Below are 72,089 nucleotides of genomic sequence, written 5' to 3' on the forward strand. Positions count from 1 at the left end.
TTCTCATCAATAATCGGTAGCATACGTAACAGAAAGAAGCCTTAAACATCTAACGAAAATAAAGGTATACTGACATTTTTGTGAATTTTTGTTGGAAATTCCCTCTGGATTTTGGAAGAACCGTTTTCTTCTCTAGACAAAAATAAACTATTTTATACTTTAACGTGTATTTTTTTTATCTAAACACAAGATTTTTATTGTCGTGATGAAAGGACTTATATTTTGTTATATTTTGTATTTAGTTAAACATTTTACAAAAATTATGTGTAAAATGTCTGTTCACAAATGTACATTTCTTTTGCTGGAGCAATCGGCAAAAACAATTCTATGAAATAATAGTACTATTTTTGTTTTAATTAAAACATTTTTTTCACTTTTCACAATTTTGCAGTGTTGCAAAGAAGCTAGTATATACATACAACAGAGACATATAAGCAAATAAAATTATTATTATTATTATTCACAAGACAAAATAAATCGGAAGTCAGTCATTGCGTGTGTGTTGGCTTGTAGGCGTGCGTGGGATTTTTCTTGCGCTCGTGACCTCGAAACTTGCAACAGATGAGCTCGCACGCGATCATGAGCTTCGCTGGGTCCTAAAGCCTGTGCATAGCCAAGACCGGTGCTGAAATGTTTATGAGTGTTTGGAATTTACTTTCAGAAAAACACACATGAGAAAACTGGTCATAAATGTGCCATAGATCAAATATTTAACATTCTCGCGTGTAAAGAAATAACTCGCCGTCAAACAAATGGTCAAAGGTTTTCTCAGTCAAAAGTCTTCTGCTCTAAAGCTCAAGCGTTTAAAATGAGTTTTGTAGACTCATTTGCAGACACAAGCAAATATATTTGCGAATGCATAGGCTAGATTTCCTTTCAAAACCAATATTTATTAAAGCAATAAATGGTTTTATTCAACCTTAAAAGATAATATAATAAACGGGCAGCCATGTGTGCACTCCTTAAACATTATTATATTGAAGTTGATTGAGAAAAGAACTGTCATATTTAGTAAAAGGTTTTAAAGTGCCGTTACTTTAACTAAACTAAAATTTAAGATTTTGTATTTAATTTAACATATAATACAAATATAAATGACATGTAATTATAAAACTTTGTTTTTGTTAAAGACTTATCTGTGATTCTTTATGATACATGTATTTCTATTTTGTTTCATTGAATGATATTGTTAGCATGTTTATTGTTGTTCTTTTAGTAACCTTTACAGAAACAGTGTTTCTCTGGGCATAAGGTCTGATTATATGAGTTGATCCGATCACGCAGAAGTGCACGCGCGCTGTCCGTGGTACTGAAGACTCGATTGTTGAGATGCCGCTGGTCCCATGTTTTATGATAAACTTTCACGTTAATAATTACTTATGTAACAGGATTTTAAACTAGGCTTTATTTATTAAAAAATATTAACATTAATAGTATGTTATGTTTGTGAAACAAACGAAAATAAACAAATAGCCTACTTAAATTACAACTCGAAACGATAAAAGTCCTACTAAAATTCAAATAAGACTCACTCAGACACTGTTTAGCTCGAACATGAACTGTACTAAATGTTTTGTAAACACACTGTTATTTTGATAATCATGATAGTCACTATAACAAACACTGCGCCATGTCGAGCCAGTCCTCTTGTAAAATAAAATAATAAATACGTATTATATAAACACAAATATATAAATGCAATGCATGTAAACGTAACATAAATCATATACGGGAAAACAACTGTTAAGCCGTTATAAAATAATCTGGCCTAATAAGGCATAAAAAATGTAAAAGCTAGGCTATACCAAACCAATATTTGTTTGAGTAAAATCTAATTTCGAAAGATTCGAAATATAAACAACGAACAAAATTTGTATTTAGAAAAATGATAAGCCCACATTTTTTTATTAATCGTGTATCATATCACAATTGCGCTGGTTGGGAATGGGGTCCTCCTAGTGGCAACAGGTGGAAAGAGAGACAGAGGAGAAGAAAAACTTTCAACAATCTTCAGCTTTGCAGATGCCATGACAATTTTAACACGACATTTAATTTGCACTATAAAGTAAAATATCAGAAACATCTGAAGCGACGTAAACTCACTGCTACCAGTCCGGAAAAACATTTGTTTCCTCAGTAAACTGCATCATTCAAGAATTGTTGTCATATTATACATTTTTTAAATTTTTGAACACTACCTAACTACTTTTATTTTCTTTAAATAAAAATGGCATTTCATCAACCAGAGACAAAAAGACATATTCAAGTCTGTTGCCCCTTGACAACACAAATGTATAGCCTATATTTGTATAGGTATAAGTGTGTATATGTACTGTATAATGAATTTACTCACATGATGTGAAGCGCTGAATGAACACCTCCACTGTGTTTTCATCAGGGGGGGGAGAGAGAGAGAGAGAGAGAGAGAGAGAGAGAGAGAGAGAGTTTGCGTGCAGAGGAGGAGACTGTGGTGTTCTGATGTTATTTATTCGTGGATAAATGTTGGATAAATTCACTCCACTCTTGACCAAGGAGAGCAACACTTGAAATTTGAGCGTTTTCTCTCATGCATCACTCGCAAGCATCGCGAATGCTGCAAACTTTTAAGCACTAGATTCATTCACTCGGATGCTGATGAACTGCAGGTGCAAGCTTGTGCATTAATTTTCAACCATATACATATTTTAGTAAAGCATTTTTTGCAGGCACATGATGGATTTAACGGAGGTTTGGGCCGACAGTTCGAGCCGACTGACATTGCGGAGCGTTTTACTTGCGCATCTGGCGTGTTTAATGGCCGTAATATTGTGGCGTCGATCCGGTCAGTGGCGCCTACCCGGTCCGTTCCCGTGGCCCATCATCGGTAACGCCGCCCAGCTCGGCAGTTCACCCCACTTTTATTTCTCCCGGATGGCTCAGAAATACGGCGACGTGTTCCAGATCAAACTGGGCAGCCGAACCGTAGTGGTCCTCAACGGAGACGCGATCAAAGAGGCTCTCATTAAAAAATCGGTGGACTTCGCCGGCAGACCGGATTTCGCATCGTTCACGTTCGTGTCCGGCGGAAAGAGCATGGCTTTCGGTAACTACAGCCAGTGGTGGAAACTACATCGGAAGATCGCGCAAAACACCGTGAGAACCTTCTCCACGGCCAACATCCAGACCAAACAGACCTTAGAGAGGAACATCGTGCTCGAGATCTCAGAGCTCATCCATCTCTTTCTCAATAAAACCCGGGAGCAGAAATACTTCGAGCCTCACAGTTTCCTCGTGGTCTCCGTGGCGAACACCATGACCGCAGTGTGCTTCGGGAATCGGTACTCGCACGACGATGCAGAGTTTCAACAGGTGGTCGGCAGGAACGATAAGTTCACCAAGACGGTCGGAGCGGGAAGCATCGTCGACGTCATGCCCTGGTTGCAGTACTTCCCAAATCCGATCAAAACTCTTTTTATGCAGTTTAAGGAGCTCAACAATGAGTTCACGATCTTTATTCATGGCAAAGTGATCGAGCACCGTAAGACGATTTCATCGGGTCTGATCCGCGATATGACCGATGCGTTCATCTTTGCTCTGGACAAGGGTATGTCCGGGGGCCCGGGGGTCTTTTTGGATAAAGAGTTTGTGCTACCGACCATGGGAGATATTTTTGGGGCGAGCCAAGACACCCTATCGACAGCACTGCAGTGGATCATTCTGCTAATGGTTCGGTAAATACTTTTTGTCCAAAAAGTTTAGTGAAACAGTTCATATGTGATAAACATGAGACCATGTATATACATGATGCATACACTACAGCTGTTTTTTTTCACGTAACGCGTAAAAGTAGATAGTGACCGTATCTCCCCTTTGTGTTTTGTAAAGAAAAAAGTTTGGAAAGTTTTGACTTTAAGGGGGATATAATGCAACACATTTAGTATGTAAGGAGGGCCAGGACAGATGAGACAGACTGACTCAATAACACTCAGAAGAAGCGCTTGTGTGTTATGTAATGCTGCCGTGCAGGTATTGGCAGAAAAAAGGGGCAGGTTACAGCAATACAAAATGAAATCTGAACCACAGTTAACGAAAATCAGCACACAAAACGAAGAGTATACTCGACACATCTGGGCGCCAGTGTCTACATGAGTTACATTTTAACCACAAATATGTTAAACATTAAAAGAGACTGTCACCTACCTTTCAGGTATCCTGATGTTCAGAATCGTCTTCAGGAGCACGTGGACAATGTGGCGGACCGCACTCGCCTCCCCACCATCGAAGACCAGCATCAGCTTCCGTACATCATGGCCTTCATCTACGAAGTCATGCGGTTCACTTCGTTCGTCCCCATGACGATTCCCCACAGCACCACGACGGACACGTCCATCAACGGTTATCCTATCCCCAAAGACACTGTCATTTTTGTCAACCAGTGGTCTTTGAACCACGATCCAAACAAATGGGACGAGCCAGAGGTATTCAAACCGGAGCGCTTCTTGGACGAGGATGGAGCTCTCAACAAAGACCTGACCACCAACGTGCTGATATTCTCAGTGGGGAAGCGCAGGTGCATCGGAGAGGAGCTGTCCAAAATTCAGCTCTTCCTCTTCACGTCCTTGCTGGTCCATCAGTGCAATTTTACAGCCGAACGAACGCCCAGCTTGGACTACGTGTACGGGCTCACGCTTAAACCGAACGCGTTTAAGGTGGCCGTCACGCTGCGTGACAGCACGGAACTGCTGGAGAATTTTTTAGGGACGTCTGAAATGTCTACAGAGAAGAGACAAGAAGGTTTGAAGTGAAACGGAAGCAAGCGAATGAACTTGCGAGAACTTTGCCGAATGAAGGTGGCAAAGTGAACAACCACTGAGGACAAATTTATAAATTTAGACGTCATACTCAGGCAAAAACATTATCACAATCTTTTTTTTTTTAATGACACGATGCACTGATTTATGGTATATTTTGCAAGTGTAGCAAAGCAACACACGACAGGTGCAGTCCTCAATAACATTATAATCGTTTACTTTAAACTTTATTTTATTATTTAGTATTGAGACATGTATGTGCATAGCATTATTCAGAGACGTGTATGTTGCACCATTTTATAAACTTTTTCAATAATTAGTCATTGTAGTTGGGCTGCAGCAGCAGCTTGGCTAAAGTCTGACTGGATATTTATGAGAGAAATTTAAAAGCGAAACCGTCATCACTCACTCTATAACTTATGCTTTTTTGTTATTAAGACTACGTTGAGCTATACTTGAGTTTCTCTTAGTCCATTTGTTGTTGAGGGTACTTTAGTTCAAACTACTGTAGCCCTGGTCTGCTTTGTTAAAGGGACAGTACACCCCAAAATAAACATTTTGTCATCATTTACTCACCCTCGGGTTGTTCCAAATCTGTATACATTTCTTTGTTCCAATGAACATAGAGAAAGGTATTTGGAAGAACGCTTAAACTTGTAAGTTTTTGGCCACCATTGTCTACCATAGTAGAAAAAATGACAATGGTAGTCAAACGTGCCTCAGAACTGTTTGCTATCCTACATTCTTCAAAATATCTTCTTTTGTGTTGAGCAGAACAAAGCGATTTAAAAAGCCCATTTTCCTACTATGGGAGTCAATGGTGGCCAAGAACTGTTTGGGTACATGCATTCTTCCAAACATCTTTTTCTGTGTTCATCAGAACAAAGATATTTCTACAGGTTAAGTAAATGAAGACAAAATGTATCATTTTTAAGTGAACTGTTCCTTTAACGTCAATATATAACACTCATAAAAGTGAGAAATTTGTACAGTATAATCTTACAGCACTTTTCACACTGTCGTTCCTTATCATCGCGCTTGAAAGTGTTTCCTGATTCTCAATTCAGCATTGTTGAACTCCGTGCCTTGTCATTACTTCCTAGCATTAATCTAGGATTATCAAACAAACATAGACAGGTTTTACACAGTCCAATGAGTTTCTTTAACCTGCCTTTCAATGAAACATTGTCTGGAAAATCGCGCAGTTTCAGTGATGCGAGGAGTAGAAGATATCATGCTGCTTACACAGACTCCAGTCAAACTATTCTTCTATTTTTAGCTGTTCATTTCTATAGTGCACGACAGGACATTTTTTTGTCCCTTGGGTCGAAGGGAATTTCAGGGTTTGTACCTAACATTCATTGTATATGTTGTGATTACTGATTTTTGCTTCTTTCTACAAACTGCTGTAATATTGAACTATATCCTAGATGTTAACAGATTTATAGTTTATGTGCAAACGTTTGATATACAAGTTTGTTACTGAACTGGTTATATTTAGTTCACATTATGTGATACGATATATTTTTTTACTTCATATACGCTCTGACATTTGGCTGCTGTGTGAATTTTAAACTGCGTACAGTCTACATTTTTCTTTATTAAATTTAGTTCAATTAAAAATATATATTATTATCATGGGTAATAAATGTATTTTTTGTTTATCTTTGTTGTTACCTGAGCTTCTTTGTCCTCATATACTTTATATATTCTTAAAGGGACAGTTCACCCAAAAATGAAAATTCTGTCATCATTTACTCACCCTCAAGTTGTTCCAAATCTGTATACGTGTCTTTGTTCTGATGAACACAGTGAAAGATATTTGGACGAATGCTTGTAACCAAACATTTCTTGGCCACCATTGACTACCATAGTAGGAAAACTTACAATGGTAGTCAAATGTTTGCTTTCCTACATTCTTCACAATATCTTCTTTTGTGTTCAACAAATTTATAAAGCAATTTTCCTTCTATGATAGTCAATGGTTGCCAAGAACTGTTTGGTTACAAGCACTCTTCCAAATATATTTCTCTGTGCTTGGAACAGATTTGGAACAACTCGAGAGTGAGTAAATGAAGACAAAATGTTGCATTTTTAACATGCAAAGTGACCAATATGGGGCACTCACGCACATCCATTCAGAAGTAGAAAGCAACGCACCTCACCATATGTTCTTCACGATCAATGCAAATCTTTCAAACCTGCCATATGATCAATTAAACTTCACCCTATATTGCATTTGCAGTCAGCAACTTAACTCGGGGTTCAAAATATGAGGAAAGCGTCTAGGATAGACCCTTCCCCGAAAAGGGTTTTATCTCACGTTCCCAGCACATCCTGTTCTGATCAGCAAGAGGTTTGTAGCCAGCAGCCAAGCTTTGAATGTGTGCGTGACAAGTCCAGATAAAGCTGATTACTGATAGGCCAACAGCCGCCTGCTCCCCTCCCAAGCCCTGTAAGGAAAAGAAAACAGTCTTTAGCATTGTAACATTCACAGTAAGACTGTGGAATATATTGGATGTTGAGGAGGATCTGTCACAGAGCTACATAAACACTGGAAACTGGCGCTTTATCTGCATTTTAACATTCAACAAAGAGGTTTTGAGTTGAATGCTCACAAATACGGTCCCCGGTATGAGTATCTGTTATTGATTTTACATCACAGCGCAGCTTTTACGCTCACTGGAAAAAACACCTTCACATGGAGAACTAAAGGTCCTCATTAGCGCTGGATCTGAAGGATTCCTCCAGGAATCCAGGTCATATCCTGCAGGTATTTATTTCTGCGATGTGCTGATGTACACACATCAGGTAATGAGAGACTGCGGGATGATTTTCACTTCCTGAGGAAAAACGGCAGTCCTGTTGCATGACACAAACACACAGAGAGAGAGAGAGAGAGAGAGAGAGAGAGAGAGAGAGAGCGAGAGAGAGATCAGCTGTAGGAAAAAAGCTGGAAGACCAGGAGTTGGAACTCAACTACACACAGCAATTCCACATAATTATGACCATCTGCAGCTACCAAGGGAGTCTTTAATATCTAGAAAAAGTTAGTTTACATTCAGTGACCGTAGCATAATTTATGGCCACTTCAGTGCATGTGATGATTTCTTAAAGGGAAAGGCAACCCAAAAGCACATGGTGTGGTTACGACATCCACCAACAGGGTCTATAACTGGACAATACCCACCGGCCAAACCTTGACCTACTGGTAGACATTCCTCAAGACTTTTTTCATTTAGCTTGTCTGTGGAGCTAAAAAAAGCGTAGTCTGATATGTTTAAAATATGTTTACAAGAGGAAATCGAGCCAGGAAAAGATGATACGGGAAGGTGGACACTTTGTTTACGCGTGTTATAAGACTTAACCATTTCCGTCGCTGTGGTTCCAGTAAAGGTTTCAGGTATCCACAACAACAGATCTAGTTGGATAGAGGTTTGATCGATTTTTCATTGGTGAATAATAAAGTAAATGAATGTCATCCAATCACACTTTACTGAACATCAGCACAGCTGTGAGCAGTTCCCATGCCCTTGTATTCAGTACCACAGCACTGCCAATTCTGGTTTTCTAGACTGACTCAGACCTGAGACCTTTATGTCATTAGACATAAAACATGTTCATACAGAAGGGCAAGCTTCTCATAAGCCCTATGCTGTGAAAAACATTCATTAACCCAAAGCCATGCTTCTGAGACTCTAAGGTGAACAGATGTAGCCATGAGGTAGATGAGTGTTGACTCATGTGAGTGGCATGTAACATCACCTTCTGCTTAACACCTGAAAATCAGGCCAGCTTCTGTCTTCAATGGCTTTTCTTCTTGGCATTCCCCTGGTTGGCTACTCTCTGGACAAGAATATACAAGCACAGTAGTGTCTGAAAAGCATTTTCTGACCTACATTAAAGAATGTAAAGATGGGAATATTAACACATGTCAACAGTTCTGTTAATATCTTACAGCGCTCCCTTTTGGCAGACGTTTTTCAAAATTGGTGTTCCCATTTCGATTGTCATCTTATCAGTGTGTACAAAGTTTGATCCAGATGGGCCTTTGTATTCAGGAGATAGAGGCCTCAATATGTGCCCGTTGTCTAAGAACAACAATTATTTTAGCAAGATTTTTGTCAGGAGGGAGGATTTCTCAGAAAATAGAGGAAAATATTTACAGGTGATCATTTGTGAGAACCTGCCATGATGGAAGAAATGGAAATGCACCACCTAGAGGATGATACATGTCATTATATTAACCTGGCTGGCGGCTGGAATTTGAAAATCAGTACAGATGTATGCTACCAAGAAGAAAACTAAATAACCCAAAAGATGGAAATAATGCATCCGTTATGCAATCACTATACACAAAACAAAATCTTATTTTACTTTAAATTCATCAATTCATTATATTTTTTATTTTGAGCAGCAGTGATCCTCGTACGTACCGTTACATTAACCAATTTGATCAGTTTCAAATGAACTGTACAAATTATTATTCTAAAAAGCACCATTTTAATATACATTTCAGATATTTAAATCTATTATGCTGGATTATCAATATAAACACAAAAAACAACATCATAAGAGGATAAAATGAAACCATTTACAGTACCCCAAAATGTGTCTGATGCAGTGGTGGAGGGGATTTCTTAATCCTCTTTGGTCAAAACAAATAATGTGTATATATATATATATATATATATATATAAATATATATATATGATATGATTCAAAATGAACATCCCAGCTATCAAAGTATGAAATACAACAATAACACATAATCCACAGAGAACCCAGATGGAGGGTTCTGTAGACTGCATATCTACAGAAAATATGACATTTGACTGAATTCTGATAATCTCTTTTTTGGCCATAATAGATTATTTAATCTTTTTACATGATCTTGTTATAGTTTAGACAGTTATCAAAACGGCACGTAAAATACAAATAGGACTGTTCGCTTTTCATGAAAAACAGATCTTTCCTGTCTCAGTTGCCAGGAAAGATCAGACATGGTCAGAACAAACCGTAAACTGGACCGGACTTTACGCCAGTAATGAAAAGTGGCTACATGAGACTATTGTTTGTTGGAGGATGAGTGCTGTTCACAATAGTCAAAGGAATCCAATGACATAATTCTACGAATTCTGAAACCCTCTTTTACTTGCTCAGGGATTTTCATTGTTTAAGGGTGTCATTTCACTTACAGTAAATAGGCCACTGGGCATTTCACCCGAGTAGAAGACTTTTTTTTACATCACCTAAAAGATGACATCTTCCCATGTCCCTTGTGGCTATTTGAAGATTATTAGGGTTATGAATGAACGAATTATAACAGCTCCTCATGAGGACGTATCTTAGCTAGTCTTTTCTGTTACCTCTAAAATAAGAGAAGGCAAACGGAATGAACAGAAAGTGTCCTGAAGAAATGCGTACAATGGTGCATGACCTATAAAAACCACACCGTTCGTGTGCCTGTCAAGTAAAAACAGTATTGCTGATGTGCTCCCTTTAAATGGAGGCACTATAAATGCACATAAATAGTTTTTCCGCACATCTTGAATGGCCAACATCTGTAGTTCATGTATATTCATACGCTGCGGATAAACGGCTACAGTCCAGTCACAGTTCCAAAGAGGAGATGGAACACAAAGAAAGACGTCTTTGTTCCCTTTCGCTGGAGATTTATTATAGAGATGAGACAAGAGAGTCCAATTCCTTCTGCGCTTCTTCATCCTTTAGAGAAAGCAAAAGCAATTCGGTTGTGGGAAAGAATTACAATGCCAAGACAAAGTAGAGAAGAGAGAGCAGAGGTGTGTGAATCATCTGAATGAGAAAAGCACCTCTTTAGTCATGACGCTCATCGCTGAGGCGGCGTCACACATCTGACGGGCTTGAGTCCTCTGACCCAAGTCTTTGTAACACTGACAAGAGAAAAGTGATGCATGGGGTTATGTTTCATTATAGGAAAACATTACCAGAAGTGCTCATGTGCTTTGTTCCTCTTTGTTCTTTAGGGAGGTGTTGGCTCTGTTCCAAAACCTAGCAAGCTGACTTAATAGGCAGCATTTTAAAATATTACAGGAGCACTAGGGATGCTTTTTAGGTTTTTGATCAATTCTATTCGGAACAAAAGCAATCCCATAATGCACTGCGACATGCTGAGGAATAGGGTTGTATCGGTGCAGTGCCACGGTGGCATCACAATGCTAAAGCTTAAAAAATACTATTTTTTAAACAGTAGTACAGCAATGCATATGCGCATTAATGTTCATTTGAACACTTACATCTGACTTGTGTCTCTCTCCTAAATTAATTCGTTTTTTGAACTCGGACAAGATAATGAATTAGTAGGGATGTAACAATATTATCGATATCGTGCTATCGTAAATCTGTCTCAATATTATCACGGTCACATCACTGTATGAAATGATAGGTCTTCCAGGCCTAACGTAGAGAATGTTCTAAAAAAAGTATAGGTGTTACCTTTGTCAAGGTCTGGTGCAATTATTTTATTTTATAAAAGGGATTTTTAGGTCATTTGACCCATCTCATACTATAACTCATATCTCTAAGCAACAGTAATGCGTAGAGGATAAAGAAAATAGGATGCTTATGGCACGTTTCCAAGTCATCAATTGTCATTCCAAATATTGCAATAAATACAGCACAATGGATGTTATACCGAGGTATTATCGTACAGTGAGATTTTTTTTACATCCCTATGATTTAGTGAGTCGTTTATCGAGACACTCGCTTCACTCTGGAATAAATCAGCCGTTTTGAACGTATTGGTTGAATGATTCACTGACACAGTATTAAAATGGCCGCCACCTACTGGCCATTGTAGTTTCACATTGAAAGTAAGCCTAAATTTTCTCTTTTTAAACATTGCTGTACAAATTAAATTTGTCGCACATTTGCTACAATTGGTCCAATTACTACAGTTAATACTACAAAATATTGTAGTGTACCGTACAATAGTTACTATAGTAAATACATTATGTTTAATTTAGATTTGTGGATTAAGGAAATTTGGTTTATTTAGTAGATTTCAATTATGAACATGGCACAGCATCGTGATACTACTTTTGCATTGTGATACTTCAGCAGGTATAGTATCGCAACGTATGTTTATGGAACCATGACTAATTTTTGACTAAATTTTCCTACAAAATATAATTTTTACTATATTTACTATAGTAAATACAAAATGTTTCATTTAGACATGTGTATTAGGGAAATTTGGAAATGTGCAAATAATAATGTGGCACAGCACCGTGATACTACTTGGTATCATGATACATTTTTATGGTACCGTGACGACCCTAATGTATGGTATAGTTGTCAACTACCCATATGCGTTAGATGGACCTGATAGGAATATCACTAGATTTTGAAACAGATTCTATATAATACCCAAATCACTTTATTCATTATTTGTAATGAATGTTAACAGGGTAATTAAAAATCCTAAGTTGTTTCACCACCGGGCTGGGTCAAATACGTGAAACATGGTTGGGTTTGACCAAATTTGACCCAACCATAAGCAGTGTTGGGTAAGTTACTCTCAAAAAATGATTAATTACTAGTTACTAATTACATATTCAATAGTGTAATTAGATTACTGTACAAATTACTCTCTCCAAAAAGTATTTAATTACTTATTACTAATTACTTTCTATATCCTATATCAACCTTGATTAGTTAAGTGATTCAAGGATAGACATGAAACGGCTCTTTTAATTCATTCAAATAAATAATATTAAACTACATAAAGTAGTATTATTAACTGACCAAAGTATTACAAATGTGAGAATTATACATTAAAGCACAGATTTTAAAGTTAGACTCTGAATTTTGATGTCAATTCCACTATTACACAAACATATATTAAACAAAGTATTTAGTTGAATTACATCAAAAGTAACTGTAATTAAATTACAGAAAAAATAAGAGTAATCCCTTACTTTACTTTTTCAAGGGAAAAGTAATTAAATTACAGTAACTAATTACTTAGTAACTAGTTACACCCAACACTGACCATAAGTTAAAGCAACCCAGCATTTTTTGAGCACAAGATCACAAAACAACAATTGTTACCTTGGCTAAAAACACATAGTTGTATTTGGAGTATTTGGGACTGATCTCTTCTGCCTGTGAAATACAACATAAGAAAGTAAGCAAATAAATATACAGTCATATATCCGAGCATAAAGGTCAGGTCAAATCCATCAGAAAAAGATGACTACAGACCGGTGCGAGAAACCTCCGCACATGGCTGTTTATGCATTTCAGGTGGACTTAATATCCGTACGTAGACTACTGAAAAACACACCTGTCTCGAAAAGGAACCACACCGAGTCTCAGCCAAGAGTCTTCAGCGCATTCCTCAGCACTTTGCGTGTTCGATGAGATATTAAACAATTATCATTGCAGGTCGTAAACCTCCACCCTATAATCAGGGCGGTAAATAACACCTCCGACATTTACAAGACTTTCACAATCACACGAAAGATAAACGACGGTGATTTTCTGTAGAATAAACTAATCAAAGGTATACGGCATCTGTCCTACATTCATGAATGCTGTGACAGCATATACACATGACATATCAAGCTAGTTTATATAAAGGTGTGCGTCATTCAATTCGCGTGTATAAGAACAGATTGAGGGTTGACTTTTGTTCTAAAAAAATCGAACGAGCATATTAACGATAAAGTTGAAAGAAACACTCTGTTTTCTCCCCTGCTCTCTGTCTAGATGTTGTATAACGCAGCAGAATGTTTGTCAGAAAGCAGAGCAGCTGTTTGGAGAGTTGTCTTGGCAGGGCACAACAAGTCTAAGCACAGTCCCTTTAAATAAGAAGTGATGGTTGCGATTCAAAGGCTATGAGAATTTCAAAAAGACTGCATAAAACATCAAATGCAGGAACGCACATTAAGCTCTTTTATAATTCAACATGGCTTGATATTTAAACACACCCCCAAGACACAACCCCGCGCAGACCGATCTCTTCAAGACAGTGTACGTCACGTACACTTTGAAAGTGTTTATATATATATATTATACACAGTATACATATGTACCAATAAAGTGTACATTTATAATTTTGCAAAACTTTGTACCTTAAGGAAGTTCTGCAGGGCTTCCTGGACCGTGGCACTGGGCGGCTCTCCAAACAAAGTGGCAGCGATTTTCCTCTCGATCCATGTACACTGTGCCACCTGCACATGCCACATGCTTATCGTGAGTGTAAAGAGTTTGCTCACTGAATTTCCACACATTCGTGATAAGTGTATTATGAACTTAAAAAATCATTTTTATAGAGATTGCAATCGAAAGAAACAACTAGTAACCTATTTTCTATTGTATTCTGTAGAATAACACAGAGGTTTGGAAGGATTTGTAGGTGAACTGTCTCTTTAACTATGCTAATTTTAATTAACTCCTGAATGCTAATGCCGAATGTTCTTTCACTTACAGCATAACACCAGCGACCCAACAGGTAATATGACAAAGGATCCTCGGGTTTCAGCTCAATCGCTTTATCCAGATGATCCTTGAGAGAAAGTGCAAGAGAGAGACAGAGAACGTGAGACGAAGATCATCATTTATTTCTCAACTTGTCTTTTGCAGATCTGTACTACTAAGATTCCTCAAATATTTCGGCAAAACTTTCTTGTAGCGATACTGTATATACTGTACAAACCCACCACACACGTTTGTTCACCTTTTCTCGCTCTCACGCTGTTACCTGCAAGAGTTCTGCAGGTGTGTGTGCCGTTTGCAAAAGATAAAATGCTACGTGTTTCAGAGATAATCTGCTCTTATGAAATGTGCACGTGTGTGTGTGTGTGTGTGTGCGTGGTACCCACATTCTATTTCCTCTGATAAGAGACCCTATGTCTCACAGAAGCCTGGCGCTTCAACTCACATCAACATTCAATCATCTAGACCTCAGGCTGAGATCATCTCAGCACTGTAAAATCATTCCCAGGCTTTAAAACGCCTGCATGTGAAGTGCAAGACTGAAAATATGGGTCACATCTGTCAGACAATTATTAACTACTGTACCACTACAAGTGTCCAAGGGATTGTATCCGGTCTCTTTTATTTTCAAAGCTTAAAATGAAACATGACTGTATTAAAATGAATACCCACCTTAAAAAGATAGCCATTTTTTATTTTATTCTGGATAGATTCATATTCTGACAGGAGTCCACAGAGTATAGCATACCTATGGATTGAGACAGAAAATAAATATTACCAACATGCAAATTATCCTTTTACATACTTGTCTATGTTCTAATGGCAAAAGTGCTTTTAATGCATAAAACTGAACGCAAATAATTTATGCAATAAAATGTCTGCCAAACATGCTCAATTCATCTAAAAAATTGTTGGCATGAAGTGCATATATTTCCCATACGTTACTTCTGTCCAATCAGATGAAAGCAACAACCAAATGTCCCCTACCAATAATATTTGACCTTTTCGGGACAGCTTTTAAAGGGATACTTCACCCAAAAATGAAAATTCTGTCATCATTTCACCCTCGAGTTGTTCCAAATCTGTATAAATTTCTTTGTTCTGATGAACACAGAGTAAGATATTTGGAAGAATGCTTGTAACCAGACAGATTTTGCCCCCCATTGACTACCATAGTAGGAAAAAATACAACGGTTGTCAAAAGTGTCCCAGAACTGTTTGCTGTCCTACATTCTTCAAAATATCTTCTTTTGTGTTCAACAGTACAAAAAAAAGATCTAGTAATTTTTCCAACTATGGGAGTCAATGGTGGGCAATATCTGTTTGGTAAGAAGCATTCTTCCAAATATCTTTCTCTGTGTTCACTACAACAAAGAAATCTATACAGATTTGGAACAACTCGAAGGTGAGTAATTTTGATTTTTGGGTGAAGTATCCCTTTAAATCAAACTGAATGATGTTTATTTGATAATGTAAAAATGCAGAAAGGTTTGTGTGAATGTTAAGGGATAGAATATACAGTTTGTACAGTATAAAAGTCATACCTATGGAAAGTCCCCATAAAACATAAAAACCCAACACGTGTGTGTGCAATACGAGTGTGTGTAGCTTTCCGGGGCCGGCTGAGAGGTGATCAAAGCTTTTCCACCATCGCCATGTAAATCCTGCAGGTGCTCACGGGTACAAAAAAACACCTTTTATGTGTACGATCAGGGGTGAAGAGGTTAAATGACTGTCACAGGTGGTGGGAGGGGCTCTGCTTCTCTGCGTGCGATAGGGTGACAAAGCCTGTAGCTATAAGGAATTAACCTAAACAAGCCGAACAAGTCAGAGAGAAATGAAATACCACAACAGCCCGTGTTTCTTGATGGAAGGACTTACTGTACTACTGCACTGGCTCTATCCAAAATGGCCCACACACGGCTGATTCATGTGTGGCCTACAAAAACAGACCGCAACTCCATAACAAACCAGAGGACATTTACAAACTCACAGCTCTGTATAAACGTCTGCAAATAAACCAGTGTGGTTGGTCACTTCACATGCCGGTCACATTTAGGAAGGAGTTGGATTTCTGAGCTTGGCAGCGCTGCAGGACAGACAGTCTAAAAACAGTTTTCAACTGATTCCTCCCAAGGCAAACAAACACTTGGGCAAGTTTTGGCAATTTCTCCGTCTGGCTACTGTGAATCAATAGAGCAGAGGAGGACAGAAATACACGTAGCTCTCTACCTCAAAGATGAAATGGACAACCTTGACAAGGCTTATGAAGTTTGCCGTGAGATCTTTGTAAGCAAAGGCGAGAATTACTTAATGCAATTGTCAAAAATCTTTTTTTAAAGGTGCAGTGTGTAATTTTTTTGGAGGATCTATTGACAGGAATGCAATATAATATACATAAATATGTATAAAAGCCTTACATAATAAAGCATTACGTTTTTTATTATCTTGGAATGAACTATTTCTATCTACATACACCGCGAGTCCCCTTACATGGAATTCGCCATTTTGTTTCTACAGTAGCCCTAAACAGACAAACGCGTCTTGAAAATACATTATCCCCTTAGGAAAAAGATGCCGTCACATTTTTGCTTCTTTGCCGGTGTCAGCCTCTGTAGTGCTTCGAGAGGGAGGGGTGGAGTGAACCGTTGGTCGCAATTCGCAACCTCACCACTAGATGCCGCTACATTTCATACCCTGGACCTTTAAAAGGTCAAATTTTGCAATGCTTAATAATTCTGATCCTGCCTACCTAGACCAAGTGCACTAGTGTGCCACCAACCTATTTTAGTCATCACAAATGTACACTTACGGTGTGCAGGCTATGCAGAAACACAATTGTTGTGCTTAGTATCATGTCATTAGATCATGAACTTGCTAACGTCAATATCATTGGAATGAATAGTATCATATGCGAGTGGCTAGATAAAGAAGCGTAAATGAGCTCGAGCCTGCAAAAGCTTTCCAAATAAACCGAGTCAGCTGATACGCTGCTTTCAAAGCCAAATGTCAATGTAGGTAGTAATTCAGTAGAATTGGGAACAGAAGTAGTCTAGTCAAAACAGCCGAAACAAAGCAAACAAAGAATAAGAACGTAAAAGTGGCAGTGCATAAACAGCCGTGATTGGGAATCTTCACCAAAATCCTCTCAACGTGTCCCAAAATGGGAGTATGAGGGCAATATCAAAGAGACATATCATGCAGTGATTACATATAAGAACTGCTGGCAGAGATTGTACAGGTGGGGAGACGTTTGCTCAATGTTCCTGCGGCTAATTCTTTCCTCCTCCTTTCACAGATTGGTTTCTGCAATGTTTTCATTCATTACTGTCATGTTCTGGCAATGCCCAGAGGCCTGTATATTTAACCACACTAAAGCAATGGAAGCTGGTGGCAGAACATCTTCTGACTGACTGAACACATCACACACCTGACACATCACACCGTTTCAGGAATCTGGGGTTTCCCTCCACAGTGGTATGTTGGGTAAACATCCCCAATAATAAAAAGCATCAACCGTAGACGCCACGGTGTGATTGTGTCTGAAAAGGTTCTGTACTTTATCAAAGCAATAACAGCGGAAAAACAATGTGCAATTTTGTGTTGCCCAGCAGACAGGAAAAAAGATGTCGTGCGTCACGATAAAGATTTAAGGGCGACTTAACATTTCATTAATCAGGAAGCAAAGGGTTAACTCATGCTTTTTTGCGAACACTACCGTTCCCTTCCGAAAATACAAAATCTACTTTCAATTAAAAGGAAATTGAATGCTGAATTTGAGTTCCTCGGTAGACTAAATCTGGCCAGCAAGCAAGCAAACTTTATTTGTAAAGCACTTCACAACCACCGAAGTGCTGTATGGAAAAATAAATAAGTAAAAACTTGAGACATAAATACATCACATACACTAAAACAATTCAAATGTCAACCTCAGGTTTTAAAAGCCAAGGAGAAAAGATGAGTCTTCAAAAGTGATTTGAATGAAGAAAGCGAAGAAGCCTGTCTAATAGACAAGGCAAATCGTTCCACAATTTAGGAGCAGCCACAGAAACGGCACGATTCCCTCTCAGTTTACGTTACGGCCAGGAAATCTGACGTTTATTTACACATAACATGCCAACAGTGTTAAAGCAAACAAGCAGATGTTTGTCACTCCATTAAAGTAATGCTTCATGCTCAGAACAGGTTGAGGAAGTTTTCACAGCTTCGGGCAGTTTCCAGTTTTTTTTGTGAAACTTCTGTGAAGTTTATTCTATCTGTAAATGTGTGTGCGAGAGAGACGGATAGAGAAAGAGACACTGTAGAAGACGAAGAGATTTGTAAAAAAACTACCGTCCTTTCAATGTGTTGAAATATTATATAGACTAGACATACGCACACAAACAGACGCACAATCACACACACTTACGTACCACACAGAAGGAAAAGAAAAGAAAAAAACAGCAGAACACTAAAAGCCGCGTCTGCCAGAAGATTATATAAGTTTAATCAGTATTTTCCTCATGGGCTTCAGAAATCCCCCGAGCAACTAGCCACAAACAAAGAGGTCTTAGAGTCAACCTTCTCGACAGAGAGAGCGGATTGCTTTCACCTCTTCGCTCAGAACAGAAAGTTCTCTCGACACCTTGGGCTGAACATTCAGTCTCGCTGACAGCGGCTGCCACGCCATTCATGGTCAAACTACTGCCCTGTGTTGGCGGAATAGACGGATAGTGTTCGACTAAAACAGATTAAGAGAAACCTGAAGCTCAGACAATCTGAACGTGGCGAACAAAGCCCAAATCGAGACATAAGACCCATTTTCAACAAGAACAAAAACTATAACGATAGCGTATCAGCGTCCTCAACAACGGACGATAACACTACGTTTATTCAAAGCTCACATGGTGCAATTTCACATTTTCAATGCGCAAGCACTTCAAATTCAAAGTGATTTTGATTGGCTGTCAATGTTTTATCATTTATGAGCTTTAAAAAATTTGCTCTGAGAGAAATGCAGACGGAATAGTTCCTCTGTGTTTTTACACTTGTGGTGTGGAGTCGACAAAAAAAAAACGTTCTTAATTATTGATATAGAAATGGTTCTTGCTGTGAACAGGAATAAAATTTGCTGCGGCATTGCTTTATAACCATTTTTCAGACAACGATCAACAACTTGAAAGCTGAAATTCATTAGTTTTGCCTCTTTATCACCATCTTTGTTTGAAAATTCCAAGTTACTTTACATACGTACCTTTATGTGTACTGAAGGTATATGACAAAAACTGACGCAAAAACTGAAAAAAAAACATTCTCAAATAAAAAATATTATTATAAGCCTACCATTGTGAACCAGGGTAAGGTCAGTAGACAAAAAAGTTTGGTTTTACTTTTAAAAAAAGGTTAAGGGCAAAAGGTACGGTATGCATTCAAAAAAGCCCACCCACAGGTGAAACAGCAAACGGCCATCCTTCAATGTATGACTAAAAAGAGTTTCCAGCCTGTGAATCATTATCTTTCACAACGCAGCATTAGATAAGAGCCATTGCAATGAGGACAGGGACAAATCTTTTCAGAGCTGAAGGTCAAATCTTCCATGAAAACCAACTTTAACAGCCCGGACATATGACAGATAAGAGGAGCCAGTTCAGTTAATCCTGCTCTCTGTCAGCAGAACGGAAACACATTGCACAGGGATTTGCACAGGCAAACTACAGATACAGGGACCGATGAACCCTCTTTCATTTAGTCACATTATGACAAAACAAACGTGCTTCTAAACACGAAATCACAAAAATGTACTTACTTATTTATACCCAGACCCAGTCATCACAAAAAACAACTTAAAAAATTAAACAGCTTCATTAAATTTTGAAGTTAAATAAATCAATTGAACTTAATTATATTGAGCTAATATAATTTAAGTTTAATGGACTCACAAAGCTAATTTAATTTAAAGGGATAGTTCATTAAAAAATGAAAATTGTGTCATCATTTACTCACCCTCATGTAATTTCATACCTGTAAAAATTCCTTTGTTCTGATGAACACAAAAAAACTTTTTGGGTGAACTATCCCTTTAACTTAAACATGTAATGAAGCTGTTTAAGTTAAACAAGTTGTTGTTTTTTTACAGTGTATTACACTCTTAAAAATAAAGGTGCTTAAAAGGTTCTTGACAGTGATGCCATAGAAGAACCATTTTTGGTTCCACAAAGAACCATTCAGCTAAAGATTTCTGTGAAACAGAAAGCTTCTTCAGAAAGGTTCTTTATGGCATCCAAGAACCTTCTGAAGCAAGAGTGTTGTTGCATACAAGATTTTGAAGAACAATTTCTATATGTCCATATTTACATATTTACATTTTTCTTCACCTGACGAAAAAAAGATTGAACAAGAGAAGAGCTCTCAGCGACGTTCCCTAAGCCAACAAAGCAGAACCTTCCTTCATGTTTACACCAGAAAGGCACTTTTTCATTTGCCTCGCACGCAAAATCAACCATATTTCTCAAACGGCATTAAAGTGTTTTTAACAATAAATATAACAACGTTCTTCAAACACTAACCTTAAATTCCAAATCTGTATTATGACCAAAACTATTATATTTTCCCTTTGGTCCATAAATAGAAATTCCTAAAAACTACAGCTTACAATTTTTTTTAAATAATTATTGAATCCAAAGTCTGACAGCAATCATTCACAAACATCAGAAATCGAGATTTTACTCTTTCTCTGCAGAAATAAAAAGTCACTAGAGTTAAAAAACGGCACTAAGCTACAAAAACAAATTTTAGTGTCACAATGTTACATTACAAGAAAATATCACTTTCCAAACATCTCACCCTAACTATATCAACTATAAAACTGCAATGAATTCTCAAAACTTTTAAATACCTTGAAAAGTTTAAACATGCCTTTATGTCTGATGAACATGTATTAGTAAAAAAACAAAAACAAAAAACGAAGCAATTAAGCAGGCATGTGTATTTACATGTTAGCTTGGGGCTGTCTTTGCATGTGTTTACATTCCTGGGTGTGGTGATGCTATCACGAGTTTTTTGGAGGCGAAAACCTCCGGTGCAGGAGACCCACACACACGCACATCTACCCACATACACACAAACAAACACACAAATTTTCGTCCCATCTCAAATCTTCCCTTTCTTGCAAAAATCTTAGAACAAATTGTTGCTTCTCAATTGCGGTCTCACCTGATTGTCAATGATCTCTTTGAGCCCCTTCAATCTAGCTTCCGTAAATTGCACAGCACAAAACACCTTTGGTTAAGGTCACAAATTACTTGTTAATTGCTTCTGATTCTGGGTATCTATCGATATTGATTCTTCTCGATCTTAGTGCCGCTTTCGACACTATCGATCATTGTATTTTACTCTCCAGCAGTTTTTGGTGTTTCTGACTCTGCTCTAGACTGGTTTAAGTCTTACCTTACAGAACGCATGCAATTTGTTGTATTGGGTGGTTGTAGATCTGAGGTTGGGTTGGTGAAATCTGGAGTGCCCCAGGGTTCAATTTTGGGCCCTTTACTTTTTAGCATGTACATTTTTCCTTTGGGGAAACTTCTGAGATCACTTGGACTTAACTTTCATTTTTATGCCAATGACACCCAGATATGCATACATTCAAAATCTGGTGTTAACGCATGTATCTCTGAGATTAACAAATGGATGTCTGATCATTTTCTCTGTTTGAACAGTGACAAGACTGAAGTGATGCTCATTGGTTCACCTCACCAGTTACGTAAAGCTGAGCCTTTAGCCTTAAATGTGGATGGCTCTGTTTTACAGTTTCAAACTAAATAAAAAAATATGGGAGTGACATTTGATGCTAACTTAACATCTGATCTACATGTTCAGAATACAGTTAAAGTATCTTTTTTTCATCTCAGAAATATTGCCAGATTACGTCCCATGCTGTAATTTTCTGTAGCTGAAAAGTTAATTAACAGATTTGTTTTCTCTCGGACTGATTATTGCAGTGCATTGTTGGCTGGAGCATCAAAAGCTACCCTTAGCAAATAACAGTTGGTACAAAACTGTGCTGCTCGCATCCTGACTAGCACCAGCGCAAGTGTTCACATTACACCTATTTTGGAAACCTTACATTGGCTTCCTGTCAAGTAACGAATTGATTTTAAAATACTTCTGCTGACTTACAAGGCCTTAAATGATTTGGCTCCACAATATTTGTCAGATCTTTTAGTACCCTACACCCCAGCATGTAACCTCCGTTCTACTGGAGCTGGTCTTTTAATGGTCCCAGCAACTCCCTTAAGATCTATGGGTGATAGGGCTTTTTCCTCTCTGAGATAAATGCAGAATCTCTTAATATTTTTAAATCCTCTCTTAAAACTTACTTTTTTAGGGTAGTTTTTATGTGAGATATGTGAGTGCCTTGTTTTTGTTTATATTTGCTTTGTATAATTTGTTAAGTGAAATTGCTTTTTTCTCTTTTTTGTTTTTATCTGATTGTTTTTATCTTGTCGTTATTGATTTCTAGTATATGTTGAATTTTTGTCCCTCTATTTTTACTTATGTAAAGCGCTTTGAGATGCTACTTTTAAAGGCGCTATATAAAATTAAGTTATTATTATTATTATAAACACACACGTTCACAGATGTCCAGGTGGTAAACAGCTACACATAGGCATGTGGATCCAGATCACTGAATAAGGTTTGGTCAGGGGTGACTCTGATGTAAGGGTATTTTCATTTTACACTCGTCAGACACTTAGATCCAAAGCAAGGATTTTGACGTTTTTTTAGTAATCTTATTATAATATATGACAACAGACATTCAAAGATTCATTCTAAAATCTCAATAGAAGCTTTGAATGTACCGCTTCGGCCATTCTCGTAGTGATAGACTTCCGGGAGTTCTAGTGTTAAGCGTGCTTTAAAGTAATACATTTTATCAGTACTGTATGTGTGTTCCCTGGGATTCGAACCCATAACTTCTGTGCTGCTGCAGTACACAAACTCACCACTGATGACTTTCAGCACACAGTGGATTGATGGAAATTGCCTCCTCGCCAATCTTCTTACCTGAAAAGAATTAAGAAACATGATACTGTAGCGACATCCAAAATGTTTGTTTTGCAGAAGAGGTGATTGCATGTCTGCTCACAAATGAGAAAACACATCCTCTGCTAGTAATACGAGTTCCTTCAGAGCCCCTGGAGGTGTAAAGAAGACATGGTTTGTCTGTTTCTGAAGTCTTTGACATCAGCCGTCAGAGAACTGACTGGAGATCAGCGATTAAAGGCACATTAGTGAAGAAGCACCGGGAGCGGAACTGGTTGATCCTGTCCCACCAAAAACACAGAGACTGAGCTGCTATTGTGTTGCATTTAATTGGCGAGGACTCACGTCTCACTCTCTCTTCTGAACAAAACGAAAGAAAGACACGGAGTGTACGGACACAATAAAAGCTAAATACAGGGCACACAGACTTTCATGACCGGAGAACATCAAGGTAGCACAATAGGAATAAATTGTTACGCTCTCACAGATAAGAAATTGTATGCGTTATAAAGAAAATTTAGGGGTTTTTTTGTCAGAATCTCTCAGTACCTATAAACCAACAATATTTTACCATTTCAATTATTTCCTAAATCTTTTATATTTTTGACCCTAAAACCCACTTCCAAGGCTTATTTGCATAAAACTGCACTGCACTGTATTTGATCTTTTCTGTGTTTTTATTTCCTCTGAAAAGCTGCAATTCATACCTTTCTTTGGTTAAAAATAAACAAAAAAATAAACAAAAATCAGTTATTGATAAAGTACATAAACATTACTGGACACAACTAAATTTGCAATGGTAAGCTTTTGAAAATGATTTATAATTTACGCTGTCAGGTACGATAACACAGAAAATGTTTCACCGCTACCAACTGCGCAAGCTACATCACTAAGTTAAGCCAAGTTACAGATCGCAGAATTAGCCTCAAGTTTGTTAGTTATCGTATTCAGCCACCCCAACAAAAATATTACAAGTTTTCATGACAAATGCAATAGTTAATCTTATATATTATCTCAGGTACAATCAGCAGTAAATTCTCAATTCACATGCTTCGAGTTAGATTCGGTCTCTGTGTGCTAAAAGTTGTGATTACCGTTTTTTTTTTATTTTTTTTTCTCTGCAAGGTCCGCAGCGAAATCGTGTGCATCTGCGTAGGCTCTGGACAACCGCCAAAGATACTGGCACTTCTCATTGTACTGTAGGCACATACATGACATGTGTCACTTTATTAAAAGTTGATTAAACATCGATGTAGCAAAAGTCACACACAGCACACACCTCCTCTTTCTTCTCTAGAAGTAAATCCAGGCCCTGTGCTTTCTCTGTTCCGTTACAGCTGTGGAGACGGTCGGCTTTCTGCAGTAGGGCTGCGAGTTCATCCACCGGCTCCTTCACTGTCCGGTTTAGATCTTCATCGCTTTGCTCTTCATCAGAATCTGTCAGTGCAGTTATATACCTGCAGCACAATGTAGAGAAGACAAAAGCATTAGAAAGTTAGAAAGAAGAGGACTGCTCTGTCAAACTGAGCATGACTTTATAAACCGTATCATTTTTTGGCACACTTTTGGCATACTTTTATGCTCAGTTATATCATTTTCCTATTTTATATAATTATTTTTATATATCATTTTTACAGTTTTTGCACTAAAATGTTTTTTGTAATGGTGTATTGCACCAATGCACATTCAGAAAAGTGCATAATATAACATAACAACATATAACGCAACACATCACATCACAACATAACACAACATAAAATAACATAACATAAATAAATAAAATAAAAAGATGATCATATTTACTTTATGTTGCTGATATTGTTGTGAATAAAGCGTCTGCTAAATGACTAAATGTAAATGTAAACAACCCGTAAACATCATCGCCCCCCAAAAAGCTTGTATTTATTATCTCATTTAATAGTAAATAAATTATTTTATAAAACAATTATTACGTAAATACTATTAATGTCTCCTTGAGGAAAAGGCAAAAAGCTTTGGGTAAGCTCAGTTCTAATGAAAGAGAAATTTCAAAAGCATTCTCGAAAACATATGGTTCATCTCAGGATCACACTTTGCTTTCATCGTGTGTGTTTTTCCTAAACAACAGGAGGTGAAGGAATTCCCTGTACAGGCCAGCCACAAATTAGGTAATCCACGTCCGGACCTAACAAGGTGTTTTCACAGGAAGGTCAAACGGATGCAGCCGGTAACTGATACACGTTTATAAAAATGTTCCACGTGCAAAACATACACAAAGTACATGTGCAGCGAGCCAATTTATTGTTTATCGGGGCTGGCGCTTTCAGACACCTGAAGGCTCTTATGTAAAAACACCCTAAGTGTTGTTTATTTCACCCCCAACGCGGCACGCAATACCTGCCCAGCTTTTACAGCCTTCGAAAAAAGTCCCGTTTCAATAACTCAATAAGTATGTACTAACAGCCAGTGCTTTCATCAGCCCAGAGGAGTGTGTAAAAACTCGGCATTAATTACAGGCTAAAGCATAAATGAAAGACGTGAATGAGAAAAAGTGAAGACTTAAAAGGCTTCCATTAAGAGCTGGCATGGACGGCATGTGCGTCATCTGCGGTTTGTGAGAACGTTTGAGTCTTCCAGCGATACTTCTGGAGGGATGTGTTGGAGCTGGAACCTCCGAGGGCACTTAAACGCTATATACACAGAGGTCGCTCGGCAGTCAGAGATCACCTACAGCCGCAGCAACCGCGGAGCGTCGGTGCATGAGCTTCTAACTCTGCTGGTGTATTTTTGATTTCTGGTGCATTACAGATAAACTGCCAGTTTTCCCACATTCCCATTTTCATACACATTCAGCTAAACACATGCATTTTTCTCCTGCATAGGGCATACGTTGAATCACTGCCCAAAATTTGGGTAAAGTTAGGTAATGGCATAAAAAGAGTCCAGGGACTTGGTCATACAATACGTAAAAACCCAGAGAATGCATAACGTATATATTATATGCAGTCTGCAATTACAATTTCGATTCAAACTTTGCCATAAACAAACAGATATCGTATAATATTTGGGTTTCTGCACTATTTCGAGCTCACAAATCGGAAAAGGCCAACGTGTGACGTTAACGCATTTGCACCAAAGGTCACATTTCCATGCTTTCGGTGTCCAAAGGCTGAAATTTTTCGCGTGTATGAGATACGATCTATACTGCCCAGCCCTAGTCTGCATTTGTGGATCGGAGGACACAACCGCACCCAGGAAAAGCGGGAATCTTCCGCAGGGATTATTCCAATGGGAATCTTTTATCTGTGTCTTTGTGTGCCACTCGGAGCAGAAGTGTAAGTTTAAGAGCGTGCCGTTTGTTTGAGAGCACATGTCTTAATCTGTCCTCAGCGAAGATCAACAACTGTCAAGTATCTGGCTGTGGGCTCGGATCTCAAGCATCCAACTCGGCAACCGCAGTGAAAGGAAGACTAACAAACATCATTAACACAAAGCTTTGGCTTTGCGACGCGCCACCGCTTCTGTTTATGTTTGTAAGGCAATGACAACCATGTTTCATCACAGGTCTATTCATTTGTTGCACAAACAGGGGACAAACAGGAAAAAACGTAGATGGACTTTGCCATTGCTATTACATTTTGCACTCCGAAAATAAAGAGTAAATGATGACAGAATATTCATTATTGGGTGAACTATCACATTAATGTGAAAACATTGCCGTGCACAGGCCATGTTTGACACGGGCTGTTTGTTTCTGTGCATTATAATTCACACATCCATTGATCCCCTCACTGTGCAGCTCTTTATTTCTGTATATTGACTAAATAAGGCCATGTCAAGAACTGAAATCAAAATGAAATTAATGGTTGAAATTAAACTTTAGCTTGGAATTTACACACAATTTTACAGGATAAAGTGTAAAAGGGAGAACAATAGGAGAACATATTCTTCTTGTGTGAGGTCTGTGCTATTGTATTTGATGATGTTCTTGTTTATGAAAGACTGAAAGGTAAAACCTTCAAAAGGAGACATAACAGGCTCTTCAACTACACGTTTTGGCCAGGACTGTGATGTAAATGAGATTCTAGGCTATTAAAGCCGCCAGAATATATACTGTTTATTCTTTTTAACAATACATGTATGTGAGTGTGATTTATGAGTTATATTTGCAGTGCAGAAGAAACAAAACAAAGCATTTCCTCATTAAGACCCCCGAGTTTCGTTTTGGAAAAAACACCTCCCAAAGTAAGTCTTCAAACAGAACAGATTAAACTCTAGCCTTTAGTGTTTAAAATGCATGACAAATCACAGGCCCTTTCAAACTGAGAGCTGTTCGGGGGAAACGTGGTTTCCATCCCAACAGTCACGGGCTGTGCACACATTCAAATGACTTCATCAAGAGCAGCCCCTGGAGTTTGGACCCACAAAATAAAACCTCTCCTGTCCCCTGTCCCAACCCCCAGAGCTCAGCGCAGGTCACAGCTTCACCCTAATGACCTGCTGCAACGTTTTAAAGCTTTTATCAAGCATTATTTAGACAAATAAACGTCTGACAAATAAACGTCACAGTCCATCTAGCAGAACAGAGCTCCTCGCTGGTGTTCTTCATTTATTAAACAAAGCATCTCTCCTCCATGCATGAACGATATGACCTGTCTGCCTCTATATAAACACTAACCATTTTCATGTACATCACACATAATAAATGGTATCGTTTAAAAACATGCAAGTGTTAACATCCTTTAGCAACTAAGGCGAGCCGTGACGTGACTGCCCTCCGTCGCTGTGGGAGCGCTGACAAAAATTGCAAGTTTCTGCACGGCGCGGGAAAAATTGGGCAGCAGTCACGCTTCCAGATTGATCGCTCTGTGCTTTAAAGAGAGATGGAAAGGAGGAAACTGTTTGACAGATGAATGGTCCTTTGAACCCCGAGGGGCTTCGGGCCCAAACTACACATGATCCTGAATCAACATTTAGCTCCAAATCGCCGCATCGTGATGTTAAAACACATCCTGACAGCTTGAAGTATAAACACAATAATTGACCGGCACACAAAAGCCAGTCATGGTCTAAAAACACTGCAAACACAGAGACAAGCACAAGTTATGGAATCTGATCACGGGCAAGTTTTTACACCTGTATATCTGGAGGAAAAGTGCACAAACCAGATGCTTAAAACAACAAATGATTTTTTGGTAGGTTTTTAAGAACCGGTTAAAGAACAGTAATGTATTAAGGAGCAAATTTAGGAGCAAAAATAAAAAAAAACATATTTATTAAGACTGGAATGGAATCAAGCTAATAAAAATAGCTTACTAATAATATGTATTATATTATTCACTTCAGTTCATTATTTTCTTACTAATCTCATTAATAATTACATATTTGTAATTTGTCTTTAAAATTATTCCATCTGAATAAACAGATGCTTGTGAATGGCCGTCAGTACAGCATTATGCTTTTTTGAACTAGGGATTGTACTATGAAAACATCCTGAATCTTTATCTGTTTAGTAAGCATTGTGATTTTTATTAGGAACCAATTTAAAGCCTCAAACTTGTGAACATTGCTTTTACATTAAGACTTAAGATACAATGTTTCTGTAATACGGCCCCTGATGCGCCTTCTAGAGGAAGCAAAATGCTGAACCTTGAGCCAAAAAAACTGAGAATGGCCTTTGAACCCAGAGCAGTACGTACATTTGCGTATATAACAAGTATATCTTAAAGTAAAAATACCTAAAACGCACACACACAAAAAACAATCACGTAGGTAAAGCTGCACAAAGTTACGCAATGCTAAAAAAACGAATGAAAAGTGCTTATGAACAACATGTCAAAAAGCAACAACAAGTTAAAGATGCTATGAAAAACTAAACATATATATTGTAAATTGCTTCAGGAGCAGAATGAGACTGGAATGGACTTGTAAGTGCTTAATGCCAAATTTGGTGAGCAATGATTTAAATGAATGACTGGAGGCAGCAGAGTTCACCTCTTCTATATGGATGAGACATGACTTTAACCGCACGAGAGGCAGAGACAGCATTTTCATCAAAACAATTAAACGCTCCAAAGCCTTCTATTCACAAATCTCATAAAAAAATGTGGCGCCATTCTTAGTACGTCACTAAATGTATCCGGTTTAAAGCCGTATGCCAGATAATCAGGTTGTGCTAAATCCTCTCTGGCTAATTCAGTTCTTCCAAGCACACATGCACATTTAAGAAGAACTGGATTTAGCTGTTTTGATAAGCTTTTATTTTTGGAAAAGAGAACACTCTTCAATATCCTACATCACAATTTGAAGTCCAACTTAAACGATAAACTTAACCTAATACTTAAAATCACTTATGTGTTATTTAGTCATTTTTGCTTTCATATATTACACAGTAAAATACTGGCAAATAGCTATTATTTAATGTAGTAATCTTTTTTTTCAAATAATCATTTCAATACACACTTGACTTGAAACTCACCCTCCTTCACTCTCTGCATCTTCGGAGCTTTGTCCTTCACTCCTCGCTGTGACACCTGCCCTTTTCCTTCTAGTGGGAGTTCTATGAAGGGGACTGACCCGGCGAGCACCAACATCCTCTCCACTCGGACCCCTCAGCTGATCTCTGACATTGTCTTGTAGGTGTGGAAGCGCTTCCTTCAGGGCTCGTACCTCTTCTTTAAGCTCAGACACACAGTGGATCAGAGCGCCCAGTCGATCCAGCACTTCTGACTGACCCGTTTGCAGACCCAAACGACCATCTACATGATCCAAATGACTGCTCAGCTGAAGGACTCTGCCACCACCAGCTCCAACTCTGCGGAAGCAGACGACAGCCAGACTGATACCTGCAGCTCCTGCCAGAACGCCTAAAGCCAGAGCCCTGCTGTCTGCCTGAGCCATGGTCAACAACTGCAAAGACAAGAACAAAGTTAATGACATTCCATATTAGTTGAAAATTAGTCCCAGCTTTCATGCTGGTCTATTGTTATACAGTCCAAATGATCATAAATGACACCTAAATACATTATTGAACAAAATAGTGTTAGCAAGTAATTATAAAATATTAGAGTAGTCCTAACTATCCACATGCACTGTAATTGCTTAAACAAGGCAGCCATTAACTGAACTGAGAGAGAAACATTAAACAAGGTCAAACTCAAAACCGTGGCCATAAAACGTCGCTGGGTTACTAATTTCTAAAATGATAAAGAACAGCAAAGCACATTGTTGACAATAACTGTGATTTTAATTCAGCACCTGTTTAAAGTGGTGCCTTAAAAGCAACTATGGTTACAAACTCTTTCTGCCACCCCTACATTTGTATTTTCAGTGTTATTCACTGACCAAAGAGAAAACTCAAAATATACAAAATTATACATGCATTTGACTGATAGCATCATTTATTTAATAAAAAATATTATTTTTAAATAAAAAGGAATATAATAAGAAATTTTCTATATGTTTCTGGTGAAAACGTTTTTTGAACATTTCTTGAGAATTTATTAAAAAAATTATAAAGTTCTCGGTATCAATAAGTTAGTGTGTCTTTTAAATGTTTAATACTGTTTTATATACCACATGTAACTGTAACAACTGTTATTCATACTGTGCAATGCCTACAGTAACTATAGATTTTTTTACTTCCATCGAGTTAAACAGTTATGGTATAACCAAACGTTCCTGAGTTAAACCAGAACATCTTTAGACTTTTTATAGAAAACCTCTTTTAACACATCACAAGCGTAAACATTACACTTACAATATCCCAGTTAAGTGTCTACTTATTTTCACTTGACAGCAGTTATGAACACACAACAAAATTATCATCATATTCAGCACAAGATGACCATCATTTAACAAAATTACCATCATGTTTAACAGCTCAAACGAAAACCAGAAAAGATACAAAAACATTTTTCGGCCAGCCTGGTGTCCATTTAGACAGAACATACGTGTCAAAGTACAAAACTGCAGCAGTAATTAACGTTACAGTAATAAACTGTCAAGGTTTTTATACAAGACCTGCCTTCATACACGCGCAGCAGCGGAGGGCAGCGCTAAAAGTGAACGACCCCCATCAGGAACAATATTATAATGTCATAAATTAACAACTGCCCTATTAAAACGTTAAATAAATTAGTAATTAAAAAAATGAGCTCTTACCTGCACTGATCTCTCTTGGGCGCAGCGGTGCGTCTGGAAAAATAGTCCGTGTGTCTCGAGCGCTCGATACTAAAGGTTCCGACTTGAGTTAAGAAAAAGATGTTTGCCATCACGTTTTAATGATTTAATCATTATCAAAGAGCCAAAGTTCATTTGAATGAATCATTAATAGTCAGTAACAGAACAGTTTTGTATGTCTGCTGTAATAGCATAGCACTGCGTTATAATAGCAAAGATTCAAAAAAGTGGATTGGAGTCTACAAATGAGTTAAGTTAAATGACCAGTTATCATGAACTTATACTGTATTCATTATATCCATCATGTACAGTACCCAGTCTATCTGCGACAGAATGCTCTATACTAATTAGTAATTCCCCAAATAAGATAAACTAAAAATGTGAAACTATGAAGACGAGTTGGATAAAGTGTTAGAAACTTACTACTAATATGTCAGATCCGTGGCCTTCACAGTTGTGGATCTTCCTGCTCTAGTCTGTTTCTCTCTAGTCTAGTCCGTAAACAGACGTATCAGATCAACCTTGAACTGTAAAAGCAGTTTCAGCTGCTCTGATAGGCTTCTTGCTTCTTTGGGCAAATGTTTACTTTAAAAAATCTATGAAGTAGGCTACGGTGTAATGCCAAAGCAAGCATAAAAATGAACTGTAATAAATACATTTAAAAAATGTTACAGAAGTGTCAAGTGCAGGTTAAATGTGTTTTCGCTCTTTATTCGTTCTGCATGTAGCTCAGTTGTCTGAAGTGATGAAAATAATTTAAGGAGGCTTTGCAAAAAACAACAGCACATGTGCAAAGCTTTCTAACTCAAGGCCTAAGTGCCTACAAAATACTACTACAGGAGATTTGTAGTCAATGCTTTATTTTCTGTGAGCTTTTGTCTTTGCTTTTTTGGATGTGTGTGCGCGTGTACACACATTCTATTTGTCTGTCATTTGCCCAAATTGAATGCCACTGCCTAAAAGGCATGTATGTCTTATGCACATTCTGAAACAGAAAGGTGTTATCTCACGATTCTCATTTTATGTAACGTTGCAGTAACATAATAGCTAAATGGTTGGTAAGAATGTCAGTGGAAAATGTTCAATATGATGTGCCATGCTGTAGTTAGTCTGTCCACTTTGTTGTAGAGTTTTGAGGTAGGCTACCTACAAAAGCAAGCTGTAGTTCATTTCTTATTGCACTTTGCAGAATCATGGACTACTGCCCTGTGTTTACCTGAATAAACGTCCAACCTGTCTGGGCATCAGACGGATACCAAAGAAGGTTCATCTGCATACTCTTGGAGATGCTTTAAAGAAAACCTGACTCTGACACCCACCCCTGATGGCCAAAATCTTTCATTTACAGAGCCCTGGATGGCCTCCCAGACTTCATAGTCCATGTAAGTATACTCTTTCTGATATATACATACACATTTGACATCAGTGACACTCATCACTTTAATGATGTTTTTTGTCTGTAGTTGCGTTGCTTAGTTTTTTTTTAAATTGACATGACTATTGTTGTTGTATAAAAGGAGTCGTTCTTTGATGATGAAGATCAGTTTTTATGAAAGTGTTCCTTTATGTAACTTCATGCTCCTTTATATTTATGTAACGGGGGCTATTTGTGGTGAAACGTGCAGTCTTCCACAAGCCCAACCTGTATCGTCCCATTTAAACAGTACTGATGTTGAAGCCCACATGAAGGTGTGGAAGGTGGAGCTTGCATGCTTGACTGCGACTGCTACGTGCAGTTTCACGGATATGCCTCCTTTTACCAAAACACTGCATTGTTTCCGACCGGCCTGTATTCGCTCGGTCTATAAATACATGTGCTAACCCAGGATATGAATAGCTGATTGATAGCTGCTGTCATCCATCCGAGACTGCATTCTGATCTGACCAAAGCTTTCAGATTATTCACCATCCTTAATGCAAGGGCATATTCAAGAGACACACATGTTGAAACTGTTATATATAGAAGCAATCGATGCTATCAGAGCTTCAAATGCCTGCGATATGAAAGGAAGACTGATGGAAAGATAAAATGACTCTTACATAAAATCGTTTGAGGATATAACTGGATATAACATTGTGGTTTCGAAATATACTGTACAACCGTAGCCACAGTAATAGGTGAAAGGTGTGATAAGGGCATCCTCACAGCAAAGACCTTGATCACTCTAAACTTGTAGCATAAAAATAAATGCAGTCATGACACAGACTGCATTGTAATATTTTAATTCTTTATGTAATCAAAAAAGAAAAATAATAATGAATGGTAAATGTCAACTTTACTATCGAAAAAAAAATGTTATCATCATACTAATCAATATTTTGCTCAATTTCTATATTTCTATATGTGTTGTGAATATGACAAAAAATGACCCATTTATGAGGAATATGGACCGTTGTCAAATGGATTAGACCAGTGGTTCTCAAACTGGGGACCCAAAATGGATCCAGGGGGCCACAGATTTTATGGCAATATTTTGTGCTTTAAATAGCCAAAATAAAGCGTTTTTTTAATATATTTTTTTATCTTTAAGAATTGCCTAATCCAGTTGTTATCAAACTTTTTTGTTGTAAGGCCCCCTTTGTGTAGAGTGCATCGCTTTGTGCCCCCCCAAATTAATATATATTCTTAGATATACCAAAAACATATTCAGTCACAAAATTCTGGAACATCACTACTTTTGGTTGGTTTTCTTATTTTTCTTATGTTGGATAGCATAACATCTTTGGAAAGTCTCTATATTTCATAAAATGCCATAAAATCTGTGGCCCCTTGGATCCATCATGGGCCCCCCCAGTTTGAGAACCACTGGTCTAATCCATTTGACAACGGTCCATATTCCTCATAAATGGGTCATTTTTGTCACATTCATAACACATATAGAAATATAGAATAGAAAGCATGTCTGTTATATGGCTGCTATTTAAATTGCATATGTTGTCAATGATGTTTAAAAAAAATCTCTGTTTTTTAGGTTGTTTATAAACCCATGCAATGCACAAAAAATTCATGGCATGTCTGGTGGGGTAATAGGGTTTAAATCAGACAGAAGACAACTTGTGTATATTTTGAATATTTGAAGTGATTGAAAGTTGTGTCACAGTTGCAGCTTGATTTTTTTAACACGCTGTACTGTAAATATTCATTGTATATTTCTGATATATATATAGAGTATAGATTTCCTGCAGACTGATAAATAAAGATAGGTTGAAATTGCATAGCAATCAGCCAATCAGATTGGAGCTGGTGCTTTTAGCCAGTCAGTTGTGTGTGCAATATATGAGATAGTCAGTGAACAGTTGTTCGCACAATACTTTTACATATCCATTTATTCGATGCTTTAATCCAATTCAATTTACTTTACAAATGAAAGAGCATTTAACATTCTAAGTTTTTGTTATTTTGGATTCATTGATCAGCCTATTGACTGGGTTTCCGTCCAAAGCATGTAACCAAATTATGGCTCCATGCGCAACGTGCCATTTAGATATAAGTTACGTGTAGTGCAATAACATTTAACGCGTTTCGAGGTCCAGGAATATTTTGAAACATTCCAGAGGCGAGAGATAAGACAGAGTGCCAGACATACATTCAAACATGTGCATAAATTGGCTCGCTGACATTGAAGATATTGGTGTTTTTAGAGGAGAACATTGTCCTCATCATGACCTGTTCATGGCCAGTAACCTATAGTGCCCCAATGGTGACATAACTCAGTAAAATGGATTCCCGCTGGCAGCGAGCCGATAGGGGAGGAAAAGAGATGAACTGATTAACTCTCTTTCTTCTCTCTGTGTATAGATGCTGTTGGGACTGTGCGTGATACTGTACATGTCAGTGGCCTCACATATCACCAGCAGATGATACGCATCAGTACAGTGTGCATGTGGAGTGTTCAGTGTAATATCAGAAGGGACTTGGACTAGTCTGTGCAGTATTCCAGAATGCAATTCCCATGTATTTAATGCAAAAGTTGAATGTAAGTTTTTGTAAGAAACACAAGTTTTTGAGTTCCCGAATCCAGTTTTGATGCTTAGAGACTTTAAGCTCTCACTTATGCATTGCAAAATACAGTATGATTTTCTTAATGAGTATTTTCTGTCTTGTTGAATAAACAGCCTTGAACAAAATAAATATAAGCAACATAATACAAGATTTTAAAAACTCTTAAAGGGACAGTTCACCCAAAATGGAAAATCCTCAGGTTGTTCCAAAACTGTAGAAATGTCTTTGTTCTGTTGAACACAAAGGAAGATATTTGGAAGAATGTTGGCAATTTTCGCTATAATAGTAGAAAAAAATGTTGTTCTGTTTAACACAAAACAAGGTATTTTGAAGAATTTAGAAAAACAAACAGTTCTGGGGCAACTTGACTACCATTTAAATTTTTCCTGCTATAGTATTCAATGATGTACCAGAACTGAAACTTGCAAACATTCTTCCAAATATCTTCCTTTGTGTTCAGCGGAACAAATACATGTATACAGGTTTGGAACAACTTGGGGGTGAGTAAACGGTGACAAGATTTTCATTTTTGGGAGGAGTATCCCTTTGAGTTTAATTAAATTAAAGTCAAATAAAAAAGTCAAATAGAACTTCTTAAACAAAAAAGAGAAAGAGAGAGACAGAGACAAAGGTGGAAAAACAGCAGAAATGAAAGTAAATTTGAGTGAGCAGCCAACAATGATTCCTGGATCAGTGTGATTGGTGCAATAAAGGGGCGTGTCAAGTGTAACCGAAGGCCTCAAACACTCACCAGCTACTACTACCACCCAAACTGATCCAGAACCAGCTGAGCATGCAACAACATACTGAACTGAACTGTAAAATGTGAAACAGTTTGAAACATTGTTGAGATTTATTCAGAAGTCCAAAAGAGACACGTGTGAGATTATTATGATGTGAACTTGATAAATCACATAATATTTCATATTCTTAATATTTTAGACGTCATCTTGTGCAAGAACAATCTGCAAGATATTCATCTATTTTGATTAAACCTATTTATCCATGCAAATACGATTGCACTGGAACCATCTCCAGCATCTGTCTGCACATGTGTGCACATGCAGACATATCCCAGCAGGGGGCGCTTGCATCACTGGCATTGACTGCAGACAAGACACCACTGGCACACTTGTGTTGTTGACGTGTTTGCGGCTGTTGCCTGCATGCTCATGGTTTCCTTCAGTTGTCTCTGCTCTTCCTACAGACTTAATCGTCCAACACGAGTGTTTTGGTGCGTGAACGAGTACGACAAACTAATCCCAGTTGCTGTCTGATGTTGCACACAGACGCAGAGATGATGTTTGCTCATATTTAGTCATAGGAAGGACTGGGACCATTCACTGCGTTTTGTATTCACTTTACTGGGTTGGGTTAGTTTGAATTTGGCATCTCCTCTCCTTTGGGGTAAACACAAGCTGCTGATGGTGAGCTTCGGAACGGGTGGTGTTTTCACCTAAAATAACACCTGAAGGGGAAAATCATGTTGCATAATCTGCAGTTTCAGTAGTTGTAGTGAAGACATGTAATTTCTGGTATTTCCGATCTATTTCCGTGTGCTCACCCCCTGCTGAAGAATCCGACTTGAGCTAGATGGTTGTTGTTTGCAGCTCCAAGCTTGACATGATCTGAACCAGCATGGTACAATAACCGTTGTAATAAATTTTTATTTAATAAAAAGTATGAAAAAAACAAAGGCATGTAAAAATAACTTGGATTGCAGATTAATATTAATATATAAATCACCGTTGTTGCAGTTTATGTCTTGTTAGGAATGTTTTATATGTTGCAGTGGTCTGTTAAAAAGCTTTGTGGTAATTTACAAGTAAGATAAAATCATTTCATCTCAATATTTCATGCTCGTGTTTATTTGGTGGATGTGAAAGCAGGGTGATATACAGCCGGCCTGTCATTATCGCAAAATAATCCCCATGAGGGAGATACAAGACTCCTTGTCTGGGTTTATTTTGCGATAATGATGGGCTGGCTGTATATCACCCTGCTTTCACATCCACTAAAAAAACACATGGGCATGATGGGCGTTGAGCATCACTTAACACACATTCTTCAGAGCTCTCTTGATTATTTAGTCATGTTGATTTAACATTGTTGTAATATTTATCATATTAATAACTGTGATATGTTTTCTGTAAAAGTAATCTTCAATAAACACTACTGCACATGTTATGTCTAGCTGCACGAGAGTGAAAGGTGATGGACATGGAAAAGGTTGTTTGTTCATTTGAGGAAGCCCAAGCAACTCGGATCCTCAATGAAGCAACCATATCCTCCTGCTGGACAGATGCCTGTCTCCTGCTGCATGCCGGTGGTGAGACCTTGGCCTACACACCCTCAGATATTTCTGTCTCTCTTTCGCTCTGCCTCGCTCCAGCTGCACACAAAAGAGACAGAAAGATTAGAGCCAAAGTAGTGAGACACACACGTATCCCACCCTCATCGTTTTCTGGCTTCTGTGTGGCGCAAATATACAGCCGAGGAGAAAAATGAAAAGACCACTCTAAAATTATGTTCAGTTTACTATTTCAATGAACTATTTATGTAAAATGATCATTTTTGTGAACTAGTGAGAACATTTCTCCCCAGTTCCGAATGAAGATATTGTTTTTTATTTGCATAAGATGAAACAGGAGAGACATTCTCTCCGTTTTGCTGTTGGATGACTTGATGTCACTCCTGAGGTTTGCTTTTGTTGTAATTTAACAGACACTGGACTGGAATTGCCACAATACATGCAGAAATGCTGATTAAATGCAAAACTGGTGTGCTTTCTTAATGTTTTTTCTGTGGCTGTATATTTGTGCAGAATACGCAGTTTTTATATGCAGAAGATGCTCAATTTTCCTGCTTGCCTAACCTGTGTGCTATATTCTGTCTTCTGAAGGCATATGATAACTTTGTGTGAGGAACGCTCGGAAATTTAAGTTCATATCTCTTTCCAGAAGTTCAAAACTATCCTTTGGCTTTAATGTCAGCAGTGTCAAATGCCATTGACCCTCACGTGTCATATAGGGCTTCAGATTGCGTTGCAGTTGTACTGCTGACTTTTTTTATGGAATTGAATTAACATTCTCTGTTAATTTTCATTATCTGAGTGTACATTTTTATTATCTGCCCATCGCGTATCAGCTGTAAAGCTAGGTTACGTTATGGGAGTCACAAATATCAATAAATTGTACAATATAATACTACCAATACGCATAATTTTAATATGATAAAGTACGTTGTGTGTTAAGCCACTTTAGTGTTTTGCAGCATTGAAAGATGTGATTATATCAGAAGATTGAGATTTAGGAGACTGGCCTGCTTTGAAATAGCCGTGTGGTTTTGCACATGCTCAGGACAAATAGTAAAGCATCTGGTTTGTTTTACATGGGCACTGAATGAGACATCAGATGGAATGTGCTTCACATACACGCCGAACAGCTGCAGACACACACACGACGCCATTCAAAATGATGCAACAGTCACCAATCAAAACTTAGAATATCACAATTTTAAAGTGGACCATCATTGAAAAATTCATGTTAAACTTATTATTGTTTTGTTATATGCTATGGAAAATATTTGACGGCATTTTACAGAGAGAGTTACAGTAACCACATATTATTGACTGTTTGCAATGCTTACAGTTTCTTAATATTAGGATGTTTTAATACGTTATAACAACAAAATCTAAGTTAACATTTCTTCAATAGGCCGATAATTTTTTCAATCAAGTTTTTTCTCTATAACAATGTACTGCAAGTAACCTTACAAAGCATATTATTCCAAAATACATTTGTAAAGTATTTCATTATTTAGCGTGACTATGAATTAGGAAGGGAAACTTCTATAGTACAGAATGTTTCATGTATGGTTAAAGTTTCAAGTTGGAAATGCCAATTATAAAAGTGACCCAATGTTGTATTGCACTTACACCACAGAGAGCATTTTATCCTTACATGGATGTTGTAAAAATGCCTTTTGCGTGTTAGTTGCAGTCAGGATTCATCTCTAGATTAAAAGCAGTGTACTATGCAGATTCATCATATGGTACAGAAGGATGCTGCGAGACAGATTCGGTAGATGGTTTGGTTTCTGTCTGACAGAAGAACAGTTTGCAGGAACACAGAGATAAACAATACGTCAGATGACAGGAATGCAATTCGTGTTAGAGTGTAAACATCTGCTAAACTCCTCTGGATCTTCGTTGGTTCTTTTTGCTTCCAACAGATACACCTTTTCACTTTCCATGATGTAAATGTACCTTTATAGGCTTAACAGTGTTTGGCAGTTCACAGGTCACTAAAATCACAGCTCAAGAACGGTGTGACTATTGAATTGCAGAGAACATCTGCGCATGTGAAAATGTTCATATGCGTTTCACTTTTTAAACCCACATATGGCACACATGCCGGTTGTAGCAACAATTTTGCCTCTAAAAAAATAAGTTATATTTATTTTAGTTATATAAAGTAGATTAAATTAACCTCTCTTTTTTCTTTTGGAAAGCACAAGGGACCACCAGATCTTATCCCAGTGCTGTAGTCCTAAACCCAAGGGCTTCATTTTGTACAACCTGCTATTTTCCCAACCTTCAGAAAAATGTTTATTCTGCACCAAAAAAGCCCAGTTTCAAATTGCCTCCCTCGAATGTTTGCTGATGGATGTCCATTTGGACAATGCATGTGTATGATACTGTAGCTGTATGATAATCTAACATCTCCCTCCTAGAACACATGATAACTGTTACAAACACTGAAAAAATGTTAATGACAATCTGCCCCGGCTTATATACAGTATTTACTTTCTAAGGCATGTTACGCCGCACTGTGCGCTATTTAAGTCAATGTAGAAACTCCTCTTCATTTTTCATTTCCTTTGTAGAAAATTCTCACGAATCCCTTGGTCATGCTGAGGGTGGAAAGGCAGCAACATCAAAATTAAAGGGACAGCTCACGCAAAGAATAAAAATTCTGTCATCATTTATTCACCCCCATGTAATTTCAAACTTGTATGACTTTCTTTTTGCAGAACACAAAAGAAGATATTATAAGAATGTTGGTGTCCAAACAATCTTGGACCCCATTGACCTCTATTGTACCGTATGAACATGAAGCCACTGAGAGTTTTCTCAAAATATCTTAATTAAGCATAGATAAGCTTATCCGAGATAAGCATAATAAAATAGAAAAATCCGCCTTTAAAATAAATACTAGTGGTTATATAGATATTTTGAAATAGACTGTTTCAGCAGCAACAACTTTAACAAATGTTATGTGGCCAGAACGTAACTTCTGGTAGACCTCCGCAAAAAATCTGTAACTGTTGAGTAGTTTTAATTTAATACAATTAATATACAGTACAATAAAATAACATGAATATAAAATTAATAGTTATATTACTAGCCAGACCGATAACCAAACACAGACCAGAAGTATACTTTGGTCTAGGCACATGCAGTCGATGAAACGTCTATATTTTGTATACATAAACAACATAATTAGATGTTCATTGGTGTCCAAATAGTTTTTGTAACAATATTCGGTCTGTATTTACTATACGTGTTTCATTGGTTCTGTATTGAAGATTTCATCTTCTCTTTCCACAGTCAGCTGATCAGCGGCACACACTGAAGTCAACTGTCTCGCACACGCTCTGTGGTTTTACATGTGCTCCTGGAAACGCTCCGTGACCATTGATACAGTTAATGTTGAAGAATCTGTGGTATGTAGCCTGACCCCTCCCTCCCCCCCACAGACACACACACACACACACACACACACACACACGTTTATTTAACAAGTCAAGGGTAGGTCACATAGTGCACTCATGACTCCAGGGATTCATATCATACGACTGTAGAGATGCTGGTGTAAGCATCACTTTTAGCATTTTTGTGCATATCCCTACGGACATCAGGCTGTATTATACAATCAGATTTAGGATTTGGCATGTGAAGACATTCTGCTGACATTGACATGAAAGAAAGTAACCAGGAGGCAAATGCTCACGCTTCCTTAGCAGCTTAGTTGATCTAGGAACATTTTCTGTAGAATTTGGAAAATCTAGTTTTGGGTATTTTTAGTACATTTCTTTAACGTGTGAAAAATTTTGGTGTGAGAAATACAGTATTCACAGTAATTTGAATGATCACTTTATAAATCCTACAAGCCTAAAATAGTTTTTAAATCAGTGGGATAGATGTTTTCTGATGGTCCTGTCTTTGTCAGTGGAATGTTATTTACTGACAAACTGATAAACTGTGTGTTGACTTTCCGGATATTCCAGGGAGTGACGTGGAGTTTCCCTATGGGACACAGGGATAAAACTTCATAGATAAGGATTGTAAAATGATTTAGAAGAGAGAGAATTCCCAAACATGGAAAATATGCAGGTAGAATTTTAGCGGATTTAACTAAATGAATTATACATAGAAATGTGTTATGGAATCTCATATGTAAACATAGCTGCAATTCTAGGCCGGCAGATTTGACAGCCTTCAACCATAACCTGAACCCAGACCTGATCTAACGAAAACCAGATTGTACCCACCACTTCCCACATGAAAATTAAACCGGCATCTCGACCTACAATAATTCTGCTGAAAAACCATCTAAAATTATAGTTTAAAATCATTCTCCTCTAATTTAAAGCTTGCTTAAATACTTTGCAGTGTACGCTTATCTGCTATTTTCTAAAACATATTCACACTCTTTATTCTAACTCTAAAACTGTCTTTCTCATGCAGAATTGAATTCTGGGAACTGACAGCACATTTGTCCTTTAATCACTATGACTCGTAACCACATGAACCCTGTAATAATCTCTGTGTGTGCTGCCTATTCTCATGGAATAAATAGATGTGTTTGGGGTTGTTCTTTCTGCAACTTTATGGCCAGTTCTGTTCGCCATACCACAATCTGATTACAAGTCGACATATACTCCAGGAAATGGCTACTGGAATTCTTTTGGGAATACAGTACTGAATTCACTCTTTAGCCTCCTTGAGTGTCCATACCATCTGATAAAAATGAATTAGGTCGGCGTCGGTAGCATTGTGGTTAATGCGCCGACACAGCGCCGGTGCGCTCACGGTGACCTGCGGTCCTGCTCCCATGTCTCCTCCCAATATATTCCTGTCAACTCTCCACGTACTATGTCATCAAAGTCATATAAAGCCCCCCCCCAAAAAATGAATTAGTGTGAGTGGAGTTTTGTGTGAAAACGTCCTAGATACCCTCCCTGCATCCGAAATCGGGTACAGTGACAGTATGTACTAAATTTGATAAAGTACACACAGTGTGCGTGGATACATTCTGGACATTCTGCACTGCATCCACCATGTTAACATTGTCGTGTGACCCGTTTGATTACTAACAACAGCTGTGGTAATAATTCACTCAAGTAATACATTCATCACGAGAAATATATTTTTTGGTAATTATACTGTATAATTGACTCTTAAAGAGCGTTTATTCCAAACTTTTAGATGGGGTAATGTCCATCCAGTGCATACTGAGAAATCTCATTGGATACTGTAGACCATTCGGGTATTTCTCGCCTGCCGTTTTTTCAAAATGGGGTTTCAGACATACTTTTTATTACGCACACTGATTTATTTAGTATAAATACTATATAGTATAGTAAGCTGTTTTGGACAAACTCAAAGGGGTAATCCCATAATCAAGGTTATTATAGTGAACTAAAACTAAAACAATTTTGTTTATTGAAATAAAAAAATATTGGCCTTAAAAAACGTAAAATAATTGCCTCAGGAATAAACTGAAATACGTTTAGGTTGAGGTACTAAAATTATTAACTGAAAATAAACTAAAATAAATCTTATCTTATATAGCAACATAAAAATAAATAATAAAATGACAACAGCACATAACAAAATTGCTAAGCATTACAATAAAATTAACTAAAACTAAGTAAAAGTGTATTCAAAATATGAATAAAGCTACGATAAAACTAAAAACCGAACTACAGTATAATAACTGGCCATAATGAATTGCAATGCGCTCATTGATATAAATCTATCTAAGAAAGCAGGAAAACAATAGAAATATGAATTATAACTATTTTATTTGACACAGAAAATGTTAAAATAATATTGTTTTCAGTATTTGCATGTGCTTTGTATTTTTATGCTTATGTTAGCTCAACATCATGCCAACAGCCAGCTTCACCAAAATGAATTGTAAGCCCTGTCTCCTGTGTGCTTCATGTGAATTCGCTCTTGTATGAGGTATTATTTAGTTAAGGTGCTTCAGTTTTATTATGGTGCAGCTCACCATTGCTGTAGAGCCCAGAACCTCTGAGGTATTAAATGTGTAACGTGTGTCAATGGTGACAGTGAGAGGCAGCGAGCATTTTGTACACATGTAATAAGAAAATATTTTGTTTCAACATTGCATTGGTCTGCCATGTTTTTTTTCTTTAATAATATTGTTTTAGCTGTATTTGCAATATTATAGCATGAATTATCTCTCATATATGCTTCCTCTTTGTTTATCAGATGTGTTCTCTCATGGCATGATCTCAACACATAAGATCACAGGTGCAGGAGATGCCACACGTGTTGATGGCACGTGTAGCTGTGGGTGAAGAAAGTGTTGCTCTGGGTGTGTGGTACGGAGTTAAATTTAGAATAGAAGCGCCACAGAACATTGAGAGAAAACATCAACAACCTGGGCGTTGTGGTTTTCTTTTTAACAGCTTTTCCCCTCGGAGAGATGATTATATGACCCAAGCAGAACTTAAACCACTCTGTTGCTCGAGGATCTAGAAAATAAAAGAATGTGTGCGGTAAGTATAGAATTAAAAATTCATTAAAATAAAAAAGATGGACAGTTCTGTAAACATTTGCTTAGGGTAACCATACAAGCATTTGCAATAAAAAAAAACTCTTGATGTGATGAAACTCTTCCCAAGTTGGTCCATTTCCAAAGGAAATTCCTCCTTTCACAACTCTCCAAAGATTTACAATGTTACATTTGCCTTCAAACAACCATATTAAACTCGACATGTGCACATTTTAAGGCTTCTCACACTAGGCTTAACCCAGGGTTAATGACTTTTTTAACCCAGAACCGAGGTCATTTTTAAGCAACATGTTGAGCCATGAGTTATAAACAAAAGGACCAGGGCAGGTTTTGCAACCAGAAATAAATACTACATAGCAGTGCCAAAGGTATGCAAGTGTAAGAGATGGAACATGATAACCTAGGACTATGTTAACCTAGAGTTAAAAATGACCCTGGGTTAAAGGTAAAGTGTTAAAAATGTGTTTGCCACTATCACAGCATCGCCAAATAACTTTTTGGAGGAATTAAACTAATGTATGGTTAAAGGGATAGCTCAACCAAAAATAAAAATTACCCTTTTAAACCAGACCGACAGATCGTCGCCGACACATTCTACCAAGCGGTATTTATTTTACCATAACTCTGCAACCATTTGTGCTATCAAATTGAATTGCTCCTAAAAGTAGACAAACCTTTTGAACATATATGGTATATTACGGTAATGTTTTGCGTTCTGTCAGCCAATCGCAGCTGTTTTCGTGGAGAGCGGCAGGGGCGAATATGAACAGGTAGTTACGGAGCTGCTGTTTTCGTGGAGCGCTCTAATAAATTTAGCAAACAAAACATGGCAAAGAGGAGATACACAGCAGAAGAGGCGATTGGGTTGATTTTTGACAATGAAACGTGAACTGGGTCGAAAAAGGCTCATGAATGAAAACCATGTACATGAGTGACACTAAAAATACTTTTATGCATGTACAGTATATTTTCTGAAGGGCTAGATTCTTTCGTTCTTTCGTTTTTTGAGAATTTCTAAATAAAAATCAGTAAAAAAAATATTATTTTTGTCTATTTCAATTATATTTACAAACTCGCAACACACATTAATGGTCAATAACCTGAATTTATTTAAAGACATTTGTTTTCTGAAAAAATGATACCTTGCACATGATGATGGCACATTGTGTTAGAATTTGACAGTCAACAAAACAAAATGTGTGAAAACAGCCTATTTTTGCTTCAGGTTGTAAAGGGTTAATTCGCTCTCATGTCATTCATAATCTGTATACGACTCTTTCTTTTGTGGAACACAAAAGATGACATTTTGAGAAATGTGTTTGTGGTTTTGTGTTCATACAATGGAAGCAAATGGGGGTCAATGTTGTTTAGTTACAAACGTTATTTAAACTATCTTCTTATGTGTTTTCTGCAGAAGAAAGAAAGTCATACAGGTTTGGAATGACATGAGGTTGAGTGAATGAAGTTTTCACTTTATTTTCCTGCAATTAATTCAAGATTCTCAAAGGAATATTGTCTGTGTAAAACCTCAAAACATCTGGCACTATAGTAAGTGACTTCACTGTCAGTATTAGTCAGTTCTGTTTTAAGGTTTCACAGGCTGTGACTGTTCAGTTCTCCATCCGAGCTCCAAAACAAGCTTTTTTAAAACTGGGAAAATCTAATCATTCTGAACAGCTAAACATTTCCACCTCTGAGTTTGAGTTTATTTCAACTCAAATATGTGTGTTTGTGTGGGTGGAACTGGAGGTGTTTCCTCACATTCCTCTAAACTCGACAAGAACATTTACAGCATTTATATGGTGACTACGTCTTGGCAAACTCGAAGACAATACTCTGTATTCTTCCCAAGACCATGTGCTCTCCACATGTGACATCACGCCCAGAAACACAAAAAGACTTCATTCAGAAAGCTGGTTACAATGTTGTCAGATAGTGGCTGTTTCACCTACCCAAACGATGACTTAAAGTAATAGTTCACCCTTTTATTCACTTTCAGGTCATTTAGAACCTGCATATGTCTTATGTGGAACACAAAAAATATATTTTGAGAAATGTCAGTGGTTTGTGTCCATACAGTGAAATTCAGTGGTTTCTAATGTTGTTTGATGACCAACGTTTTTGAAAATATCTTTTATGTTCTGCAGAAGAATGAAAGTCATACAGGATTTGAATGATGAAATAATTTTTGGTTAAACTATCCCTTCAAGTTTAACCAACCACACACCAGCAGAACATTGTATCTTAACCATTTAGGCTTTGTATGGCATACAGATTTTGGTTGTTTTACTGTAGTCTATTTTTATTATATGAAGCTAGATTATCCACATACACTGTATGTGAGTTGAAAAATAAATGTGTCCTATGCAGTGTTGGATGTAACTAGTTACTAAGTAATTAGTTACTGTAATTTAATTACTTTTCCCTTGAAAAAGTAAAGTAAGGGATTACTCTTATTTTTTCTGTAATTTAATTACAGTTACTTTTGATGTAATTAAACTAAATACTTTGTGTAATATACTGTATGTGTGTGTGCAATCGTGGAATTGACATCAAAATTCAAAGTCTAACTTTAAAATCTGTGCTTTAATGTATAATTCTCACATTTGTAATACTTTGGTCAGTTAATAAGAGTACTTTATGTAGTTTAATATTATTTATTTGAATGAATTAAAAGAGCCTTTTCATTTCTATCCTTGAATCACTTAACTAATCAAGGTTGATATAGGATATAGAAAGTAATTATTAATAAGTAACTAAATACTTTTTGGAGAGAGTAATTTGTACAGTAATCTAATTACACTATTGAATATGTAATTAGTAACTAGTAATTTATTACTTTTTCAGAGTAACTTACCCAACACTGGTCCTATGGTGTGACAGCAAAAATTTGCATAAGTAGCATAAGAAAGATTTATCTTCATTGTTATTTTATATTATAAAAATAAATATTAATAATATAAAACAATATATTATTAACAGTTTGTTTTCTACATTATTGCAGTCACACCACAGACACGTGTACAGTATACAGTATTTCTCAACTACCCATTTACAATAATAATTATATCATTTATTTACGTTTCTCTCACCATTTTATCACAAATTTTCATTATGCTTGTTGCAATGCATTCTGGGATTGATTCTTTAGGATGCATGCAACGCTGACAAAAGATTATTTTAGAAAGCAGCATGTTGCCTTGTGTTGGAAACAGCCTGTGCATCAGAAGCATGTCTGTCTTTAAATGCTGTCTAGGATGGCAGCTTTCTTGGATTTAGAGCTTAAGTCTCTCTCTCTCTCTCTCTCTCTCTCTCACACACACACACTTCCTGCAGGCCGTCCTCATCACCATCAAACGTGAGCTTACTGCAAAACTCTCGACTGTATGTTGCCAAGGAAACTTGTTTTAGGTTGAGGGTAAACTGACAGTGCTCCTCTGTCACACAGAGATTTACAGTACATCCACAAAGAAGGAAGTAAATGGGTTTTCACTTCTATTATTATATACCTATACATAATCTTTGTTTAAAGGGATAGTTCACACAAAAATTTGATTCTGTCATCAATTCACACTTATGTCATTCCAAACCTGCATGACTTTCTTTCGTCTGCAGAACACAAAGATACAAAGCCACGGAGACACTTCTCAAAATATCTTCTTTCGTGTTGGTCACATACAGGTTTTGAACGACATGAGAATCAATGACGGAATATTTATTTTTGTGTGAACTTTCCCTTAAAATTGTGTCCTTGTTTATTATGTATACATTTCAACACCCTTTATTTATTGTAGTCTGTCTCTCTCCAAACAGAACAGAATACTGAAAAATGTTTTAAGAGCTTAAGAGAAAAAGGGAAATGAGAGAGAGAGGGAGACCGCATTTCTCACTCTGTTACAGTAAGACAGCACGATAGGACACACACGCCACGGTCACAAATCTTCAGTCATCCTCCCATGACTGATCACTGATATCTGTCTCTTCAGGAAATACCGCCAGCGGCTCAGCGGACGAGAGAATTGCATTTCGACCGGCAGACAGGCAGAAACAGGTGCTGCAGGCGTAGAGAGGAGGAGCAAAGACAAGCCGAGCAGCGCAGCTCAACAGAGGAATTCTCAAACAGCTGTCCGGCAGACGTCCTGCCTGCGAGAAGTAAACGCTCAAGGGCAGAAAAAGAGAGAGAGAGAGAGAGAGTGAGCGAGAGAGAGGACGAAAACGGCAACACGCCGCACCACCCAGAAGCTACAGACTACAGTTTGGGTCAAGGCACCTACGGGACAACAACCACAGCGTGGAGAAACGGGGACGTTAATCTCACACGAGCAGGTAAATCAAATGAAGATCTTTGTGCTTTAGAAATGATACTTTAATTGTGCATGATTTTCTGATGAAAATAAAAGCTGAAAATGTGTTGTTTATGTGTTATGTTATGGTTTTTTATGAAGCTATATTAGCAGCCGGATAGGACACCGGCATCCTTCGCAGGGGATCAGCATCCAGATGTTTTTTTCAACACGATTAATTTCTTATTGAGTGCAATTTAACAGGATCATGTAGATTTCACGATGCAGTTGCTCACACGGTGTTCTCATGAGACATGGCGTGTGTGTCACGCAGAGTTGGTCTGCTATTTCTGGTTGTGAAACTTCCATTCATGCACATGGTTGTCATTACGACACGCGAGGATGTGCGGCACACGACATGTCGAGCGAATTCCCTCGCAACCGCACCAACAAAAGCTGAAGAGGGCCAAGCAACCCGACACCTGGTTCCTCTCCTCTCTGCTGTTTTCTGTCCCGCTAGCCAAGCGTTTTGCTATAAGAGAGCTTCCTTTCAGGTTCCTCAAATACATTCCTTCATCCCACAGCAAACAGCGACTCGACTTTCTCTTCTGCGTGCTGCAAGCCAAACACAACAGCGGCTCAAGAACAGAAGCATCGGAGGTCGATTGCAGGGTGTAAAAACATAGTAAAACACGAGCTGAATTAAAAGAGCCTCGGCTCCACCCGGAGTGTAATTGAGGGTTCTTTCATACTGAACGACTCGAAACCTCAAACTGGACGATGTGCCATTACTCATTGTGGGATTTGTCTTTAATCATTCAGAACATTGTCCAAAAAAGAGGGTCTCTTGTGGTGAGGAATGAAGGGTTTTACTGTAGGCTTGGAGACGAGAGCTTGACCACTTTACTCTTGTGTGATGTGGGGGAGTGTTGTGGCACCTGTAAGAAACAGCCGAAAGCCATCACGATGCAGATGAGCTTTAAATACAGCATCCTCTCTACTGCTTAAATCAGCCGAGACAGACGGGTGGTCCTGCTTTCGGCCAAAAAAGGCCATGGCTAAAATAGGTCAGAGGGAGAATCAGAAGTGTCTGTGTACAGTGGGTATGTCATCATTAGCCCTGTTTAGATTATTGCTCACAGTCGCTCTAAAATTAATCTGACCCACATACTCCACACGTGAGTTATTCATTGAGTGCCCACAGTACTGAGAAAGCATTGGAATGAGATCCGTCATCAAACCCTGTACTGTAACTCATTCACACTTTGTTTTTCTCAGCCTGTCTCAATCTGTCTCATTGCGTCTCATTCTGTCTTCACTAGTCTCACGCAGTCTCACTCCCATTCAGTCTTTACCCTGTCTCTGGCTGAGTCTCATTTTTGTCTCAATCGGCTTATGTCTCATTTTGTCTCAGCCTGTCTCATTCAGTATTTATTGTATTTCACTCTGTCTCATTCTGTCTTCACCGGTCTTACACAGTCTCATCCAGTCTTCATCTCTCATTTTGTCTCATTTTGGTCTCAGTCTTTCACACAAGCACATTTAGACTTATGTCTCATCCAGTCTCATTTTGTCTCATTTTTGTCTTTACACTTTTTTCAATTGTCCTTACATAAGCCAATTTAGGCTTATGATTCACCCTGTCTCGTTTTGTCTCATGCTGTCTCATTCGGTCTTTGAAAAAAATATTTTTCACACATCCCCATGCAGGCATTCAGTCCCATTCAGTCTTCTCTTCAATTCCGACTCATGGAGTCTCATTTTTGTCTCACGCTGTGTTTTTTCAATCTTTTTCACACAATCTTATTCAGACTCGTGTCTCATGATCTGTTATTGTGTCTCATACAGTCTTGTTTTTGTCTTATTCATTATTTGTCACACAGCCCCGTTCAGGTTTATGTCTGTCTCGGTCTCATTGTGTTTAATGTTGTCTCGTTAATGTCTCGTTCAGTCTTTTATCTTTCAGTCTTCGTTCCTGTTTAGTCTCATTTTTGACTCATTCAGTCTTTTTCCATCTTTTTTCACACAGCCCCATTCAGAGTTCTGTCTCGGTCTAATTTTGTCTCAAGCCGTCTCATTTTTGTCTCAGTCAGTCTTTTTTGCAGACTTTCCAGACAACCTTATTTAGGCTTATTTCTTATTCGTTCTCAATATATTTTACTCTGCCTCATTTGGTCTTAGTCCAATTCCAATCCCAGTGACAAACTAATTTAGTCTCACTTCGTCTCATGCTGTCACTTTTTCTTATTCAGTCTTTTTTTCGCACAACCTAATTCAGGCTCATGTCTTATTCAGTTTCATTGTATTTTACTTTCTCTCATTCAATCTTACCCCATCTCATTCTCTTTGTCCCAGTTTATATAGTCTTTCACATAGTCTCAGGCCCATTCAGTCCTCTTAAATTTAGGTCTCGTGTAGTCTCATTTTTGTCTCAATCAGTCTTTTTTGTAAATATTTCTCACACAACCCCAATCAGACTCGTGTCTCATTCAGTCGGTGGATAGAGGCGTTAACACATTCAGACAGCACCAGCCTGCTGACATGCACTTCTGGGATGTGTGTGATGATGGGACAGGCGGGGGCGGGGGTGGGGGGGGTAGATAGACCCTCTCTGCATTCTGCATGGGCCTCAGGGCACTTGTAACATTTGCCTCTGGACTCAGTCCAGCAATGAAGGCTGCATACAGGATGTGACCCTGAGATAAATCCATATCAAGGGGTGTGAGGCATCTGCTCTACTTGAAAAGCTCAGCTTCACACGTGCGTAACTGTTGTGTTGTGTTGGCTTGAGTGGTTTGTTATTATTTATGAGTCGTGAAGTTTATTCGAAGGCAGTTTACACCTGCTGTGATTTTGGCAGAGCAGACCTACCCTTAACCTCAAATTTAATCCCAACCTTAAAACATAACTGTAATTTTACCCAGAGGAATACTGTATTGCTCGGGGAGATCAATCAGATCAGTTTCATGTACAGTAAATAAAAATATACAGTATTGTAGTGAAAGTAGAGTTCAGAAACTAGTGTGATGGAAAAATCTGACCTTGAAATCTTGACAAATCAGAGCAAAGTTTGAGACATTGCTGGAATCTTGAACTCCTGAAGAGACGCGTGTGAGATTCAGGAGAGAAATCTGTGAAGGCAGACTCGAGGTAGAGACGTTTGTGAATTTTTTTCTTTCCCATCTGAGCCTCCCGGGGAATTCACACACGCGCTGTCTTTGATCTTGCTGTGACAGGTGCTGTTTAGAAATGTGCATGCTTTGTCATCAACAACCACACAACCAAATTCCAATGTTGCTGTACATGCATCTACAGACTCAAGTCAAAGAAGTTGAAGATTAAAATAGGGAAATGAGTGAATGGTTTCACAGAGATGGAGAGGCGAGCAAGAAGAGAAGAATTTTGGGGGAGGGAGGATAAGCATTCACCACAGAAAAAGCACAGCTCCTACTGTACATAATCCAAGCGCATCTCCGTTTGAGCTGTGACACTTAAAACACTGCAGCGTGCACACACACACCACACGCACGCACACTCATGTCGACACATTCTCCAGCCATCCCGATGTTTGTCACGTTTATAAATAGTCTTCCGTTTGCTGGTCCAGCGAGGTTTATTTGTGGTTTGCTGCATCAGTGTCCAAAAATGCTTTTAAAGCCCTCTGGGCTCATCTCTTTGAGCTGGCACTTAAAACAGACACATGCAGCATCTAAATGCCTATGAATAATGCCATTCATTCAGTTAGGGGACATACATTTTGCTGGACCTAAAAATTTGTTAGGGGATTGCGCACAGTTTTACTCTTCCACGCATGCGAGCTGTGACAAAAAGTTTTTTGCATGTGGCTTATTCTCTGTCGAAATAAAAATGGCTTTAAGTTTTGAGTGTTTTATAGAAGCTGTTTCACAAAGAGCAGGAGCACGTTGGGAATGTGGATGTTTTTACAGTCCTGGTCCAGCCGCTGCTTCAGTGATAGCAGTGTGTTGGTGAGGGTCGGTGTTTAAAGACCTCTCAAAAGGAAATATGTCCATAAATGGGCAACTCTCTCTTATGATCTCTCTCTCTCTCTCTCTCTCTCTCTCTCTGCAAACTCTCTGATCTGATACCACTCTGTACTTCTCATCTTTATCCCTAGAAATCCTCTCTCTGTATTAAAACAACATTAATAGAGTAACTTTACCGTAATTTTGGAAAAAAATAACCAACCTAGTTCGTAGCATAGAGACGAAATTTAGAGTCTCTTGATTCGTGTTTATGGACATAAATTCTACGAATTCCCATCAGACTGCGTTGATAAATATTTATACGTATGAAAGGTGCCGCATATTAAAATATGTTAGATTGAAAGTCATGCAGGGTGACACAAAAAGGGGGAAATTCGTGTCTATGAACACGAATCAATAGATACATTTTGTGACAATGACAGACAGTTTTATTTATGTTAGCTTGTTTTTGACAATTATTATAAAAAACCGGGGTTATTGAGAATATAACTGTTTCCAGATGGCACGAATCTCATACGAAGCTCCTTCAGGCTTCCAGGTGATCTTCAAACTGTTTTAAACTGTCAGACGTGACTTTGACTTTAAGCTTTTCTCTGTCTTTCTCCCTGTCTGTCTGTCTGTCTGTCTGTCTGTCTGTCTGTCTCTCTGTCTGTGCTCTACGTATGATCCCTCACATCCTACCGTCTGTCTTAAAGCAGACAGCTGTGTCATATTAACACATGTTAAACAGCAGCCAGCCCCGCACCCGCTGCCATGTTTTTCTGTGTCACTTTTATACTAATCTTAGTTCTTGACATTTCTAATAAGATGGTTTGCAGTGAGAATCTGCTTTTAGATAGAACACAGTTTTGTCGTTCTTGTTTTAATTGTGTAAGAACTGTCTTTGAGTTTGAGTTTTACCAGCAGGTTAAATAGCACAAATAATTAGGAGTTATTTCAGTTTTTACTTATTCCGTCTCCAAAATACATATAAGAGATAAGATTTTCTTTGATCTGATGGTACGTGCCATGAAAATTGCATTCTTTGTCAAAATTGCTTAAGATGCAGTGTTAAATTTACTTTGACATTTAAGCTCATAAAATATTGTATAGTCTTGAACACAATAAAATCTTAACGAAAACGGAAACATTTTTCTCTTTCTTCCCAGGTATAGGACATTATTCCAAACATTTGATCTGGATTATCTGCGTCTCGAAGGATTAAGGACATATTTAAAGCTCTTCGAGAATGTAACCCTCTCCCTTCCCTTGGGAGACTTTGGAGCAAGTTTATCGTACATCTGAAGATTTACCATAATCCAGAGTGTTCCTCTGTCCTCTCCGTACCTGCTGGACTCTAAAGCAGCGATGCCTGCCAAAATGCCCATCTACCTGAAATCCACCAACAGTAAGAAAGGAAAGAAATGTCGTCTGAGAGACATTTTGTCCCCCGACATGATCAGCCCACCTCTCGGCGATTTTCGCCACACTATACACATTGGAAAAGGTGGAGAGTGCGATGCGTTTGGCGACATGTCGTTCTTGCAAGGAAAGTTCGAGCTTCTACCTGGGAAAGGTGGAATCGTTCGACCACAATATGGCACGCAGGGTGTGTTCACGAGGGCCAACAGCGCCTCCGATGCCTCCTGTGTTGAAACGCCATCGCCTGTACTGAAGAACGCCATCTCCCTCCCAACCATCGGGGGCAGCCAAGCGCTGACTCTACCTTTGATCTCCACCACCGTGTATCCGGTGAACCAGGACCCTTTGGAGCACCTAGATGAGCCGTCTAATCCTCCAGTCGGCTCTGTTGTAAGAGAAGATCTGGAAATCCTACAAATGGAGACCTTGCTCAAGTCCATCAGCGTATTTAGAAGCGACCCCAGTCCTGTTCCTGAAGAGGACGAACGTTTGATGAACCACGTGGAGACGCCTGAGAAATCACCAGCGAAGAAGAAGATGATCCAGGGCGGTGAAAAGGAGCTTGAAACATTTTTATCCGTCTTTGTTAATGAGAACAGCAGTTCCAATGGGATCCACCGCAACGGCGACTTCGAGTACAAACAGGAGATGTTCAGCATCCAGGGTGATTGGGCAGACAGAGATAGCGGCGTGGAGGAAGGCCGTTTATGCGATTCTGACTTTGAGCTCTCCAAAAGCAAAAGCCACTCGCAGGAGTCGCTCACGCAAATCACAGGATCCATTTTTACTCTCGAACTCGACTTGGGTCCATCCATTTTGGATGACGTACTCAATATTATGAATAGGCCGATATCTTAGGCTGTGACTTTGAACGAGAACCAAAGGGAATTTGCTCTGCCCATAGAGAGACTCGCTTGTCAAATCAAAACGTGCAATGTGACATTTGGGAAAATGGACTGAATAGGCTGACCAGAGTATGTTTTTATGTTTAGCTTCAGAGTGTTTCTGCATACTTAGTTTTGATGGATGGAGGGAAAAATTTATGCAAAAGATCACACACCCATTGTGCCTTTTAAGTTGAAAGCAGTTTAGCATGTGTAGATGCCAATGATATTGTACATGCAGATAAAATAGTTTGTCCCGTGTACTGATGTCCATGCACAACGTCATGCAATAGTAATGCTTGTGTAAATTCATGCAAGCCGTCACATCACCGTTCATGCACAGATATATTTATGATTGTGTCATTAACCACATTACCAAATCCTAATGGTGTATACTTTAAGGCATATCGTTTTAAATTGTGAAGCTAAATATGAAATAAATAAATAACTATTTTAGCTTGGTATTTTGTGTTACTTTATTCTCTTAAATCTGATTTTTTTTGTATTTTACTAACCATTAAATTGACATCATTTTTGCACTCACATTTTGTTAGCTCCTGTATTTTTTAAATAGTATTTTTACTAAATGTAATGGCAGGTTGTATTGTGACAACTTACCCCATACATAACATTTGTTTTGGGGCATGTTGTCACGAGAGATCAATGCATGTTTAAAATATTTTTGTCAACAAAAGTAGCTTTTATGTGGGGGTTTTGTATATTGAAATTCACATCAAAAAATAAACCCACGCTGTAAAAAATGCTGCCTTAAATTTTGAAGTACAATCAAATTGGCTTTACAAGTGATTTCAACTTATTTATTTATTGACAGAATTTAAACTCATCAAAATAAGCACTTTCTAATTTTTAGTTTAGAACACTACATTCTGAGAGAAATATTGCAGTCAACAAGTCAGCTGTGTTTAAAGGCATTTTGGCATGTCTAAAAATGTCACTTGTGTACACTATTTACTGAAGACTACCCATAAATATCCATATGAATAGCTCTAAGCAGCTTGATCATTTTGGATTACTTTCAAAACTCTTTTGCTGCTAAACATTGTGATTGGTTGGGAGACCTCAAAGTATTAACCCTGCGCCGATATTTTCATTATCCAAATACATTCGATTCAGATTTGGCTTAGTCGTCAGTAAACATGATCTGTATTTTTGTAGGAGATGGAAAAAGAGGGAAACAGAACAAGACAAAGATAAATTGACCCTCTTGTTAGCGTCTTGCATTCCTCAGATTGTGCCCTAATGTCCTGTAGTGGGAGAGCGCGTGGGTGAGGTCGTGTTTAAAACAACGTGCCAGTACTATTTGTCTGTGTCTTGTTGGGACAGAAAGCGAGCGGCCTGCAGCATTCCCGGCATTCCTGCGAGAAAACAAAGAGCTCAAGATGAGCCATAAATAAAACCATTGGACTGAGACTGATCGTAAAACCTAACAGCCCAAAGACAAACTTTGTCCAGTACGAGAACGTCTCTGTGCTTCAGAGACATAGAGGTCTGTTTATTTTAATTGTGTACAGAGTTGGAGTGCAACATAATTCAACTTTGTTCTTGGAAATTCAACTGATTTTATTTAAACAGGTCATCCTGGTCTACGTAGATTCATATGACTTCTGATCGGCCTCCACAACTGTTATAGCTTAATATTTTTCTTTAAAAACTCATGTCATATCCAGTAGTCATTATTGTAGTCTTTCTTTGTTGATTGATAGTTTTTGGTCTCAGGTGTGTTTAGCTGTGCGTGTGTCTCGACCCTCTGCTGTTTAGCCTTCGGGTAACATGCTCTCTGTCTGGGCAGAGAATTCTGGAAATTCCCCAGAAGATACGTAAAGGTCATTGGCTCAGCACAAACATCACAGATGAAGTCATCTGATGTTTGAACTTTGGTGGAAACGTTTACCTGAGGTAACGGCCACGCAGGAGTCTGTGATGTTCCATTAGGTTAATTACTAGAATTGAACAGCAAACGGTATCATGTTTTCTATTCACTGAGGTTGTACTTAGACAGGGTGTAGCACAGGCGAAACATATATTTTTTGAAATGCCTTCCTAAGTTAATGTGACATCTTGCGTATTTTTTGACATGTAGTTAGACTGTCAGACTTAAAAATACTGGAAACATATGCTTTTTATTTTTGCAATTGATTCAGGCTTCTTTAAAATGTTGAAACGCTGCTGGAAGTAATGGGGCCATGCACACTTTTAAAAATAAAGGCGCTTCATGGTGCCCTAGAAGAAGCTTTTTTGTCTAAATGGTTCTATAAAGAGCCTTCAGCATGTGAAGAATATTTCTGTTTCACTTCTTTGGGGCCAAAAATGGTAAGAAAAGGTAAGAAAGAGATGGTTCTTTAAAGAACCTTTGACTAAATGGTTCTTTGCGGAACCAAAAATGGTTCTTTTATAGCACCTTTATTTTTAAGAGTGTATAATGCACCGGCCAAGGTGCACACCCATCACCTTGACAAACAGTTTTAGTCTCTATTCACTTTGAAGTAGATAACATAAATGCAGCACTATAACAGCGCATGTTGAATGGTTTGTGAATAATACACATTTGTTTAGTGAACTGGCCCCAAAGTTTATTAGAATAGTTGTTTAGAACAGTTCAGTCAGCAGTAACAGGCATACAAAACAATGTGAGATGTGAAATGGTTTGGTTTATTATTTAAAGGTCCAATGTGTAATTTTTGGGAGGATCTATTGACAGAAATGCAATATTATATACATAACTATGTGTTCAGAGGTGTATAAAGACCTTTCATAATGAAGCGTTATGTTTTTATTACCTTAGATTAGAATGAGCTATTTCTATCTACATACACCGCGGGTCCCCTTACATAGAATTCATCATGTTGTTTTTTCATTTCCTGTAGCTTTCCTGTAGCTCAGTGGTAAGAGCATGGTGCTAACAACGCCAAGTTCGTGGGTTTGATCCCATGGGATTGCACTTACTTAGAAACAAATGTATAGGATAATGCAATGTAAGTCGCATCTGCCAAATGTAAATGTAAATTTCATAAATACATTTTCTCCTTTGGCAAAGAAGCGAACACGTGACGACATCTAAATTTCATTCCCTTTTTTCCTGACATGACATCAGCAACTGAGCTTCTTTGTCTTAAAACTTGCCTAAATGTTACTTAAGAAGCTCATGTGCATAAGATATTTTTACTGGAAATAAAATACTAAGCTTGAAAAATGCATCATTTTTGCAGTGTATTTTGATGCATGTCTGACCTCATTCTGTATCCTTCTTACAAAAAGAAGTTTATTCATGTTTGCTATCACTATACTTCTAGAAAATATAAGAATAGTTTGTCTAGGTTTGATATACTTCTCAGAAATATACTTTATGTACTTAGAAAACATAAATAAATAACAAACTGTATGATGTTAAGTTCACTTAAAGAATACATAAGTAAGTGTGCTTATGTAAACAAGTACGTATGAAATACAATACTTAGTGAGTATACTTCAAAAATGTACTTTCATAAACTAAAAACTAGTACACTAGTTGCAATACAAATGAAAAATAGCCTCGTTGTGTACTCAAAGTTTTGACTGTTACACTTACAGTATACTTTTATAAACTGAAACTTGGGTCAGTTTACTGTAGTAGTACTTATAAGTAGACTACTAATATATTAGTATACTTACTAGAACTTCACTTATGTATACTCAATAAAACATACTTGAAGTATACTTATTTTTGTAAGGGCACTCATTCCTCTTTACCTTTCTTCAAGTTATTTTAAAGTCTAAACGCCCAAGCATATGAAGCACCAAAGTAGCCTCCGTTTCTTGGAATAAGGTGTGACTGTCAGAATAAATATACTTTGGCTCATGATGCAGTGCTGCCAAAGAAAGCATAACTGGGTTGAGAGCGGCGCTCTGTATAAAGCCACCAGTGTCTCGGTCATGAAGACCTTACACACACAGAGTTCAGGAGAACCTCTAATACGACATTTCTCTGCTCCAAAAGAGAGCAAATCAAACAGCACACCCTCCTCCTGACCGTTCTGTTCAGAAACACGGCCGTATTTGAAAGAATGAAAGCAATTTCCTTTCCACAGCAATAAATGAGATTCATTTTCAAAATGGGAAGGATTTGGAACGGTGTTAGCTGATGTCTGAATGCGGTTCCGGTTAAGGGAAGGGAACGTTGGCTACGTGTTGTTATGATGGAGAGAAAGCGACGGAATAAAATATTTGTCGAAATGTCACATACTTCAGCGAAATAACTACATCCAAGTGCCTTTTAAGGCAAACCTATTCACCGTGGCAGCTATTTTCCACAATCTGTTTGAATGGAGAACGACCAAAATCTCATCATCTTTTAGAAACGTGGAAAAAGGTGAAACAAACAGGAAAGATTTACGTTGGAGTCCTTCGTGGCACGCACAGTTTAGTCTCCACGTTGATGGTTGTTTGTTGACTGTTGCCTTGGACGCGCTCTGTATCTCTGGCACATGGCAGTGGTTTTGAGGACGGGTCAAAGGTCACAGTCACATCACAGACAGCATGAAACAGACCAGATGACACTTACTCAACAAACAGACTCTTAACCCCCCACTTAGGCTCTTTAAAGCTATGTAGAAACGTCTGCGTGGCTGTTTGTAGGCACTGCAGAACAAATGATGCTCTTTCTTTTTAGATTCTGTGATTCACTTCCTCTCCAGATTTATCTAATGCATAAAAGTATGGAAAAACAAACTGACAACATTAATGAAATATATGATTTATCACAGGCAAACTTGTTTTCTGAGGTCTGAGTGAACACAGTGCACAATAACTCACAAAGTGGAGCACCATAAGCCGACCAATCAGAATGAAGCGTGTGTTAAACCAAACCAGGTGATGCAAACGACAAGAAATATAAATAACATAATCAAATTGGAGAAAAATTAATTCAACCTTGCATGCTTTTGTCATGTTTTATTTTTAATCAAATAATAGATATTCGTAAGCTGCAATTCACAACTTTCAATTGTTGAGCAAGTACATAAAAAACTGAGTATTTTTATTTTCACTTATTATCACTATGGTAATCTTGTAATAATGATTTATAAGTTGAGCTAGTAAAATTTCAGGTTTATATAGTAAGAGATATAAAGTTGCAACGGTAGTAATGTGGTATCTTTATGCCAAACTTGTAAACATTTCAAACAAAACATTTCCAGATATTTCTGTATTACAGTACAATGGTCAATCTGAGGTTAAGTGCCTAGTTCAGTTGCTCACGTCCCACAGGTCAAACCAGAGACCGTTTGTTTGCCAGCCGCGCTGCTTTAGCCCTGTCACCACACTGAGACATTCATTTCTCATCGGCGTGCGAGGAGGAGGTTGGTGTGAGAAAACTTTCCACAGTATCACTAACATCATTCACAAAAAATACTGGACCGTAAAGATTCAGCTCCACAGACCTCCATTACAGACTGTAACTCAAATGCATTCACAAGTAAATACACACACTTCTACTAGTATATACTTCTCTTTAGTTTAATAAGCTGTAGCTGGTCTCCAGTAGATTTCCTTGGAACCACTGCCAGAAGATCGCTTTGTTTAGAAGAGCTTTCACACGTTCAGTCACTTTAACAAACCTGCGGCACAGGCCGTGAACTCTACAGCTAAACAGACCCATTTATGGCAGAACTTCTGCCTCAAACACAGCATTCATTTCATTACACCACGAGTATAGCTATGAATGATATAAAATGCAGAGAGAAGTGCTTGTGATAGAGCAGTCATTGAAGCCGTTGCATTAATTCATATATTAATGCACAATTTAACTAAAACACAATATGACAGACAATCTACACAAAGTAGCAGTCTGTATAGGCCACCGTATGTCTGTCATATGGCTGTAAATAACTTACTTAGTTTTATTGTACTAAAAGGGTGCTCTTTATTTTTAAATGTCTTTTTTTTACCATGCCCTGGTGACCATTCATTATGTTCAAATGTTTAATATTTTAACACATATGCCCTCTGTGGGTTTGATACAGTATTACACCTGATTCACAATTTAACACTTCACACTTACTGTATAGGCTTCTCATATATCAGAAGTGTAAAATACCCTAATTCCATATTGTAACGTATTTATGTGAGGTCTGTAATGATATCACGATATTTTGTCTATTTTGATATCATGTCATATTCAACCTAACTTTGAATTTTTAGCAGGGTTTACAGCACAAAGTAGGGTTTTGCAAACCATATCAGGGTAAAAACGATATGCTCAATAAGTAATTACTTTAAACATTACCTTATCAAAATCATTTTACACAATCTCGACTTCATTTTATTCGTTTTTTTTATTTAAGTAACTCGTAAAACATATTTGACCTTACTTAAAACTTCAAGGCAGCCTTTGAGCTAGAGTTTCTTGTCTCTGGGAATCAAGCCCACCAAAAGATTTAGGAATTTCGCATGTTGCATCGATCACCTATGCAATCATATCATTTATTACTAGTAAGACCTTGACCTTTGTCGTTTATTGAGCTTACAGCCGGTGGAATGAGACCCGAGCAGATGGACAGAGGAGTGGTCAGCTGACCTCTGACATTGGGCTTGACCCTCCTTGACATTAACACGGAGGACATTTTCTGGTGTCATCCAGTAAAAGATGAAAAACACTCGCCCTACAGGTAGGAAAACTCTGCACGTGTTAGCATTTTGACTGTGTGACATGGTGAAGTCTAAATGGATTGTGTGCCAGTTTCTCAAGTTATAAGCAGAGACAAAAGCTTTATATTTAAACTCATTACAAAGATGGGCATATGACACATGAAAGATCTTCTGGTTCAGATTAGCTATAGAACAGCTTGTTTTTCTGTGGTTGAATATAGAGACCAACCCACTTACAATCTTATTATATTCTGTACACATCAAATCAGATGAGTGTATTTTGTATTTTTGTTGGACAGGATTTTATTCTTATAATTTAGCATGAAAAAATGTGATTGTTTATGGATGCATTTAGGTCAAAATGTGCATAAAATATGGGCATGGACTTTTTAAATATCTTTATACAACATCCCACCTACATGCTTGTATTTTTATGTTTTGACTTTCTCCCACTCTGCACCTTTTAATGGTTTGGGATGGCCCGTAATTGGTTGAGGTTATTAGTGGCGGCAGGTGCTGGCGGTTACAGGAAGTTCTTAAATAGAACTCTGCTTTCCACCAGGGTTTGGGAGATATGGGTTAAATGACCTCTGTGATTGGTCGTGTTGAAGAGATCAGTGTGGTCTTTAATAGAAATATTTGAATTTATAAAAATATCTGGCCAGGTGCTCATTACGTCCGTTTGAGTGGGTTGTACCATTTTAAAACAAACAATGACAAAAAAGTTAAAGGTTCCCTGTTCAATCTATGAGCTCAATCTGTGGAAAACAGTATGTGTGTACAGTATATGAGATGTAACATGTTGTTATTCAATTACAATTTCCCAGGCCGGGACCAGGTGACTTTGAACATGCTGGTTCATACAATGAAACTCTGCGTGGCACACAATTAAGCCTCTCTGAAAATATGTGGCCAATGATTTTGACATTCTCTGAAATGTTTTGTTTAGACTAATGAGATTATCTGATTATGTGCCTCCCAGGGGCGAAAGTAAGGGTTTGAAAAGAAAAGACTGAGAAAAACAATATTCCAAGTTTTGGCTCAGACTCAAAACTTTGCATTCAACCTGCTAATTTACCCTGCCAGTTACTGACCACATTGCGTGCCAGTAATTCATTAGACATCACTGGCTGTCAGTATCTGTCACATGAGCGTGATGTGGGCTAGATCAGGTCCACACAACCCAGGGACATTTTAATTGGCGGTGAAAGAACAAAACACTCTTGGATTAATGGTGGGGTAGGAAAGGAAACTATTGCTAGTACTGTTTGAGAGACATTGATGAGAGACAATGAAACAAATCACACAAGACTTAAATAATTTTATAAACACCTTTGTTTTGCCATTGGAGGGCACAGGATCTCAATCAGTGTTAAATGAAAACTGCTAATTAAACAAAGTTAAGGGAAGCGGGACAAAAACATGTTATTTTGATGTAAGTGCTTTGATCACAAATTTAGGCTACATTTTTGTGATGTATAGGTTCAGTCTTGTCATATTAGAAAGAAAATGTGTGCATTTTTAAACAAATGAAATATTAAATATTCATGAAATATATTAAATGTTTTATTTTATACTGACATTTTTATTGACGATATTTATTTTGATAGTCTTTATATTGGAAAATGCAGATGCTTAATTACAACAAAACTGCTACTATAATTATTTTTAAAGATTAACTCTTTTCTAACGTTTTTTTCTTTGTTTAATTTGAGCTATTGAAGTTTCAAGCCTTTGTATGCATTAAATTAAATTTGTTATTGGACAATCTAATACCTTGCATGCTAAATGATCCCTTTAAGCTCTAGAATAATCTCAGTTAATACTTCTTTGCTAAATCATATAAATCCTATTTAAAGAGTTTAACCTCCAGGCAGAAAGAACAAGATTTACAATTTAGCCTACTCTATGCCTACTGCCTGTCACACACATATTACGTTTTCCAAATTAAATGGTTATTTATTTTACTCTTAGTCACTTTTGGTTATGGTGAATGTATTTTAAATCAAACTTTCGTTTCACAGAGAACACAACAGAGATTGTTTTAAATTTTATAGTTCGTATAGGTTCATGTGAATGTGTGTCATTTTTTGGACTTCATCGCCATCGTGTGGCACAAGTACACTAAAGCACTTTGTTATTGGGTTCAGAAATCATGAAATTCTTGAAATGAACTCTAGCATCTCCTCTTTCTTTCTTCTTATATTCACAAGATATCTCCAATTTTCAATTAGCCAAACCCAGAAAAAAATGTTTACTATTAAAACGTTTTTTCCACAGGCTTTAATTACATTTCTGTTGGAGAAATTAGCTTGAAGTACAATTAACAATCACAGGGAAGAGAAAACACCCAAACAATCTCATGTTCTTTCAAGTGATCAAAAGTGCTCTCATGTGTTTCCGTCTTCGAACTGCATCCTGAGGTCCAGACGCTCTGTTTGGATCTTGTTAAGGGTCTCTCTGCAACAACACACAAATTAATAATAGACATCATATTAATAGACTTCAGTTCCCTGTCTGTTTAGCAACGGCTTCTCTCCGCATTCATGTCTCCGTGGCAACCGCACCAGTATCAAACTCAGCTGAGAGGTCTAGGTAAGAGCAATAGAGAATCTCATAATCTAGGGAAAGGGGCTTCAACCTTTTTCAGACAAAGGACCCCATGGTGGATAAAGGAAAGAAGCAGGGATCCCTGATGCATAATGCAAAAAACAAAGCATTATCAGTGTGCCCTATTAGAATAATGTATCATACGAATGTGTTTGTATTGTAGTCTTTAAAAGATGTCGAACTTACGAATGAATGTCTTTGAATTGCATTACAAAAATATCAAACTCAGGAGGATTTATACAATATAAAATAAACATACTTTTCAAAGAAAATGTTTGACAAATAGTTTGTTAGCTTTCAAATAATACAATGGATAAGAAGTGCAAAATTTAAATCTATTTGTGTACTTTTTTTGTTGTGAAATCTGGAATATGTCTATAGTTGATATAGACATCTGTGATGTCATCTGTTGTTACTCTGCACTTTTTGGTGTCACAATTAAATGATCTTGTTTTACATTAGATGTCAGTACATCAGACCTCAGAAGGCTGTATAAATGTTGAATGTTCTGTGCTTATTATTTTCTATTATGGTGATTTGAACGCTCTGGATTCTTACAGACACTGTCAATGACAGCCTGTCCTTTGACTCTAGACACGTGCTGATTGCTGCGCCTCGCTGGGCAAAGTCAGAATTAAATTAAACTTCTCATCACCCTCTGTGCAAGATAAAAGCTAACGCAGCTTACTCAGGGCTGCTGGCCCGGGCTTTCTATCTCTTTAATATCACTGCCCATGTCTACAGAATCAGGAGGAGTTCATTAATGATGAGCAAGGAAAGCGCTATTAAAAGAGAATCTCTGTTCTCTTTCCTGTGGGTGTTTTTGTTACACTCTGCGAGACATTCCAACAGTTAGCCGGAGGTACAGAGAGAAGTTCAGATGCTCTGATCTTGATTGGAGTTTACCTGCATGTTCAGTCTTAAAATAATCAGAATTAGAATGAGCTTTATTCACCAAGCACATCCAAGAAATGTGTTTGCATACACTGTTGTGTTAAATACAACACGATCTGTCCTTCGTCTGATCGATGCCCTGAATACTGTACAAGGGATGCACTCGGGATTTTGATGCAACACCAACTCAGGTCCATAAGGAGACATGATTGAAGTCTGCTGGAATAAGGTCACATTTGATTGCCAACTTGAAAAAGTCTAAAAAACATTTTAGAACGTTCATCATTGTGTCATCAACTTTATGATGTTGTCTTTTTTCACACAACAGTGCAATCGTCTTGTCTTGAAGTTTCGTGCGTCCCGATAACACAAACATTGTTGTGACTGGCACATTTCAATCACTTTTCCATTAGCATGTTAGAGGCTGTACAGAAGATGTTTGTTGTGTTATCCAAAGGGTTTGTTTATGAAACAAATATGCAAATTAGCTTCTTAATAGTGTGCACGGTGTAGTTGGTGAAATAGATAACTTCTCTGTTTACTTGTGTCTTATAATAACATCAAGCACACAGATTGAGGACAGAGATTATACAGTGTAGTGCAATGAGGAATATTTCCCATTATTAAAAAGGTAAATGCAACTTATATTTTGACTGAAGGGCATCCGTGACCTCGTTGTGTATGTTCCGTTATCTTAGACATAACGTGTTATTTTGCATTGCATTGCATAGAGTTTGTTCTGTTTTAGGCATTGCGTGTGGGTCGTCTTGGTGTGTTAATTCACAGTCATCACAAAAGTTAAGTTAATAAAACTGTTCTCCTTTGTTCTGCTTCATTTCTTAAGAATTTTGGCCTAGCTTTCTATGCGCATATTTTAACTCCAGATTTTCTCTCAAGCTACGCCCCGGAGAACACAAATTCTTTCATTTTTGCGTTCAATTTGTTTGACTCTTTTGGCAATAAATGCTTGTTACTCGTTGTTCTTTCCACTGTTGTGTTTGTGAGGATGGGAAATGGGTCACGTTCTAAATATAGTGGCCATAACAAATAATTAATTAAATACCACCACACTTCATTTGCATGAAAATGCCACACGTGAATGATGTGTCGGTTTACTATTTTATTATTAGATCATGCAAACAAGCACTTCATCCCCTGTCTCCGACAAAATAGTGAGAGCAATACAATATACTCTATCTACAGCACAATTGATAAAAAAATACTAGTGCAAATTTTACTGTGCAAATTTGAAATGACCTTTGAGTTTATAAATGCACATTTACAGTCGATTCTTAAGGGAATAGTTGACCTGTAATGAAAATAACAATTTTCATCTTAAAAGATGAAAGGTTGTGATTTTATGAATGTGAACGTGAATGTAAATGTTCTTTCAAATCTAAAATCCAGTACAAAAATAATGAAGGTAACCTAAAAATAAAGGATACCAAATAGTTTGTTATCAGGCACCTGTAACATCCATAAAACCTTTCCATTCTTTATTTGTAGTTAAAGTTCTTTAGACTATTAAATTACTACTTAACTCAGACTAATCTTAGTTCTTTTGATAAGCCTTCCCTGAAAGTTTTTTTTTTTGAGACAAAAACAAGGTTCCATTTGGCATTTTTGCAAAAACCCATCTTTGGCACCTTTTACAGTGTGTTGAAGAGTGACCGGTATAATAAAAATGCATGTCCCCATAGCAACTGAAGAAACTGAATTCTGCATTGAGGGTATGAAGGATGTTCAGTACATCCTATTGACAGCCGAAAATATAATACTCTGGGTTTTTTTGCACATACACAGATACACAGATCAATAGTATGAGGTGTTTTAAATCTGAGTGAATTTGGTTGTGGCTTCCTGTCAATCATTTAAATAACCAGAGGAAAACTGCTGTGTAAGGCACCACACGGCTGTGTAAACAAATCTGATGGATGTCAACTCAACTCACTTTTATTGTCACATCACCACGTGTGGTGAGTGAAAGTCTTGGGTGCGTGCTCCATACAAGACTTTCAAGACTTGGATGTACGAACAAATCAATCTTATCAGATCAGATTATTGTGTATATGAAAACTTGAGCTAAGCAATTCATATGATCTTTTTAAACAATAAGTATAGGAGAAATCTAACAGTGTCAGGGAAATAACAAAAAANTTTTGACAATTATTATAAAAAACCGGGGTTATTGAGAATATAACTGTTTCCAGATGGCACGAATCTCATACGAAGCTCCTTCAGGCTTCCAGGTGATCTTCAAACTGTTGTAAACTGTCAGACGTGACTTTGACTTTAAGCTTTTCTCTGTCTTTCTCCCTGTCTGTCTGTCTGTCTGTCTGTCTGTCTGTCTGTCTCTCTGTCTGTGCTCTACGTATGATCCCTCACATCCTACCGTCTGTCTTAAAGCAGACAGCTGTGTCATATTAACACATGTTAAACAGCAGCCAGCCCCGCACCCGCTGCCATGTTTTTCTGTGTCACTTTTATACTAATCTTAGTTCTTGACATTTCTAATAAGATGGTTTGCAGTGAGAATCTGCTTTTAGATAGAACACAGTTTTGTCGTTCTTGTTTTAATTGTGTAAGAACTGTCTTTGAGTTTGAGTTTTACCAGCAGGTTAAATAGCACAAATAATTAGGAGTTATTTCAGTTTTTACTTATTCCGTCTCCAAAATACATATAAGAGATAAGATTTTCTTTGATCTGATGGTACGTGCCATGAAAATTGCATTCTTTGTCAAAATTGCTTAAGATGCAGTGTTAAATTTACTTTGACATTTAAGCTCATAAAATATTGTATAGTCTTGAACACAATAAAATCTTAACGAAAACGGAAACATTTTTCTCTTTCTTCCCAGGTATAGGACATTATTCCAAACATTTGATCTGGATTATCTGCGTCTCGAAGGATTAAGGACATATTTAAAGCTCTTCGAGAATGTAACCCTCTCCCTTCCCTTGGGAGACTTTGGAGCAAGTTTATCGTACATCTGAAGATTTACCATAATCCAGAGTGTTCCTCTGTCCTCTCCGTACCTGCTGGACTCTAAAGCAGCGATGCCTGCCAAAATGCCCATCTACCTGAAATCCACCAACAGTAAGAAAGGAAAGAAATGTCGTCTGAGAGACATTTTGTCCCCCGACATGATCAGCCCACCTCTCGGCGATTTTCGCCACACTATACACATTGGAAAAGGTGGAGAGTGCGATGCGTTTGGCGACATGTCGTTCTTGCAAGGAAAGTTCGAGCTTCTACCTGGGAAAGGTGGAATCGTTCGACCACAATATGGCACGCAGGGTGTGTTCACGAGGGCCAACAGCGCCTCCGATGCCTCCTGTGTTGAAACGCCATCGCCTGTACTGAAGAACGCCATCTCCCTCCCAACCATCGGGGGCAGCCAAGCGCTGACTCTACCTTTGATCTCCACCACCGTGTATCCGGTGAACCAGGACCCTTTGGAGCACCTAGATGAGCCGTCTAATCCTCCAGTCGGCTCTGTTGTAAGAGAAGATCTGGAAATCCTACAAATGGAGACCTTGCTCAAGTCCATCAGCGTATTTAGAAGCGACCCCAGTCCTGTTCCTGAAGAGGACGAACGTTTGATGAACCACGTGGAGACGCCTGAGAAATCACCAGCGAAGAAGAAGATGATCCAGGGCGGTGAAAAGGAGCTTGAAACATTTTTATCCGTCTTTGTTAATGAGAACAGCAGTTCCAATGGGATCCACCGCAACGGCGACTTCGAGTACAAACAGGAGATGTTCAGCATCCAGGGTGATTGGGCAGACAGAGATAGCGGCGTGGAGGAAGGCCGTTTATGCGATTCTGACTTTGAGCTCTCCAAAAGCAAAAGCCACTCGCAGGAGTCGCTCACGCAAATCACAGGATCCATTTTTACTCTCGAACTCGACTTGGGTCCATCCATTTTGGATGACGTACTCAATATTATGAATAGGCCGATATCTTAGGCTGTGACTTTGAACGAGAACCAAAGGGAATTTGCTCTGCCCATAGAGAGACTCGCTTGTCAAATCAAAACGTGCAATGTGACATTTGGGAAAATGGACTGAATAGGCTGACCAGAGTATGTTTTTATGTTTAGCTTCAGAGTGTTTCTGCATACTTAGTTTTGATGGATGGAGGGAAAAATTTATGCAAAAGATCACACACCCATTGTGCCTTTTAAGTTGAAAGCAGTTTAGCATGTGTAGATGCCAATGATATTGTACATGCAGATAAAATAGTTTGTCCCGTGTACTGATGTCCATGCACAACGTCATGCAATAGTAATGCTTGTGTAAATTCATGCAAGCCGTCACATCACCGTTCATGCACAGATATATTTATGATTGTGTCATTAACCACATTACCAAATCCTAATGGTGTATACTTTAAGGCATATCGTTTTAAATTGTGAAGCTAAATATGAAATAAATAAATAACTATTTTAGCTTGGTATTTTGTGTTACTTTATTCTCTTAAATCTGATTTTTTTTGTATTTTACTAACCATTAAATTGACATCATTTTTGCACTCACATTTTGTTAGCTCCTGTATTTTTTAAATAGTATTTTTACTAAATGTAATGGCAGGTTGTATTGTGACAACTTACCCCATACATAACATTTGTTTTGGGGCATGTTGTCACGAGAGATCAATGCATGTTTAAAATATTTTTGTCAACAAAAGTAGCTTTTATGTGGGGGTTTTGTATATTGAAATTCACATCAAAAAATAAACCCACGCTGTAAAAAATGCTGCCTTAAATTTTGAAGTACAATCAAATTGGCTTTACAAGTGATTTCAACTTATTTATTTATTGACAGAATTTAAACTCATCAAAATAAGCACTTTCTAATTTTTAGTTTAGAACACTACATTCTGAGAGAAATATTGCAGTCAACAAGTCAGCTGTGTTTAAAGGCATTTTGGCATGTCTAAAAATGTCACTTGTGTACACTATTTACTGAAGACTACCCATAAATATCCATATGAATAGCTCTAAGCAGCTTGATCATTTTGGATTACTTTCAAAACTCTTTTGCTGCTAAACATTGTGATTGGTTGGGAGACCTCAAAGTATTAACCCTGCGCCGATATTTTCATTATCCAAATACATTCGATTCAGATTTGGCTTAGTCGTCAGTAAACATGATCTGTATTTTTGTAGGAGATGGAAAAAGAGGGAAACAGAACAAGACAAAGATAAATTGACCCTCTTGTTAGCGTCTTGCATTCCTCAGATTGTGCCCTAATGTCCTGTAGTGGGAGAGCGCGTGGGTGAGGTCGTGTTTAAAACAACGTGCCAGTACTATTTGTCTGTGTCTTGTTGGGACAGAAAGCGAGCGGCCTGCAGCATTCCCGGCATTCCTGCGAGAAAACAAAGAGCTCAAGATGAGCCATAAATAAAACCATTGGACTGAGACTGATCGTAAAACCTAACAGCCCAAAGACAAACTTTGTCCAGTACGAGAACGTCTCTGTGCTTCAGAGACATAGAGGTCTGTTTATTTTAATTGTGTACAGAGTTGGAGTGCAACATAATTCAACTTTGTTCTTGGAAATTCAACTGATTTTATTTAAACAGGTCATCCTGGTCTACGTAGATTCATATGACTTCTGATCGGCCTCCACAACTGTTATAGCTTAATATTTTTCTTTAAAAACTCATGTCATATCCAGTAGTCATTATTGTAGTCTTTCTTTGTTGATTGATAGTTTTTGGTCTCAGGTGTGTTTAGCTGTGCGTGTGTCTCGACCCTCTGCTGTTTAGCCTTCGGGTAACATGCTCTCTGTCTGGGCAGAGAATTCTGGAAATTCCCCAGAAGATACGTAAAGGTCATTGGCTCAGCACAAACATCACAGATGAAGTCATCTGATGTTTGAACTTTGGTGGAAACGTTTACCTGAGGTAACGGCCACGCAGGAGTCTGTGATGTTCCATTAGGTTAATTACTAGAATTGAACAGCAAACGGTATCATGTTTTCTATTCACTGAGGTTGTACTTAGACAGGGTGTAGCACAGGCGAAACATATATTTTTTGAAATGCCTTCCTAAGTTAATGTGACATCTTGCGTATTTTTTGACATGTAGTTAGACTGTCAGACTTAAAAATACTGGAAACATATGCTTTTTATTTTTGCAATTGATTCAGGCTTCTTTAAAATGTTGAAACGCTGCTGGAAGTAATGGGGCCATGCACACTTTTAAAAATAAAGGCGCTTCATGGTGCCCTAGAAGAAGCTTTTTTGTCTAAATGGTTCTATAAAGAGCCTTCAGCATGTGAAGAATATTTCTGTTTCACTTCTTTGGGGCCAAAAATGGTAAGAAAAGGTAAGAAAGAGATGGTTCTTTAAAGAACCTTTGACTAAATGGTTCTTTGCGGAACCAAAAATGGTTCTTTTATAGCACCTTTATTTTTAAGAGTGTATAATGCACCGGCCAAGGTGCACACCCATCACCTTGACAAACAGTTTTAGTCTCTATTCACTTTGAAGTAGATAACATAAATGCAGCACTATAACAGCGCATGTTGAATGGTTTGTGAATAATACACATTTGTTTAGTGAACTGGCCCCAAAGTTTATTAGAATAGTTGTTTAGAACAGTTCAGTCAGCAGTAACAGGCATACAAAACAATGTGAGATGTGAAATGGTTTGGTTTATTATTTAAAGGTCCAATGTGTAATTTTTGGGAGGATCTATTGACAGAAATGCAATATTATATACATAACTATGTGTTCAGAGGTGTATAAAGACCTTTCATAATGAAGCGTTATGTTTTTATTACCTTAGATTAGAATGAGCTATTTCTATCTACATACACCGCGGGTCCCCTTACATAGAATTCATCATGTTGTTTTTTCATTTCCTGTAGCTTTCCTGTAGCTCAGTGGTAAGAGCATGGTGCTAACAACGCCAAGTTCGTGGGTTTGATCCCATGGGATTGCACTTACTTAGAAACAAATGTATAGGATAATGCAATGTAAGTCGCATCTGCCAAATGTAAATGTAAATTTCATAAATACATTTTCTCCTTTGGCAAAGAAGCGAACACGTGACGACATCTAAATTTCATT

At 37.8% G+C, this 72,089-nt stretch overlaps 4 protein-coding genes across 4 annotated transcripts; 3 read left to right on the forward strand and 1 right to left on the reverse strand.

Annotated features, from left to right (window-relative positions):
• Window positions 1–2,502: 2,502 nt before the first annotated feature.
• On the forward strand, window positions 2,503–6,425 carry LOC130559519 (cytochrome P450 1B1). The gene is made up of 2 exons (XM_057342651.1): window positions 2,503–3,710; window positions 4,187–6,425. The coding sequence occupies exons 1-2, from the start codon at window positions 2,710–2,712 to the stop codon at window positions 4,782–4,784; spliced, it is 1,599 nt and encodes a 532-aa protein (XP_057198634.1). The 5' UTR covers window positions 2,503–2,709; the 3' UTR covers window positions 4,785–6,425.
• Window positions 6,426–9,172: 2,747 nt separating this feature from the next.
• LOC130559691 (regulator of microtubule dynamics protein 2) lies at window positions 9,173–31,462 on the reverse strand. Its single transcript, XM_057342911.1, is given in 11 exon segments — window positions 9,173–10,517; window positions 10,625–10,705; window positions 12,885–12,938; window positions 13,910–14,008; window positions 14,266–14,343; window positions 14,946–15,021; window positions 23,255–23,315; window positions 24,389–24,491; window positions 24,574–24,751; window positions 29,752–30,182; window positions 31,437–31,462. Coding segments are annotated over 10 exon segments (1,200 nt in total). The 5' UTR covers window positions 30,174–30,182; window positions 31,437–31,462; the 3' UTR covers window positions 9,173–10,469.
• A 16,764-nt stretch (window positions 31,463–48,226) lies between these two features.
• LOC130559278 (cdc42 effector protein 3-like) lies at window positions 48,227–55,280 on the forward strand. Its single transcript, XM_057342248.1, has 2 exons — window positions 48,227–48,614; window positions 53,724–55,280. The coding sequence occupies exon 2, from the start codon at window positions 53,923–53,925 to the stop codon at window positions 54,832–54,834; it is 912 nt and encodes a 303-aa protein (XP_057198231.1). The 5' UTR covers window positions 48,227–48,614; window positions 53,724–53,922; the 3' UTR covers window positions 54,835–55,280.
• Window positions 55,281–67,578: 12,298 nt separating this feature from the next.
• On the forward strand, window positions 67,579–69,422 carry LOC130559408 (cdc42 effector protein 3-like). Its single transcript, XM_057342448.1, has 2 exons — window positions 67,579–67,716; window positions 67,866–69,422. Exon 2 carries the CDS (start codon window positions 68,065–68,067, stop codon window positions 68,974–68,976), a length of 912 nt encoding a protein of 303 aa, XP_057198431.1. The 5' UTR covers window positions 67,579–67,716; window positions 67,866–68,064; the 3' UTR covers window positions 68,977–69,422.
• Window positions 69,423–72,089: the final 2,667 nt, after the last annotated feature.

This window comes from Triplophysa rosa, linkage group LG9 (genome assembly GCF_024868665.1).
Source record: "Triplophysa rosa linkage group LG9, Trosa_1v2, whole genome shotgun sequence".
Taxonomy (NCBI): Eukaryota; Metazoa; Chordata; class Actinopteri; order Cypriniformes; family Nemacheilidae; genus Triplophysa; species Triplophysa rosa.

What these genes read in the sequence shown, in the direction of transcription:
- LOC130559519 (XM_057342651.1), top strand. Translation starts at nt 2,710, where the DNA reads ATGATGGATTTAACGGAGGTTTGGGCCGACAGTTCGAGCCGACTGACA. An exon ending in ATCATTCTGCTAATGGTTCG is followed by an intron (nt 3,711 to 4,186) that starts GTAAATACTTTT and finishes CCTACCTTTCAG; the next exon opens with GTATCCTGATGTTCAGAATC.
- LOC130559278 (XM_057342248.1), top strand. Translation starts at nt 53,923, where the DNA reads ATGCCTGCCAAAATGCCCATCTACCTGAAATCCACCAACAGTAAGAAA.
- LOC130559408 (XM_057342448.1), top strand. Translation starts at nt 68,065, where the DNA reads ATGCCTGCCAAAATGCCCATCTACCTGAAATCCACCAACAGTAAGAAA.